Source organism: Python bivittatus, unplaced genomic scaffold (assembly GCF_059951505.1).
Source record: "Python bivittatus isolate LINGU-HERP-01145 unplaced genomic scaffold, Pbiv_v1 ctg000480_np1212, whole genome shotgun sequence".
NCBI classification, from domain to species: Eukaryota; Metazoa; Chordata; class Lepidosauria; order Squamata; family Pythonidae; genus Python; species Python bivittatus.
Window position 1 is genome coordinate 85,744,946 of NW_028277075.1, and position 72,089 is coordinate 85,817,034.

The 72,089-nt window shown below is 40.4% G+C and overlaps 1 protein-coding gene across 1 annotated transcript; it reads right to left on the minus strand.

Annotated features, from left to right (window-relative positions):
- Nucleotides 1-21,196: 21,196 nt before the first annotated feature.
- On the minus strand, nucleotides 21,197-47,215 carry MARCO (macrophage receptor with collagenous structure). The gene is made up of 17 exons (XM_007425542.3): nucleotides 47,104-47,215; nucleotides 45,497-45,598; nucleotides 41,833-42,051; nucleotides 40,177-40,221; nucleotides 39,010-39,054; nucleotides 38,458-38,520; nucleotides 38,307-38,339; nucleotides 35,552-35,605; nucleotides 35,408-35,452; nucleotides 33,521-33,628; nucleotides 30,850-30,957; nucleotides 28,410-28,454; nucleotides 27,138-27,221; nucleotides 25,423-25,476; nucleotides 24,374-24,418; nucleotides 23,579-23,752; nucleotides 21,197-21,655 (listed from the first exon to the last, which is right to left on the minus strand). Exons 1-17 carry the CDS (start codon nucleotides 47,213-47,215, stop codon nucleotides 21,525-21,527), a joined length of 1,467 nt encoding a protein of 488 aa, XP_007425604.2. The 3' UTR covers nucleotides 21,197-21,524.
- Between the last annotated feature and the right edge of the window lie 24,874 nt (nucleotides 47,216-72,089).

The window sequence follows — 72,089 nt, forward strand, 5'->3', positions numbered from 1 at the left end:
ATCCATCCTTGAATATCCCAAAGTGCTTTAGCACAGTCCATCAGTGGAACTCAGTCAATGCAAAACGTAGACTCTGGAAATACTGTCACAAACTCACAAATTGCCTGAAATTTTAACTGGGAGTCACCCTTCATGGAGATTGCAATTTATGCAGGGCCTTGGTCACTCACATTTTCCTGTTTAGTGCCATCTCGTGGCAGAGAAGGGATACAACTCATACCGCACGTAAGCGAAGAGATTGCCTGTTTCTGTCCTAGAGTCAGCACCACTTGTTTTAAGAACAGTAATATAATGAAACATTACTTGGGAATATTGATATATGTCTTGCCAAAAAGTGATTAATGGTTACAGATGTATTTATTTTTTTTGGCCTGGTTTCCATTATATAGGAGGCCCTTGGAGAAGAGAGGAGGAATAGATTTTGTAGAGGGGTGGGCAGTGAGGGATGGAAGAGGCAGTAATGATTGTATTTTGCTGCATGGGAAGCAACAATCATATTCTGCTGTTCAGAAACAGGAAATTGTCTAAAATTAACATTTACCACCACCTAAATTATATGGAGAGAGCGAGAGCGAGAGAGAGCATAGCTTAGGTTAAGTCTATTGACAGCGCAACTTCTAAGGAAGAAAAGCTGGTGTCCTACATCCTGTCTATAATTCCATATACACTTTATTTCATGGGAGTTCAGTAAAACTGGCTGATATGCTGGGGATGTTTTGCTGAACAGCAGCGTGAGAGTGAGAAGGTTAAGCTTGCGCTGTTTTTCCATCGTCATCTGAGATTACTTTCAGACCTTCAAATTTTTCTCTACTGACAATGCAATCATGTCATTTTATAAAGGATGATGATGATAAAAGCAATACATTGTGACTTGAATGCGAGTTTTGCTGAGGTTAACAATAATGGCATCCAAGCACAGCTGTACTGTGGGCTTTTCCAGGCCAATAGCTCCAAGCAATACCTATCAAAGTTAGCACACAGCTATGGCATCTTTAACTTCTTAACTGTTTCATGTGTGGAAAGAAAAAAAAGAAAAGAAAAGACACAGTGGGAAAGCTGGAGAGTCACAGTCTCTCTCCATGAAGAAGGCAGGGCAACTGGATGACCAAAGCCTCATTAAGAAGCCCTTGATGTTAGGGAAAATACTGCAGAACTGAATGGCATTTTTAATTATTATAGAATATCGTGCTGGAATTCACCTTAGGTGAGAACAGTTTAAACATCTGTATACCAATTCATACATTTTCCAGCTTAGCGATGAATCCCTTCATCCCAACTAGGCTGCCCGTCAGGAAATATTTGGATCTCCATCGGAATAACTACTGAAGTTTACGTATCTCTTCCATTTGTTGGTTGCACGGCTTGATAGTCCTCACACTTAGCCAGGGTTAAGTCTCAGTTCTTTCAAGGACTTGGGCACTGGGGAATTCAGTTTTTGGGTTAGGGTACTATTCCCCATCCTAGTTTTGAGCTTTGTGTGTGCTTTGTTTCTAATGTTTAACAAATTGTTTTAAATGATAAAACTAAGTGATATAATGATATAATCCATACATCCATCTGGAAAATGATTCATTTCCAGACAAGGATTTCCAAACATCTCTGATCTAAAACCTACGATAACTGCATATTCTGTGAATGATAAAAGTAGAATTAAGCTAAGTTCTAAATACCAAGTCATGGGTATTTTTGAAACCATTTTTAATCAAATGAAAACAATCTCTTCTGAGAAAACAGACTATGTTTTGGAATGCGAAATGATCTATTTGTTGTTTGGGGGTTTTTTTGTTTTTGTAAAGAAGAAGTTTGCTTTATCATCTGCTACTTTGAGGGGATTGATTTATAACAAACCTCTGCAGTCCAATATGATATGGACTGCAAATAAGATTATTTACAGCATTTTTTTTCATTTGTAACTGTTTTCTGAAGCTCCTGAAGGTCATACATTAAATGGGCTGCCTGCATCTGTCCTCTTTCAGAAAGAGCAAGGGAGGGGGGAAATGCATTGGCTTTCCATGCTGCTGGTAAGGCAAGGAAACAATAAGTGAGAGAACTGTTGGGTTTTCCTAAATGGTACAAATTGAATTGCCCTGGCATTTTACAGAGCGACAAATTGCTTCTCTTATTCAAGTGCCAGATTTGTTTGCTTCCTGATGAGTTTTGTGCCATCTCTTGAAAGCAAAAGATCAATTTGGAGGAGACAGAGGTTTGCAGTTTTGAAAATACAATAAAAATAAGGAAGAGATAAATAGATGGATTTCCAAGTATTGTATGCAGAGGGGGACGAAGTTTCATATAGACGAATACATACTTTGGAATGGGTTGTGGTTTCAGCTTATGTGGTGCCATTAGGCTTCAGTTCCAAGCAGGAAGACGTGACAGTAAATGAATCTTCACATTTCCTATCTGTACCCTCTCTCTAAATGTCTGACTTGCTTTTAGATTCCCTGGGATCTTTGTATAATCTACTAACCCTTCACTTTTTTCCTGCTAGTGATTGTTTTGAACATTTTGAACATTCATTTACAGGCATTTTTCAGTACCAGCAAATTGAAGAACTTGAACACATTTATTTACTTTTGGAAACCTCTGGCTGGGCCTGACTGATTTTGCATGCAGATGAAGGGCTTAAACCTGGGGGTGGGGGGTGGGGGGGATGGAGCAGAGGAAGGACCTGAGAACAAAAATGTCAGATGATCCAGTGGTGCCATTTGGAAATTTTGGTAGTCTCATCCAACCATGAAAAGTAGGTTGGATAGTGTTTGATAGGCAGGAGCCCTGATCATGAGAATATTTGTGTGCAATTGATTCTGTTCTAGAACTAAGAAAGTAATCTGTTTAATTTTCAGTTTTAATCTGAATATAGCCAAATCACACTTCCAGAACAATATATGAAATAGGTTGCAAGTCCTTTTTATGGGGATCAGTTACCATGAAAGCCTTAGAAAAGACATTCAAATGCCATGATGTATCTGTACCTACAAAGATCAGAATCGTGCAAGCCATGGTATTCCCTGTGACACTCTATGGAAGTGAAAGTTGGACTTTGAAGAAGACACTTTTGAACTTTGGTTTTGGAGAAGACTCCTGAGAAGACCATGGACAACCAAGAAAACAAACAAATGAATCATTGAACAAATTAACCCAAAGCTCTCACTCGAGGTACAAATGACCAGGCTCAAATTATCCTACTTTGGACACGTTATGCGAAGACCTAGAAAAGGTTTATAGAATAAGGCTCTAATGTTGGGAAAGGTGGAAGGAAAGAGGAGAAGAGGACAACCAGCAGCAAGGTGAATGGACTCAGTTACAGTGGCAATGAGTACACCATTGGAAGACCTGAAAGACCAGATAAGGGACAGATCCAAATGGAGAAAATCTATCTATGTGATCACTAAGAGTTGATGACTTAATGGCACATAATCAATCAGTTACCCAGGTCCCACATACCCAGGGAGCCTGATCCAAAATTTGATTCAGTTTTTGAAATGACCAGATAGTTCAATACTTTCATTCAAAGCAGGAAAACTAATCAGTTAAAATATAGTTCCAGGAATTACTTCAGTATTTTGGATTTTCCCATATATTCTCATTTATTGGACCATTGACTTCAGAATTAAAAAACAAATTACAGTGACATAGGTTGCAAGGAGAAGAGAGAAGAGCAGAACTTCAATAAATTTTCTGTCTCAATGCCTATGGGAGATCTTTAAAAATGCCTATTATATGCCTATATCTATATGTAGGTATATATTTATCTCTCTCATACTCTCAGCACTTTTCTGAATTTTGTGTTGCAGTTTGCAACTCAAAATTCTGTTCCAAAATGTGTATATTAGGAAAAGGGAATGCAAAAATACATATTGTTCATGCAATTCCACCTTCACAAATTGATGCAGAACAGATTGGAAAGTTGGAAAAATGAGGAAGACTGGAACTTGTAGTCCTTTTGCGGTGAATATATAGGATGGGTTTGAGCCTTCAGATTCAACCCCATCAGCCTCCATTGTACTTCCTTTTCAATAGACATGCTTCTGAATAGACATATATTTTTCTACAAGAGATTGCCCCTTGTTTTAAAGTAAGAATCAGGCTGCTGCTCAAGGGCCATTTAACCTGTTGTCGAACCTCTGAGTCCCTGCTTTGCTTCATTCAAACTTTCTATGCAATTTTACCTGGAATTGGAAGAGGCAGCTGGGTGCAATATGACACTTCAACACATGACTTTCTTGTTATGACTACTGAATACAGTTGGCTAGCCCATGGTACACAATTGCATGCCCTCTCCACACAGAGGATAGGATGAGCTAATATATGGATAAGATAGCTAGTAAACAATTATGTCGTCACACATATTGTTACTTTGCAACCCCAGTTAAGATTTAGTTAAACAGAATGTAATTATATTGTCATGGATAAAAGGAATAGCAGTAATGAAAAATAAATATTTCCCCTTGGGAGTCATTATTATTTCCAGCTGCCCTCCTTGATCCCCTTTTTTTAATGATGTGAGGCTATGCTTTTTTCAAAACATGGGCTGGCTGATTGCGTAGAAGTCCCAAGTTTTGTTTTGTTTTAAGATGAGTTCCATTAATGTCAAAGTTGTCCTCTGCATCTCTTCTCAGAAGTGTATGGGAAAATGTTGGACTTTAGTCTTTGCCATTCAACTGAGTTTATGACTGAATCCATTGCCTGAGGGAGAAGAGAATAAGCTGCAAATCTAGTTCCCTTTGTCATTTAGGGGGAAAAAAAAATTGGAGTGGGGATCCCCAAACAGTCTCATGAAGACTGGGCACAGGATGCTGACTGACGGTTAGAGCTGGTGGAAAAGAAAACTGGGAAGAGGGGATGGAATGGATTACTTGGGATCTGTCATGGTGGTGCTCCTTGCTGTATCATTATGTTGCAGTTCTCTTTGTCACTTTATATTAAGCAAGGACTTGAAGAAACAGGGGTGAAAACATGATGACCTGGACAAAATTATTATCTCCATAGTTCAGATCATCAGGCTTTCACTCCTATCTGTAGCAGTTTCCAGAATGTCAGGATACATATTAGAAAAAGATAACTCATCAAGCCTTTCTAGTTGGGTCAGACATTAGCCATACTAGTTAATTTATATTTCTTTTCCTGTATTTCTCTGTACAAAACCGTAGATGGGCATCTAACCACCAGTGCCCATAGATGTTTCAATTCATATTTCAGATTATTTTCCCTTTTATTTTTAATTTTATTTTTTGTGTGCTGCATAACCAATAATCCTACCTCTACACTAAAAGAACAACTCATAACCCAACCTGGCTGCAAAAAACAGAACTGAGATATCACTGTTTCTTGGAAGAAACAACTTCTCTGAGCATGCCTAGAGTTTGCATGTGCCTCCTAAGATAAAAGTCTTTAGGGGGGAAACATCATCCCAGAAGGTGTCCTACCCCTGCTATCTCTGCCTGCAGATCTTGCGAATGATACATGTCAATCAAATTGAGAAAAAGACAAGCAGAATTCCTGCCTGGGCACAGGCACACATTTTAGGACGGACACAGAAAGAGAGACAGGCACATTTAGCAATGCACAGTTGCTTCTCCAAGAATTCCACTGCTGTGCTCATCTAGGTAAAACTCATAGGCATATAGGCGTAGGTGGACTTGCAGATTAAAGGCTTAGGATGCAAGTATCAACATGTAGTATCAAAGTTTTCTTATAGAGGTTCTTTGTGTTACTTCACTATTTTACTTTTTGAGAGCATTTTTAATCCTTTTGGTTAAAATCTCTCTAAAGAAGTAAACTTTCTTTCTTTCTTTCTTTCTTTCTTTCTTTCTTTCTTTCTTTCTTTCTTTCTTTCTTTTTCTTTCAAATGAATACAGTTTTTCTGGGCATTTGTTAGTGTGAATAATGAGTTATCCCCATACGGAAACCCAGCTGCAACCCAGCTCATCAGGTCCCTTAATAATTTCTCCTGAAGTAAGTTGTTTTGCTGTGAGGCTAATCCACATAATACCCTGCACCTTAAGGGGACACTATCAGGTAGGTCTGGGGAGTGTCTTGTCCACCTTGAACTTCACAGAAAAGTCCAGCTTTCAACTTCACTGATAGTTACGCAATACAATAGTACTCTAGACTAGAGTGTCTCGTTTATGTAGAACATCAGTTCTGGTTTTTGATAGATGATGTGGATCTTATAATAATCCCAATGAATTCATTTTTCTCAGCTATGAGCTGAATTCGGAAATGTACATTGCAGGAAGGGGGAAGAGGATGTAGCAGAGACTCTAAAAAATGATATGTTTTATTTATATTTCACTTCAAATCTACAGTTAAGTGGATATTATCCTGCCTACATTCCCTGCTCCTTCCCCCCCGAAACTGTTTCCCTTAATTTTTATTCAGGCTATGACTTAAAGCTCCAAAATCATTCCAGTCACACCCAACATCAAAGATCTACATTGGAAGAGTGGGGGAGAGGGAGTTAAATGCTGTAATATCTTTGAGATTTGGAAAGATACTGTGGATTTGCTAAGGGACTCAGTGTAGGATAAAGAAAGAGTTTTTGTAAGCAACTAGAATATAACTTTTGGTTACTTCTCAAAGGCAAATATGCATTCAAGTGTGTAGAGATTATTTAGATGTGAGCCTCCAATAATTATTGTAATTCAGTGATTGCCTTTCTTTTTCCTTTCTTTTTTAAGTTGTGGGTTACTGCTAGTTCAGATAAAGCCACAACAACAACAAAACCCCCAAACATCCACCCCTGCTTCTCCTTTGTAGCTAGTAAATGAATGTTAGCATTACAAGTCCCAAAGTAAGAAGAAAATGCTTGTGCTAATTACCAAGTATCAAATGAGATTAACTAAAGGTCAGAAATCTAAAGTGTATTAGACTTTGAAGGTGCTGTGTACACTCAGACTAGTCACTAGAGGAAGGGAAGGAAAGATAAAGGAACTTGTTTTGCCAAGATAAAAAAGGAACAAAAGTAACAAATAGTTCATCTTTTCTGCTCCACCTTGGGTGGTAGAACTATGAAGCCAAGCAGGGTTGTTTCTGCCTGACATTCATTGACATTCAAATGTCTAAAAGAGGAGATCAAACTGCAAGGGGATAGCAATTCCACACTGGACCATATCTCCCAGAAACCAGTCACAGAATATGTTGTTCTTCTTGTTGTTTTTAGCTTTTAGAAAAAGCACTAAATGAATCTGGAGGTGAGCAAGTGTTATAACAACAAACAGCCCAGTTTGTACTCCTGTAACTCCCCCCTTGCAATTGTGATTGCCATCTGAATGATGGTTGCACAAAAAAGACATCTACAGATAGTCCTTGGGTTACGACAGCAATTGGGAGTGGGATTGCCATCACTAAGCGATGTGATCATAAAGCGCAATGTCACATGACCACATTGCTTAGCAACAGAAATCCCGGGCAGTCCCAGCTGCTGTTGTAATCCCACAATGTGTGGGTTGTTAGGTAGGAAGAGGTGGGAATCCCAGGTAAGGAGCATGAGGGTGCCTCAGGGGTGCTGTGGGGGGGAGGGAAGGCCATGGGAGGCCAGTGAAGGCCATGCGCAAGTCTCAGGAGGCCAGTGTGATGGAATGGAATTATGAAGGCCAGGCTCAGGGAGAAAACCATTTTCTTACATCTCCTGAGGAGCGTGGGAGATACAAGAGGATGAGACTGGCACCTCCCTGAGGAATTCACAATGCTGTGGCTGGCATTACTTGGGAGCTGGGGTTTCAGTCTGGGAAGATTCTTGCTAGAGGTTGTAGCTAATAAACATAGCTGGACTGAATTTACATGGTCTCTTGGAGTTCCTTGGGCTAGGCCTGACAGCCAGGGAAGGCTGGCGCAAACTGTGTGTGAGTCGCCAGAAGCTGGGAGAGGCCCTGGGAGGGCTGGCGCAGGCCATGTGTGAGTTGTGGAAGGCTGGGGAGGGCCTGGGAGGACCAGTGGAGACCGTGCATGGGCAGGGGTTGCTGCCAGCATGAAAAAAAGCAGGAGCGACCTACCAATCGACTTCCGACTTCCTGCTGGCTTCCCCACTGACTTTGCTTGTGGGAAGCCATCAGGGAAGATCTCAAATGGTGATCACATGACTGCAGCTCCTTGAAATGTAGTATCTGCGAACCAGGCACACAAGCACCCGGATTGCAATCACCTCACCGCAGGGGTGCTGTGATGGCTGGAATTTTGAGGACCAGTCGTATGCCCAGTTTTTCAGCACCTCTGAAACTTTGAATGGTTGCTGAAAGAATGGACATAAGCCGAGGACTATCTGTAATAAATGGTGCCAGTGTACAACTGATGAGCAAGCAGAGAATTCCCCAACATACCCTATATTAATGAACTGAAGGTTTAATGGCTATGTTGATGTGATGTTTAATCGCATTATTTATTTTCTATATTACAGAGTCAATAGGGGTTAAGGTGCTGATTCTAGTCTCCCTTTGAGCACAGAAGCTGGCTGGGTGACTTTGGGCCAGTTATTCACTCTGAGCCCTAGACTGGGACGTTGAAAAATATTTATCTACCAACTCACACTGGACCAATGTGATAGATTACGGTCTATACGCTTCATTGAATAGACCTTCATCCTGACAGTGGATTGCTTTGTGATCATTATTATCAACATCAATTTTATCATCATCATCATCATCAATTTTATCAGAAAGCTGACAATCCTCCAATATACTTCTCTGACATAGAAATTTTTCTCTGTTCTGTTGTAACTCTTTAGTGGCAAACATCTGCAAAGCTACCTGTTCTGTTGTCCTTTGAATTCTCCGTGGGCACTTGCATATCTCCACTGTTTTCACTCAATGGTCTCTCAAAAGATGATCTGTAATTGCCTTCCTTTATATGACCTCACAAAGCTGGGAACAAGCAACAAAGAATGGCTGCTCAACTCCAGCTGCCACAGGTCTGGGAGAAATAAAATCCCCTCCACCCAAAAGGGAAACCACATAAATTGCTTGCACCCCCACCCCATCCATATATTTATTTCATGTGGTGCACTTTTGCCTGGCTGCATGTGAAACAAAAATCCACTGCGGAGCAGTCCTTATAGGAGGAGGGACAAAGCTATCCTCTTTCCCACTGAATGAGTTGCTGGAGTGGCCAGAGCTGAGGAGGAGGAAGTGGAGTTAGGCCAGATTTCTTGCAAATAGGGAAAAACTGTCCACAGAGCTGCAGCATTTCAAAGAAAAATACAAGTGTTTCTGTGATTTCAAATCCACCACAACAGAGACAGAAATCAAGCAGCTCAAATTCTCAAACCCAGCTGAAAAATCTGGAACTGGGTTTGAACTGGTACAGGATCCTTAAATACAAGTGCCCCATTTCCCCCACTTGAGGCTATGTATTGTACCTCCCCAAGCTGACATGCTTGTTCTTTTTAAAAAAGCGAATTGAAAAAGAATGCAACAAGATTATCCTATGTCCATCTCCCCAGTGCTCAGTGCCACAATTTACTGTTTAGTCATGAGCCAACAATGAGATTTGAAGCAGCAATCTCTTTGCTGGACTGGGGCTAATGTGCAGGCTAGATAATGGTGTTCATTCCTCAAAAGAGAGATTTGTCACTGGAAACCACAATTAATTGTCAGAGAATAAAGATAGAAAAATAGCTGCTGAGCAGCTGAGCTCAGTCAGGTATCCACCATGTGTACTAAAGACAACAGTTTCCAGAATTCCCAGCCAGCATGGCAAGAAGAATTCTGGGAGTTATCACCCCCAAGAGGTCAGGGAGCACCAGTTTGTGAAAGGCTGCTGTAGAAACACTCTGGATATGGAGTAAAGTAATGCATGAACACAATTCCAACAATGGTGAAATAGTGTATGGGTAAAAAATCTTCTAATAATGGGGTAGAAAGGGAATCAATGAAAAGAAGATGGACAACGATAGGAAAAGCCACAGAGGAATAAAAGATGATATAGCAAGGGCAATTAAAAAAAAAACAACTGTTAGTTATAGTTAATATTGTTAGTTAAGTTGGTTTTTTAGTTGTAAGCTGCCTGGAGTAATTTAGGAGTTGGGTGGTCTATAAAGAATGGAATGGAATAGAATTCTAGCATTAGATAGCATGAAACCAAAAGATCAAGGGCCCAACTGAGGACATCAAGATCATTGTGATTAATAATGTGTTGAGCTTCTGAAGTGATCTGTAGGAGATTGGCTGATACCTAGAAGGATATTCTTGACCTTGTGTGATTAATAATCTGGTCATATTGATGGAACATTGTTCTGCAAGTCTTTGTGAGAACTGATGCAGGCATCAGAATGCCCATCAGTGTCTGCACCATGACCATTCACTAATGCTTTGGTTCCATCCTTGACATCCTTCTGGAAGTCCCTTAAAACATGGCTATGTCAGCAGGCCTGGGGATCTCAAGGCAATGGCGATTTGATGAGATGGCTGCATTGTTCTTAACATTAATTCTCTTCACTATCTTATTAATAATATTGTTCATGTCTTTTAACTGTAGTTTTTAACATTTGGATTTTATGATTGTTTTTATTGTAAGCTGCCTACAGTCACTTTATTGTGATATGGGCAGCTATATAAATGTGATAAACAAACAAACAAACAAACAAACAAATGCATATGAATACAGAGGTTGGATCAAGAATGCTGGCTTTATAATTAGACTTTGAGCTATACTCAAAGATGTAAAAAGAACACATTGTCAACATTTCTTCCATCGGATAGCAGTAACCATTTTATCTCCCAGAAGGGTCAAATGTAGGAAGTCGAGTATTTTGTAAGACACATTCCATTTGATCTTACTTGAAACCCACCTGACTCTGAGGACAAGAGTTATGGCTGTCCAGTTACGCTCCTCAGTTCAACAGAGGTAAAGATTTTCCATGTGTCTAAAAGTGCATGATCATGACCAGGGATCACAAAAAGGGAAGCTTTCTACACAACACCATAAACTCTTTTTCTTGCAAAGAACACTCTAAAGTTTCTTCTACAGTGCCTAAAGATAGGCTCTGTAGCAAGACTGGAGGGAGATGTTTTATTTCAAGGAAACTTTAAATATGGAACAACTTGCTCACATAAGGTCTTCAAAAGGGAGAGAGAAGAAGAAAGAGGTGGTAGGGGGGAGAAAAATCCTCAGTTTATTACATAACGTGATCAATATCATACTATTCAAAGTATACAATTATGTAAAGTATTATTATTGTTGATCAGTTACTAACAGAGTTTGCGGACTTGTTTTAGAACTTATTCCTTAAGGACCACAGCTTGCTTTATGTTGGACTTCTAAGATTTTTCATGGAGGAAATGTCTACATAAAGGAACTCTTTAAAAGATGTATTAACATTTCAAAATAAATAAATAAATAAATAGGAAGCTGGTCTGTTGCAAACAAAGAACCCAATTTGAGTATCCTCTTTATTTACGAGTCTGTGTCTATATATATGGAGACCCCATATAAGCCCCATGGGAATTCTCAGCAAAGAGAAAGAGGGATGGCCGAACCGCAGTGCTCTCTTTGACCTGCCTAGAAAAACAGCAACAGCAACAGAAGCAAAGGTAAACTGGAGTGGTGGAGAATATTCTGGGGACCCATGGTGGCTGGTGGGGAGTGACCTCTTCAGATGGCCCTCCTGCAAATGGCTATGGTGACATGCAACTTCCCTCTCTAGCCCACGTAGTGAGAGCCCTGCAGTGTGGTCTAAATGTATGAAATGTCTCTATCAGTCTAAAAAGGTTACCCACTCCTGCATAGCACTTCCTCCGTGGTTAACGTCGAGGACCACACACTTCTTGTTATTATCTCCCTGCCTGTCATTGTTGGCTATCTACATCTAAGCAAGTGGGAAAGAGTGGTTGTTGTGAGGACATAAAAATAACAGAGTCCTTTCCAACTCCTTGACCAGCAATGGCTGTAGGAGGTGTCTATCTGCTTCTATATAATGAAGTTACATTTGTGTATGTTTGTGTGTAAATATGCCCTGCAAAATGCAGACCAGCTGCCTTTGCTCAGCACTGGGTCATGTGATCAGGAAGGAGGGGGATTTAGAAAGGAGCAGTAATGTTCCAAGTCTCTACTAAGCAGACTGTCCCATGGAAATACATTGGGGAATTGTTTTATTTTTATTTATTTATTTTTTTTTCTGTACAGACCTGGCCAGATCTAGCCCACTTTTGAGCTTTCTTTTGCTAGGATCTTTCCACTCCATCACCAAATCTGGCCCATTCGGTTCAGTTTCTGTAGGGGTATCCTGCTGACAGATGGACAGACAGGCAGCCATACAGACTCTGGACTCCTTTGAAGCAATTGAAATAATTGCTTTTCAACATAACAATGGACTGGAAAGAATAACAAGGCCATTTTAGTTCAAAATTCAGAGCATGGGTTTTCTCATAAGTAAATGTTTGCATAGGGCAGTTCTAAGGGTCAGCAGTCTTTCCACAATTCTGTTAATTTAACAGAAGGAAAATCATTAATATATTTAGGATGGCCGGGCATTTCAATAATTTCTGCAACTGTATCTATTCCACAGGCGATGAGTAGGTCCAATAAACAGTCATGGGGAAAAAAAATCAATGTGAAACTGCTATATGTAAACAAAATGAGCTTTTGACAATATTTGACCTCGTGGAGTTTCAGTTGTGAAGGCATTCAAAGAGTTCATATAGAAGCACTTCACTATTACACCTTGCTTAATTCAGAATGCATAATTTTCCCTGGCTAATTGGCAATTTCTATCTTCATAATTCATGATTTCACAATTCATAATTCATGGCTTCATGAATCCTCAGTGGTGCATGGGGAATGTTAAGGAATATTTACATATTTTAATATGTGTTCGATGTTTTGTACACGAGGTTGATTGCCTTGGGAATCAGAATAATTCTTCTCAGTATTCCCTTTGGTTATACCTATGAGGCTGCAGTTCTGCGTATATGTGTAAGTCTGATTAAACTCAATAACGCTGACTTCTGAATAGATATTGATAGGATTGGACTGCATGTCTCTGAATATCTGATCATTCTCACCGAGGTTCTCACATGTTCCTGAATTTCAAATAGAAGGTGGTTATTACATTCCGTCCCAAATGGAATTTGGAATTAAACTGGGGGGGTTCTAGCAAAGCATATCAGTGTTCTAAAATGTTAAACAAACATACTTTGATCCACATTTCTTTGGGCAATCCTGTTGAGCATTCATTCAACCAAAATGTATAGCAACACCAAAACGTATACCATGGCAAAAGAAACAAGCCAGGTGAATTTTTCTATAGAAAGTCAATTGTTTTTGATCAGAAAACAGATTTATAAGTAACATTCCTGTGGAAGATTTCGTCAGTCATGAATTATTACTGATTTGAGACATGACTTCTGTTTAAACTGTTTTTCTTTTTTATTCTTAGGAATCCTTATGCTAACAGAGTGATTAATTTACATATTTCTGTACAATATTTCTATTGTAGTTCTCTGTGTTAAAATACCAAAAAAGAAAGAAGGGAAGGGAAGGGAAGGGAAGGGAAGGGAAGGGAAGGAAAGGAAAGGAAAGGAAAGGAAAGGAAAGGAAAGGAAAGGAAAGGAAAGGAAAGGAAAGGAAAGGAAAGGAAAATCCCAATGAAATTATAACCTCTCTCTCCTCCAGGCAAACAGAACTAAACCCTCCTGATGTTTTGGATTTCCAACTCCCATTGTTCCCAGCCAGCATGAACAATGGGAAGAGATTATAGGGATTCTAAGTCAAGTCTCTTGGCGACTTCGTGTTATTCCATCTATTTTTCTAACATGAAAGTAGTTAATCACTGTGTTCTTTGGGGATCTTTTTTGAATTCCCAGTCAACCTACATTCTTGGGATTTCCTGGTGGATTTTCACCCAAGTACTAATCAGGCTCAGTCTTGCTTAGCTCCTGAGCCCAGACAAGTTTATAGGATAATAAAACAAATCCCTGGTAGGGATAACCTGGTTTACAGAATATCTAATAAAAGATGGAGAACTGAATGATGGTAAGTAGTTGTGTTAATTTTGCATTGATCCATTGGACAAGATACAAACATGTTTTTGTAGAGAATGAGTGTGTGTGCACAAGCACACATATACCATGTTGTAACCTGGTCTTTGGAAAAAGTGGAAGGGCTGCTGAACATTCCTGAAAGGAAAAGAGGAATAGAACTGATTCTAGTTCATCAATTGCTAGATAATCAATGAGTGAATCGGGAAGATAGCATGGTTAAGGAGCAGTCCTATCTTATCCACTGTCTCAATGAAATGTGCTACATTTATTTAGTTATAGGTATGGTACTGATAAATGCAATGCTGCATGTACTGACTATGCTTCTTTCCCCATATGTTTACCAGGCTATTTCCATGGCAGTGAAACAAGCCATTAATGTGGTGCTTTAATCATAATGTGAGAACCATGGCTACAAGATTAGAGCAAGGGAAGGAGCACCATTTTAATGAAGTGCCACTGGAATGCTAACAATGTGCCTTGAACAACTGCATGATATAGGTTAGTACTGATCTGGTTAATGAGTGAAGACCTTAAGCAGAAGTTTGCCAGTGTTATGCCACTGCATAACCTCCAAAGATCTTGAACCCAACCCTCTCCTATTTAGATTCAACACCAATGCAGTGGGTCACATTGGTTATACAAGAGCATCACATTTACGTGATGAGTCAGCTTACTCTCAGAATGACCAGTAGTTAATGGGCTACTGTAGGATAAATGGACTGAGGGCTGCAAGCCTTCCTTATGGAAGTGGAAGTGGCCACAGTGACCAGAGTGGATGGACTCACATTGAAATATGGACATGCCACATGGGATGATCAGAGCTAAACTGGCTCTAGGAGTACAGAAGGAGCAGGGAATGGATGAAGGTTGGCAGGAAGGATCTTTGGAGAGGAGTTACTCATGCAAGCACAGTACTTCTCTACTACTGTATTCATTAAAGCAGCTTGATTTTTTTCCAGCTTCCACACGAGCCCCTTTAAAAAGGTGTCACTGCTTTTAAGAGTTGCATTAACTTTAATGAGTGGATTTCTTAATGCCTTTTCTCAGACTCAGGTGGAAGCCTGAAAGAAAAATATTGGTGCTTTAATGAATAACCAAGTGGTGCTTTACTTGCACAAAGTGCTTCTTCTGGATCATTTCAAAGCATGCACAACCCTAACATGATAAAATACTGTATTTTAGCTTCTTTTTTTCTGGTGTGAGCCACTGAATGTCATGGAGTGGTATAGAAATGCTGTAAACCATAGGACCAATAGAGATCCAGATTCTAAGGACAAGATGTTATTCAGAGTACACATAGGATCTTTGGAGAGGAGTTACTTCCATCTGGAGATGAAGGTGCTCCAAATAAGTATCTTAGTCTCAGAAGTTGCTGTGTCACCTTCACTGAGTAGAGCCTTGCACTAGGTTTAGTAATTTATTAGGGCTGGGCAGAGCCCAGATTCAAAGACTAAATGTTATTTGGAGACAGCATGAGTCTGCATGTAACACCTGTCAGGAACCCCTTAAATCAACACGTCTTTTCTCAGGATGGGAAGTTGTGCTAGGTAGTTGTGAGAATCTAGAAAAGAGAAACATGCTTTAAAGTGTTTCCAGCAGGTGCTATATGAACACCTATGCATACTCTGAATAACGTCCTTAGAATCTGGATCTCTATTGGTCCTATGGTTTACAGCATTTCTATACCACTCCATGACATTCAGTGGCTCACACCAGAAAAAAAGAAGCTAAAATACAGTATTTTATCATGTTAGGGTTGTGCATGCTTTGAAATGATCCAAGAAGCACTTTGTACCTTGTGCAAGTAAAGCACCACTTGGTTATTCATTAAAGCACCAATATTTTTCTTTCAGGCTTCCACCTGAGTCTGAGAAAAGGCATTAAGAAATCCACTCATTAAAGTTAATGCAACTCTTAAAAGCAGTGACACCTTTTTAAAGGGGCTCGTGTGGAAGCTGGAAAAAAATCAGGCTGCTTTAATGAACACAGTAGTAGAGAAGTGCTGTGCTTGCATGAGGTCTGAATATTTTTAAAAGTATGTATAGCCCTACAGTCTATACATTAAGGAAGCAGGTTTTAAGAAATATCCCAGCCAAGATAAGCCAAGAAAATCAACCCCAATGTTTTGAAAGCCATACAATTTCCAGAGTCAATAAAAGCTTCCCAAAAGATGGAAGAAGTCTGGCTTCAAACAAAGAAAAAAAAATTGCCTGGGGACCTATAGAAGATAGCGGGGGGAGGGGGCACATGAGTTTACCTGGGGAACTTTGGGGTGCTTTCTAGAAAAGACTGTCTTCTTTCTGTCTCTAAGGTCTGTTCATTCAACAAACAAACTTTAGAGACAGACTTTTGTTTCAGCTCTTTCCATCTTCTCTTTCATTCTCTTTCATTTGTTTTGTGATTTTTTTTTTTTAAGAGATTGCTTTTCAGGGATGTGCAAAACTATGTAACTTGAGATCAGTTTGGTGTTCCCCGGGTTCCATTTTTTCTTCCAGAACGTGCTGACTGGCTGCTCCAGGAGTGCTTTATTGTTTCCCAGAAGTGATGACTCTGAAACAGGAAGTTGTTTGTGGCGTTTATGCATGTCTAGGACAGTCATCCAAAAGGGAGTCTAGATGAGGTTTTAGGAAATGGCTGTAACTCTGCGGCAGACAGTCTGCTTTAAATGGTCTTAGATTCAACCTCAGCCTCTCCAGCTGGGATGAAGGTGACGCCCATATGCTCGTCAGTGTAGGTAGCACTGGGCTTGATGGACCTTTGGAATAAGGCAGCTTCCTTCCTAGGTTCCTCTCTCTCCAATGGCTAGCGGATGGGAATGTGGGGGAGTAACTATGGAGGAATGGCAAAGGAATCCAACTACCGCCATATTCAACACAACCCTCTGTTTGTGGAGCCAGGGGCTGCTGCCAGCTGAGTGTGTCACGTATTTCCATCCTAACTCCCTACAATGAGGGATTTTGCATTCAGCGTACTGAACAATTTGGGTCAACTGTGAATTTTGGTAATATGTTCTGAATGCAGGGCAATCAGGCATGCAAGCATAAAAGTAAGTTAATCCATAATGCTGGGCTGAGGCTCAGACTGAACCTTTGAGTAACGTGTCAAATCCCATATTCCAAAAAGAAGTGGGTGGGTTGGAGTAGAGTTACTCAGAAAGAGATAAGCCCAAATCCTTTATTGGCCTTATGATCAGGTTCTGATGACTTACATATAGAGCCATCATATAAAGAGTTATTGACTTTTCTCCTCATAGCTGCACATCAAGTTATAGCCCACTCATGGAATAATGAAGTAGGATCCATTAATCAGTGGTATAAGAGAATCTGGAACCTGGCTTTGGCTAAATCTTGAACTGATCAGATGCGGGTGAGCAGAAATATTAATTGTAAGGATATTTTTTCTTTAATATAGTGAAAGCTTTTGGGTTTTATCAATAGTGACACTGTAATACCCAACCTGCTAGGATCCATGGTGATTTATGGGTTGATTAATTGGGGTATTCATGCATAAAAGGTATGTTAGGGCTAATTGTGTAACTGTCTTAGTACTGGAACAAAGTTTCTTTTGTTATGCTTATGGATGTTGTGCTATTCTATTATTCTATTTTAATTTTTTACATTTTGAGCATGAGTTGCTATATACTATGCTTTGCATAGTTTTCATGTTTTATGTAATTTTATATATATTTATTGTTTTAATGGATCTTGTGAGCCGCCCAGAGTCCCCCATTAGGGGAGATGGGCAGAGATAAATTAAACAAACAAACAATATAATGTTGACTGTTTTTGTTTCTAATAAAATTTTGTATAAATAAATTTTAAAAAATAGTGGATGGGGCTAGGAAAAAAACTGATCTTGTTTTATTTACCTCTCATTAAAATTAAATATAATTAAGTATGTAATTAAATATAATTAATAAGATTACTCTCCACTCATACATTTGATTCTTTTTTTCTTCTCTCACAATCAGCATAACAATGGCAGAATATGAGGGCTTCCTTAAAAGCTTTTGAGACTACTGTATAGTCCTAGGGCCTCAGTTCATGTTAAGATTTCCAGGATTTTCCTGCATATTACCCCTTTTCAGGCCTTATATCTGTCTTAAAAAAAGAAAAGATATCTAAAACTTTCTGGGACTCTGCCATTCTTTAAATTTAGTGGCTGGGATGATGGGAGAAAAATACTAAAGTGCCTTCATAGGGCTGGTTTAGGATATTTTGGTCTCTGTGATAGCCATGCAACTGCCTTAAATTATAATTGGACCAAAGTATAGGGCAGATATATCACAAGGCAGTTTTTGCTTTGGACTATGAAATGGTGTGCGGCCTACACTGCAGCGGGAAGGTTTAAAGTTACCTGTGGGAGATATCTTGGGAGCCAGAGGTTTCCTTGGCAGAAACACCTATTATGTCAATAACCATTCCCTCAATGGCCTGAGAAATGCAGTGCAGGGAGAGGTGAGAAAAAGAAGCACTGGATTTAAACTGTTACGGAGATCAGAATGGCTTGTACCCTCATGCTGGCAGGTGGCAGTCAACCGCTTTCAGTGGCTTCATTCTAGCAGGCACTAAAGATTCTCGTCTGGCTGTGCTGTGTCAAGTGTCTGAGTAGCCTCTGCTGCATTTGAGCCAGGGAGCCTGACAGCTCGATTACCTTCTCATCACTCCCACCACAGTGTGAGGAGAGCCATTGCACACCTGCTTGGGAGTCAGAATAATAGCTATTAACTTTCAAGAGACTGTATTGATCCTTGGCCAGTCAGTCAATGCCTTGCTTCAGTATCAACGTCAGGTGGTTACTCAGACGGATCGGGTAGTCCAGAACATGGGCCAGTTAGAACAGAAGATGGGAGAGGACCCCCCGTTACCACCCTCTTCCCTATGACACTGGCAGACCCCATCACAGTAGCAGCAGCTGCAGCAGGGGCAGGCCAGCACTGGGTGCCTGCCTCTTTGCTAGGCAAATATGATGAAAACCAGACTCTGATGGAATGGAATTATGAAGGGCAGGCTCAGGGAGATAAGCATTTTCTTAGCTCGCTGCAGGAGCGTGGGAACTACAAAAGGATGAGACTGGCACCTCCCTGAGGAATTCACACTGTTGTGGCTGGCTGACTTGGGACCTGGGGTTTCAGTCTGGGAGAGGTGGTAGCTAATAAACATAGCTGAACTGATTTTGTATTGTCTCTTGGAGTTCCTTGGGCTAGACCTGACACAAACACATTTACTACCTTTCTCACTTAGAAAGAAGTGTTCATCACTCTGAGACCAGAGGATTTCCCCACTGACTGAGCTAGGATAGATTTCCTTCCTTCCTTCCTTCCTTCCTTCCTTCCTTCCTTCCTTCCTTCCTTCCTTCCTTCCTTCCTTCCTTCCTTCCTTTTTAAAAAAAAATTATATAAACCTCATGACTGAGGGAGCTTCTACGTAAGTCACCCCATTACAGATCAGGAACAATGCAGACTTGGATAACTATGTTAGCTTTGGGGTACGCCTAACTTTGAAGATCCTGTCTCCAGCAGTGTAAGCATTTAATGCCAGAGAATATTACAGCGTTTCAGGTGTAGTAGGCAAGAATGCATGGCTTAACTGGTCAGTTCAGAGAAGGCCAGTCTGATGAAATATGAGAGAAATTAGCTCAAGGGCACCCCAGACACATTTTAATTTTTTAATTTGTTTATTTATACATCACATTTATATAGCCATCCATCTCACAAAGTGACTCTGGACCCTTCTTCCTCCCCACCCTCCTATACATTGGAGACCTTAGGAGTTGAACCCATGGACCTGGGAGCCCTTGAACTCTGCTCATTGCCTAGGAGAAGTCATGCTATTATACTTATGGTTTATGCTGATATTCTGGAAAATCTGGCTATTTTGCATGAGGGTGCCCTCCTAGCACCCTGCAGAACATCAATAAAGTGCCATAATTGTGAGGAGGGGAGCATTTTACCAGGAAATACCTCACCTACTCCTGATTAGTTTGAGGTGCAGGCTCAAGTTTGCAGGCAGGCAAATATGGAAGGTGCAGGCAAAGGAGATATGGGAGGAGCTGCTGAAGTCCTTGAGATGGGGGTGAGTCTTGTAATAAACTCTCTCTCTGGAATAGTTCATACTTGAGAAACAGGGCCAGAAAATTCCAAGCGGTGGACTCACAAGTGAGAGATCTTGGTCTATGGAAATCTCAAAGTAGCTAAAATGATTGGAAATGGTTAAGCGGTGTGCACCTGAGAAGCCATTTGCCTTGTAAGCCAGTTTTGATATCAGGACACTGTCACGGTAATCCCTGATTCCTTTTGTCAGTGACAAAAGGAATCAGCAAGTAACTCAGCTCTAATTTGCTGAAGACCCTAGACTGTATGAATGGGGAAGAGGGCCTTGAGCTCCACCTAGTGTTGAGATGGAGCCATTGGTTAGAATATCTAGTAGAAAAGAAAACACAGTTCTCTAGTTTTATTATGTAGTTACTGTAGGGCTGTTTACAGCCAAAATAAAAAATAAAAAATCCTAGGTATACAGACTTGTACAGGTCTGAGCTGATTAGCGATCAATCTGAGAAGCTAAATGTTACAGAACACCTTGAGAGGAAAACTACAGGACACGCGCATGCTACCAGAAGCGTCTCCAATGACAAACTTCAGAATATGTCTCCTGCTTGCTTCCTAACAATAACTTTATTTTTTATGCAATTGGCATTAATTATTTGACATTAACAGATAATTTATGTTTAACATTTCAGTATTGGTATGATTTTTTTTAAAAATCCCTGTTTCTCAATGAAGAGGGGGTTGTTAATTAAGTGTTCAGATGACTGAACTGCCTCAGTGGGGAATTTATGGGGCTCAAAATGCTGCTGAACTCCATTTCCCAGAATCCCTTGCAATTGGTCATGCTGGCTAAGATTGTGAGAAATTACAGTTCAGCAAAACCTAGAAACTGCTGCTAGATTAAACTGTGCAGCCTTGGAACAATGCAGAATTAAACCTGAGCAGGGGAATGATGTTTCTTATGCATCTTAAAATATGCTAGTCTTCAAGACAATAATTAGGTCCTTGCAGTGACAAAATCGTATAAAGCAAAGGATGTGGACTTGCTGTTATATGGTGTACAATAAGGATACCCCTACTTTAGAAGCTGTTCAGTCTAATTCCCTGAAAGCCATACTATATACAGAATAAATTATTATATACAGAAGAACTCAGGGAAGTAATTTTACTTTATTGAATGATGAAATCTAGCTTGACAGATTTTAACTTTTTGTGGCATGTATTGCCCATGTGTGCTTCTTATTAGGAAGTCTAACTGAGTGAATGGATCTTCCATTCAGATAAATAAGGATGCAATTTATGGGATTCTTACATAAAAAATTCCTCAGCCCAGATACACCAAATACATCTTTAAAAATAAACTTGATCAATGAACAGCCTAAAAACACACTGATACAACAGAAAACAGTAAACATTACATTAGATCAGTTAGATATTCATTGCATGACAAGGCTGAGACACTTATTTCAATATTATTTTATAGGTTTCACTGCAAAACTGCCTTAAGCACACTCTACCCCAGCATCTTCACTATGACTGCAGTTATTTTCACCCCATTCACGTTTATTGCATGAATAAATGGAGCTTTCAGTTCCTGTACATGTCACATCATCCAGCCAGATTTGTCCAGATCCTGATGAGAGTCAGAATAAATAAACAGAGATATAATGAGTTAATATGAAAAAATAGCACCAGTAAGTTAATCCATTATGTGTTTCAAAAACGTGCACCTTATACTGCTGGAATACTGGCAGGGCCGGCCCTACTGTTAGGCAGAGAGAAGTGATTGCCTCAAGCAGCAGATGCTGAGGGACAGCAGCAATGGACTGTGGCCCAGGAAAGCTTATGCAATAAGTATTTATATAGTTAGTCTTCAGAGTGCCATATGTCTTGGCTACAACAGTCTAACATGGCTATCCCACTGGAAGCCTTCCAAATATTCATCCCTGACTACTCCTTGTTGAAAGGTGGAGCTGTGTTTCCCATGGAGCCAGTCTTGGGTCTCCTAAACTAACGGAGGCATGATGGTGTCTTCTTCTCTCTTGTTTTAGATGTGATGAAAAACACTACTCATAATTCATATTAATGTAAAGCCCAGTTGCCGGTCTAGCTGGTTTCTATACAAGAACTGGGAAGAAGGCACCATCTGTTGTTGTTTGTTGTTGTTGTTTGTTGTTTCAGGCTGCCCTGAGCACTGGGAAAGCTTTGAAGATACTTGTGGACCTTATACATCAAGTTACATAACTCCAGGGCTAAGAGCTGCATCTGGCATTTGGACTTGGACATACTCCCCAAAATAAGACAAAAGCAAAAATGTGGTTTCATTTTATTTACATTTCTGTTTAGTCAACAGTAATCATTAACATGAGTCCACTCCAGTAATTCATTTTGTAATGCCTCCCTTTGCCATACTGAAAATTTGCTTTAATAACTTGAGGGAATCCCTGAGTGGGGATTGGGTGAGGGTGGGAGCTGAATGAGGTCCTGTGGCTTGAGGTTGTCTGCCTCAATCCCATAAAGTCTGTGAAAGTATTTCCTTTCTGACCAAAATAGTTTAATACTCTGTGGATGCACTTTTATTTCCAATAGAAGAGAATATACGTAACTCAGGGTTGAACTGTGGAGTCCTTGATGTTCTCTGAGCTTGGTTATTTTCTTGCAAACATTTCATTACCTGGCTAGGTAACATCTTCAGTGCTAGCACTGAAGATATTACCTAGCCAGCTAACAAAATATTTCCAAGAAAACAACCAAGCTCAGAGAACCCCAAGGACTCCGCACTTTTATTTGTCAACCTTTACTCACAGTTCCAATGGCAGAGGCAACTGGCATGCTGGGAGTTACTTCTGTACAGTTGCCAATTGCAATGTCTTGTACAAGTTGCCATGTACAACATCTGTATGGTTATCCATGGAGCTTGACTCAAAAGAGACTATCTGTGCAATCTGTACATTGTATTTCAGTTTTGATATTTGGGTTTCCTTGATGAAAACTTTGTGCTCTCTGTTTCAAGTACATAATTTAAGAGCTCTTGATCTTATATTATGGGTATGATATTAGAGTATGAGTTTTCTTACAGCACGACTTTTCTTATGAAACTACAACAGCTCTTGCTACCCTCGAAATAATCAATATGTTCATTTATTTTCTGATATTGGGATGTTACAGAAACTCAAATAAGGGCATTCAGTGTGTCCCCTCCAGCTCAAAAGCATTTACTCCCTATCCCAGAGAAGAGGCCTCAAAATATCCCCCCACCTTCCTCTGACAATTTAGAAAGTGAAAAAAATTCCAAAGCCTTTTACTATAGAGATGACCAAACTTCAACCCCCATGTTCCCAAGGGGAGAAAACAAATTCTGTTGATATCATTATACTGCAAGAACCTGATTTTACAAATATGTGGGATCGTTGAGGGAATCATATCCCCTTCAGCTGTTCTTTCAGATGCCTAAAATTCCCCTCTAGGACAAAGGCCCAAGACAAAGATGCTGCCTTGCTATTTTTGAAACACATCTCATGCTTTCTGATTTGATGAAAGTAGTGAGGAAGATTACCTGGAACTGCAGTGAAAGTCTCAATGGCCCTACTGAATCCCATCATTCGGCAAACCACTGTGCCAGCATCCAGGTTCCAGTGATCATCACAGATGGTGCCCCACACCCCATTGTACAGAATTTCCACACGGCCACGCTTGTCTTGCCCAATGAGTCTTAGGAAAGCACTTGCTCCTGTGGTTGTTCGTATACATAATTTCAAAAGACAATGGCAAAGTATTAAGGGCTTGGTTAGGCCAAGTAACCAGTGCAAAAGAACCTTTCTGCTCCAACTATACACATATGATTTTCCATATTTAAAGGATGGTTGAATATAAACTCTCCTAGAGAGTGATGCAACCAGAGCATCCTGGGCAAATCCTGCAACTGGTGCTCCACGAAAAAATATTGGTATTTGTACATTTTGATGTTGTTCCTTGAAATTGGCTTCTCTACTTTGCTTGGTGCGCCTAGTTCACCCATATGGATAAGCTACCCCTGACAAGGTATAACAGAACACTTACTTGGGTCTCGAAGACTATTCCTGGGTTAAATGTAGGAACACAAAGGATATTAAGCACACATATCCTTTCTGACAAAAGGACTGCACCCTATTACTTGGCTATTGTGGTTGCCTATAAATCTTGACACCAAGAGTGCTATCTCTGTCCTACTTCTGGAACAGTCCTAGCTGTATGTATTTTTTAATTGTGCTTTTGGTATTGCTTTGGTCTGATGCTAGATAAAGAAACCCAGCTCATATGAGCTCCATGGGTGCAATGAAGCTCTACAAACTGTTTGTCAGGAGTAATTTACCTGAGCTGCCCCTTTCACCTTTAGGACCTTGTATTCCTGGTGGTCCTGGTTTAAGACAATAAAAAGAACAAGTGTTTGATGAAACATCCAGATAACTTGTGGTTTGTTGTAAGAAGATTCATAAATGAATGCAGAAACAGGACAGAATGGAGTTATAAATGAATAAAATAAATACATATATACCTAACATGGACCAGAAGGAGATTATCTGTCCTACTTGTGTGTTACAATCCTCAAGTCATAACTCTTGCAAGAGTTCTCATAGACCAGTGGTTCTCAAACATTTTGGTTTCAGGAGCAATTTTTAATTTTTTTTAGAATTTTTAAAATAATGACTGAGGACCCCTAAAAGCTTTGGTTTATATGAGTTATATCTATCAATATTTACTGTATTAGAAATTAAATGTGAGAACTTTAAAAATATTTACTTGTTTGACTTCATGGACCCCCAAGAGGGTCTTGGGAACCTCCAGAGGTCCCCAGACCATACTTTAAGAACCACTGTCATGGACTACCTAGTCCAATTACTTGTTCAGTGCAGGAAATCCAAAACTAGAACATTTGTTTCTGCTTTAAAGAAAGTGAAGAAATGATGTAGGAAGTTTTGCAGACTGATTCTGATTTCCATGCATGAGATACTTTTAAAAAAGTTACAGCAGAAGATTTAATTCTAGGAAGCAAAGGTTTTTAGATTGTGGTCCTAAAATGGATTTCTGCTTGACATTCTTTTCTAACAGCATTGCTACTGCCACAATATTTTTCTCCAAGTGTCTAACAGCAAAATTGGAGAACCAGCATTGGAGAACCTTTACAGTAGTTTTTCATTAAAGATCTACCAAACAAGGCATATGGGGTAAGCCAGTAGCTTCAATGAAAAGGAATTTATGGAGAGTGGTTTGAAAGCAGGGCATCTGTCATAAGTGCTCTTTAGCAGTTGCCTATAATAATTACGACATTATAAATCCATATTCTGCCAAAGCAAAACATAAAGATCATATGCATTTGATTATATGTATATGCAAAATATTGATACTGATTTTCCAATTTACCTGTATTTCCCTTGCTACCCTTTTGCCCTTGATCACCTTTTTGTCCTGGTTGGCCTGAAAGAAGAAAGAAAAACAGGTTAGAATCTCCTTGGAAACGAATGTTTCAGCAGACTAAAAAAAACATGGCATTTGTAACTATTTCAGCTTCCAGGTGAATCATGGCTGACTGAAGATGTATCTGTGAACACTGGAGCCTATGACCATGGTGAAGAATGAGGGACTGGCAAGTAGACTGGTCCTTTGGAACCTCTCTGCAGAAGGAGAGGATGGGAGATTGCCCACAAACACTCTGAATGGCAGCTCCTCATGAGGGGATCATAGAACAGCAGTCCCCTGTGGGACTGAGCACCAGGAGCCAAGAGAGACAACATCTTGCCTCAGCTGTGGCGGAGCTTTTAGAAAGGACACTAAGCCAGCTGCACTCACTTTCTAACCACCTTTGGAAATGATCTACTTAACTTTCTCATGGGTACTAGAGACCTTCAAATACTGAGTTTAATTTGACACCTGGTGAGTTTTACCTTCTTTCTTCGTTACAAGGAATTTTTTAAAATAGAGACTTAAGAGTTTAAAAACAATATATAATTGGCAAAAAGCCAAAAAAAAAAAAAAGATTTTGATTTAAGAAAGTTATAAATGGACTAGGAGACCATAGGAATTTGGAACTTTTGTATTTTCATTGTATGATTTGAAAAACAAGTATATAATTAAATAATATACCTGTGGGAAACAACTGAAACAGAACTAAATCCATATTAGGAAATGAGATTCATTGAATATTGCAAATGAACACTAGAGGGGACTAAAGGACCAGGCAGAAAGAAAAAACAAAACAAAAAGGGAACGTGCATGTATCAGCATTTAAACTACGGTTTTAAAATGGCCAATCCTGGTATAACTTTTGAGTTACTTAAAGAATTCTCTGAAAAATAGACTGAGATATTAATAACTAATATCTTAGAAAGCATACAGGTTCCAATGGTTAAACCTTTAGAAGATGCTAAGGGGGATTTTAAAAACCACCTTATACCTGACACAGATATAATAGAACTTGTACGTATGGAATAGAATAAAACTGAAAAGATTACTAAAATGGAAAGACAAAAGACAAATCAAGAAAAGGACTTGGACAAGGAGCAGCTGTGACAAGAAATCCTGGATGGTGCCTCTTTACTGGATTTACAAAAAGGATCTGAAGAATCTTTTGGAATGCCACAGATTGATGAAAGATCAAATCCTGCAACACCACTGGAATGAATTAGAGGCCAAGATTGTGAAACGCAAAAAGAAGGAGTATAAAGTTGGACTATTTGATCAGCGATAAAATATGTGTCTGGCATTTCTGGTAGCTTCTAGTGGACTTTTTGCTGAACCAAGACTGAAAAGATGAAGATTTCTGGATTGCATATAGTTATGAGTTAGGTTATGGGAAGAAGAATTTTTTGTCTGTAATTTTAAAAAAGGGTGAAATAGTGTGATGTTAACTTGTGCTCAGTGTGATGAAGGTTGGAAACCACTTCTTTATTATTGACTTTGTTTCTTTTTTCTTTTTTCTTTTATTCTCTCTCTTTTCTTTTCTCTTTCTTTCTGTTGCACTTTTTAAACTTCTTTCTTACTTTTGTTTAATTGTTTAGTTTGTATTTGTTTTTACTATGTTTATTAAAAAGTTCAATAAAATTATTACAAACAAACAAACAAACATGCTATTTGCATACCTGGAAGTCTACTTGCTGCTCCTGTCTCCCCTTTTTCGCCCTTTGGACCATGAAGTCCTGCTGGACCCAAGTTTCCAGCAACACCTGTTAAGCAAGTCAAAGGATATAATAGCAGACCAAATGTGAAGGAATAGTTGTATATTGTGGACAAAGGAAGATGTGCAAAGCACAATCCTTTTGACTTGGTAGGAAAAGATTACTTCAGATAATAAAATAGCTTTCCTGACCTTGTGCTCTCCAAATATTCTGAACTACAACTCCTAGAATTCACAACCACTGTGGCTAAAGACCATGCCAACGTTTGTCATGTAAACTGGGGCTTCTGGGAGTAGTAGTTCAGGAGATATATAGGCTACTAGGTTATAGCAGGCTGCAGTAGATGGTTTTGCTCAGTAGATTTGCATCTTTTGGGCACATCCTGTTGTAAACTGCTTTTCATTAAAAGGAAATGTGGAGAATGTCCACCATATTCTGCCTCATCTTTTGTTGATTCACACCACTATGAGTTGTTTCTTGCTGATATCAGTAAGAACAGATTTTGCCTGCAAATCTATAATGTAGAACAGTTATTAGAATGGATAAAGCTGCAGAGGTTCAAAATTCATTTTCACCGTTAGGGAGAAACCCAGTCCATTGACTAATGTGGGGGAAGGCAAAAACCCCTTGACAAATTGAAAATTGCTCATCAGGCAAAAAGAGCTGATCAGTGCAGGGGAGGGAAATCACTTGCCTGCAAATACACTTTTAAAATATCCGGTCTGATGCAAATAAGCAAGCAGCAGTTCACTTCTTTTTTTAGCAAAAGGTACATAATTATATCTAACAATTTCAGTGAATTTTTATATATTTTATGTGTTCTCAGGAGTCAAATTATTTCTAGTAATATTTCTCAGTAGCTCTCATTTTATTATTATTTTCTCAGGTTTACACCTGAGATGTAAACCTGAGGTGTAAACCTGAGAAAATAATAATAAAATGAGAGCTACTGAGTATTGCCTAGTAAGCATGCTTTGCTGTGCAGAGCAATCCCATGGATTTTCACTCAAAAATAAGCTCTGTTAAGTTCAGCAAAACTTTCACCCAGGAAGTGGCTCAGAGAATTATACTCCTAAACACATCTACCTGTATGTAGGAGTAAATCCTATTGAATATAAGGAGATTGATTTGTGGTAAATGTATATGTAGGGTTACAGTGTTGGAGAATGTACAGTATGTGTCAGGCTATAGGTGATAAGAAGGGCATTTCAATTGCATTTACACAACATAATTTACCTTTATCTCCTTTTGGTCCAGGAAGACCTTTGGGGCCCTGCGGACCTGAAAGAAAAAAAATAGTATTTCCTTGTCTATGGAAGCTTGCCTGAGTGTCTTTCCATAAGTGAAAAGGGGTTCATTGTGTATTATGGACATGACATACAAAATAATACATTATACAGAAAATAGAATAGGAGAAAACCCCTTTGAAACTTATGCATGAAAGAGAGATTGCAGGGATATTTTTAGGGATGAGAAAAACTACCAACTAGATTTTAGTTCTAGAATGTCAGATGTAGCAGTGATATCTTGAGTGGAAGATTAATGAAAAAAACTAAGTCATCATGGGGCTTGGTGGGGAAAAAACAATAAAGAATCAATTATTGAAAAGTCATAAGGCAGAAACCAAAGGACAGCAGATGACATTTGAATAAGTTGTCCCAATGGTAAGTATATTCTATACAAATATCTAAAAAGAAAAAAAGGTGCCCACCTAAGGGAAATTTCCCCAACCTAGGTGTGTTACATCTATGTTGACTTAATTTTCAACAATGGCTGAGGATGATCTGGAGAAATCTACAGCTCTGGAGGGCACCCAGGTTGGGGAAGGCTGTCCTAAGGCGTAGAGATGGGTAAAGTTGGGCACTATATAAGTGGTATTCCATCAATCCAACAGACCCAGTTTGATGTAGCAGTTATGGCACCAGGCTAGAAGTTAGGAGACCATGAGTTCTAGTCCTGCCTTAGGCACAAAGCCAGCTGGGTGACCTTGGGCCAGTCACTCTCTCTACCCTAGGAAGCAAGCAAGGGCAAACCACTTCCAAAAAACCTTGCCAAGATAACTACAGGGACTTGTCCAGGCAGTCACTAGGAGTCAACACTGACTTGAAGGCACTAAATAGTAATAAATCCTTCCTTCCTTCCTTCCTTCCTTCCTTCCTTCCTTCCTTCCTTCCTTCCTTCCTTCCTTCCTTCCTTCCTTCCCACTCCCTCCCTCCCTCCCATCCATCCATCCATCCATCCATCCATCCATCCATCCATCGGATTAGATTTTCAGGGGATGTGTAGGCTGTGGGAAGAGATAGTGGAATTTACCAAGTGGCCATCACCTGACAGAAGTAATTAAGTCCCTGAAAGCAATCATTTGGATGCTACCATTCTAAAGCAGGAAACATTTGTCATTTTTGAGGTAAACCTGCTTGGAATTCTCCAGTTCACTCACTTGGGGTTCATATATATGTGAGTGGAACCAAAACAATTAAGGCTTAAGGCCTCAAAGGATGAGAATAGTGTTTATTAAGAAAGTTACTTGATCCAATCATGGGCAAGGGATGTGATATTAAATGTCTCATGAGGCCATCACACCAACAACAAAAAATATGTAATGTACAGTATGTCAGTTGCGTGATGACTTCATGGTACATCATTGTGGTTTCCACCTGATGACTAGGGCACCAAAAATAAACTTGCATCTCTGAGCTTTCTAATGTCATAGTGGTGGAAATGAGAAGAAGAAAGTACTCCTTTCTTCCTATAGGTAGTAGGCTAGAGGGAACAGCTTAAGAGCATCAGTCTTCTATCAGGGAAAAGGAAAGTAGGGACAATCAGAAGTACAAAGGGTCCATTGCCTGTTCTCTCTACTCCTATTGCCCCTAGTGATCAATAGGATAACAGTTTGAATACATATTAACAGCATTCTGAGAAATGAATTCATGGAGCAGAACAAGCTTGCTTAGACCACTTCCATCACAATTAGAATATCTGCCTGGCTTTTTTTCTTAGCCTTTCAGAAGCAAGGCATAGAATTGACTCTCATGATACCCTAAGCCATGGTATGGTTAAGTCTAATGTGATGTGGGAACCCAGGTTATAGACCAATGGGTTAAACATAACCTATATAACCATGGCTTGTATACTGATCTCACCTATAGACCTATGTTGTTCATCTGAATGTGGTGCCTATTACTCTGTGGCTAAATCTGAGTCTCAAGACACAGAGACAAGAGGAATGAATGACCTCAGACTGCCACAAGATCTCTACTGTTCCCAGTTCTATTTCTCCCCCAATGGAAGGTGACATGTGAAACTCAGGTTTTCTCCCACTCCATGTATGGCAGCTGTCTCCTCAGTTAAATCACCATGTTTTCTGACCCCCCCCCCCCAAATTAATAAAGAAAACAGGAAACACCAACTAATCTGGCAGTGCAAAGACCACTAAGATGCCAGTAAGAAAGAAAGGGAGCTGCCAAAATGTGGCTGACTATGGTTTGCTTGTTGTCTGAGGAGTAGTTGCTGGGTGAATTTCTAGTTATACTAGCCCATAATATGTTCCCACTATTTACTTTTGAAAATAGTAAATGTCGCATAAAGGATGAAAATATATGGAGTACTTGACTATCGCCCTGTGATCTAAATATGGCGCACAGAGAGAAGAGAGCACTTGGTTGCTTTCACTCACCTAGCTGGCCTTGTTCTCCCTTCTCTCCCTTCTTTCCCGAAGCACCAGTTAGTCCTGTTGGGCCCATGCCTCCTCTTTCACCAGCTTCTCCTTTTAGTCCTGGTAAGCCTGTTTAGCAGGTTACAATACACCAAGCATGAAGGCAGAAGTTTTCTCATTTGTACAGTTCTTGGTTTGTTTTTAGTTGCAGCCTCATCATAACACAACACCAACAGCTATTAATTTGCTTCATATCTGCTTCACTGAGGACAATCACACTGCCAGTCAATTAACTCTTTCTCCTAATGATGAAGCTGTATATTTTGTTTCTGGGTCAACAGGCACTTGAGATCATTTGTCATGTGAATGATGAATTAAGACAACTTTTCTCAATCTGGTGTCTCTACATGATTTAGAATGTAACCTCCATAACTCCCAACTAGAATGGCAACTAGCTGGAGGATTATGAGAAATGAAGCCCATCTACACATCTAGAAGGCACTATATTGACAAAGACTGTGCTAATTTAGGCCACAGACACTTTTTTAACTTCAGGCTTTAACAATTACAACACACTGAATTTGCAACTTCTTTAAAAGATAGTACCCAAGTTCACTGCTGTGACCAGGAGAAGTTGATTTTTGGTTTTACCTTGGTGGGGTTGGGATGAATGAGTGATCACAGTGTGGAACAGGGGAATAAGTCACTAAGCAAATTGGGGGGGGGGGCATATAAATAAGTTACATAAAATAAATAAAGTGTGGGGGGGGAGTTTTAAGGTAGTTTGGAAAGCATGGAATTTGATGTGGATGGATGGCAGTAGAAGAGAGAGAAGACAAAAAGGAAAAAGGAAATGAAATTGCAAATTTGGAAGCAAAATGGAGACAGAGGATCCACTCTGGAGGACAAAGAAAGAATGAACAGTTTATCACTGGACAGTGATGAGAGTGGTGTGGAGTCCTGCATTACTAGGGCTTCTGGGGATGAGCTGCCAGCATGGTGGCCACTATTGGAAACAGGTAGCTGGGAGGGGGCTAAGAGCCAAAGGCCATGGAGAATACTGGATGTTGTTTATAAAGGAAGATTGGAGCAGTTATGGTAATGAGCAAGCTCTGTCAGAATCAGTACAGCAAGATAATGGAGGTCAGAGGAGAGATATTGCTAAGCCAGATGATGATATATAGGGTCACTAGTGGGGTTTAAGAGGTGCCACCAGTCAGTGGCCACTCTGAGCTGAGATGCACCAGGTTTTCCAGCTCTATCATGATGTGGCTACAGCTGTTGGATTGGAAGGGAAAGATTATGGTAGGTAAGGATTTAACTCCATGGATACAAAGCAGGGATTGGAAGAGGATTCCATCCTACATTGAGAGTAGGGGGAGTGGGGAGGTCCACTTTCCAAGGGCCCTAGTGAGAATAAGGGATGAGAAAGGGGGCCTTAGGTTCATGGTTTGAATGGTATAAGTAAGTTGCTGATGAATGTACCAGTGAGAATAGCAGGAGCAATATTCTGGACTGGGCAGTGTGATTTCGGGTTTTTGTGAAGATGGCAGCTCCAGTCAGGACTGGGAGGCAGGGTCAGAAGCCTCAGGGGGATAGTAGTGTTGGGGAGAGTGTAGCCATGCTGACCAGGACAGGGAGGTCAGGCAAGAGACATAGAACTAGCGCCTTTCCAGGAATAGGGGGGACTAGTAATTTCTTGCTGGTCCCCAGTTCTGTCTCATTGGCCTCTTCCTGGGTTCAGGGGGCCAGATTGTCGGGTGCCTTAGCTTCAGCCTGCTGTTGGATAATTCCACAGGTATATGACTGCATCCATCCACAATCTGGTAGTGGATGAACTCCAATCCTGCCTAAGCTTCTGAACATCACAGCTGGGCTGGTGTTGGAGTTAAAAAAATGGTTAACTAATGCTTAAATATGTGTTTAATGCTCAAATAATGTCAGATAATATTTAAAGTACACATCTCAAGACACGTGAAGGCCAATTTAATATAAATTTTATGTTGCATAATTTTGCTGTTTAATTTAGCTAAAACTCTAGCTTACAGGGGATAAGAGAAGACCATGAGGGGAAATCAACTTCACAATATCCCTAATCAGTGAAGTGCACATATGTATCTGAATTATACAGCATTTATTCTTCCCTGATAAAACTTACCATAAGGACTGCTATTGTAATCAGAGACAGGAAGATAATAAAATGGTCATGAAATATTAGAATATGAAAAATGTACAGTAATTAGGCATTACTGAATTCAGCTGCAAACATCTAGGAGATGATAGATGGCAGCAAAGAAATATAAGAAAACCCCAACTCTTAGCTGCCATCTAGTGATTCCCTAGATCTACAACCCAAAACCAGTAGCTTTAAGCTTGATAATCTGTTTCCTGAGGCCAAGCTCAGGCAACAAAAACAATATCACACATTTCTGGTGGGCAGCCATGCTACATGGATGCACTGATCCTGTTTCATCCCCAGACTGCAATTTACACAGCCCCAGCCCTCTGTTTTATGTACCAGAAAGTACCGGCCACGCAAAACTTCGGATACAGCGAAGAGAATCAAGACAGTTTATCATTCATCTCTTTCTCTTGTCATAGCACCAGCAGGATTGCATTCTACTAAGTACAGCTAGGAAGAAACGATTTTTCTCACTTCAAAATGATAAATGCTCTTGACAACTCATCTTACCGTGAGATCCCATCTCTCCCTTTTGTCCTGTCATTCCTGGTTCACCTTGTGGTCCAGCAGGCCCAAGATTCCCTTTTGATCCCTTTTCGCCATTTAGTCCAGATAAACCTGATATAAAAGACATGTGTACATTTAATAATTCCTTTTAATTGAGCCACTTGTACTCTGTATTCAATATTGAGTACAAGAGATTTAACCTTATTGCCATTTATACTATAGTAGTCTCAGGACTGATTCGCTCCTTATGATAAACTATGACCTGCTTTGGCTGGTTGTCATAGTGCCTGACTTTCCACAAAATGCTAAGTCATAAATCATGGCTTAACAAACCATAATGGCTGTGTTCACACCAAAAGCAAGCCTAATTATGGCTTAACTTGATGTATGAAACTAGAAGAGCCAGGTTCATACAATACTTTAGGCAAAAATGAGACTGGCTAATTTGCAGTGGGTCATTTGAATTAAGCGCTTGCAGCTAGTTTATGGTCCAGTGTGCTGAACAAATCCAGGGAATTGGGCCAATTCAATATAGTATGATTAAGTAAATCTGGTTTACAATGGAGTAGACAGCTTTTTGGTGCCCAGGGTCACATTTTCCATTTTCCACGAGGATGGAAAGTTGCAGCGGATAGGGCAATGATGCAAACTGGATGGAGCCATGTCATGTACCTGGACAAGCCTGGATGTACTGATTTTTCTAAAGTTTGGAGTGAATTTGGGCTTCTTTCTATTGTTCTGAAAATTATCTTAAACTTAACATTGGGTTTTACATTACATTTTTTGCATTTTTTTCTTGCCAGAATGACAAGAAACTATGATTTGATGAGTTCTAACTATAGTTCATGGAATTCCAGGGGTCCCTAAAGGGGAACTGAGGCTGCTCAAGTTGTGTATCCCCCAGTTAGCACGTTATGACTTTGAAACTAATCTAATATATAATCATTTGAGGAATTATGACAACTGGCCCCATAATCTCATCAGAAACTTTATATTATCTCTGATAATCTTTCTGTCATCACCCCCCCCCCCAATTTGAATGGTATAAATTGGGAAAGTGGGCTTCTTTGCAGTGATGGTCATGCAACCAGGAATTGGCACAAGCTGTCTATTCCCTTGAAATAAGTGTTACAACCTGACTGTACTGGAAAAAAAAAGAGAGAATTGTTCAGCATTCCATATTATTCCATGTGGAATGCTAAAGTGTCTTAATTTCATCAGATGAGGACTCCCCCAAAATGGTCTTGCTGGCTTTCATTGGAAAATGGAGTTGCTCAAGTTGCATGCATTTAGATCAACCTTTCAACACCTTGGCATGGTCCATAAACAGAATTGTTTGAAGAAACAGTCCAGGGACATGTGGGGATCCAAGGTTGAAAAGGCCAAATTAGACATTTGGAGGATGAGATTCATAACCTTGGAAGCTAAAAAGGACTCCCAAATTTAGAGACATGACTATCTCTGATCAGAAATAGAACTGGGAACTAAGGGCAGCCCAAGACATTTTGTTCTATGAACTGGAGTAGAACATGGTACCTATGCAGAGTATCCAAGACTTACCAATGTTTCCCTCATGCCCCCAAGTGAGAAGATCCTGAAAGCCCCTATCCTTATTCCTAGCTGCAAAAATATAGTGATAATAAATTAAATAACTAACAATATGTTCCTTTTTCCCAAGACTGAAAACTAGACTCCTCATGCACCATCATCTGATTCCTGTCTTGCTTCGGAACTTCTCTGAACTTCAGTCTACAACTGAAACAAATGCTGGACTGGACTTCTGTGGTCTGGCCAGTGAAATTGTCAAGGGCCTATACAAAAGAAGTGATATTTAAGGGTTTCTCATGAGGACTGAGGGATAAATCCAGTCACCAGCTTGAAGTAGGCTACCTGGAACACCTTGTTCTCCTTTTGTCCCTTTTAGTCCCATGGCTCCTGTAACCAAAATATAGAGAAAATAAAAATAAATGTAAAACAAGAATTGGCAAAGAAATTAAACTTTACTTGAATTTCAGCATCTGATTATTTTATTACCTGTTTCACCTTTCTCTCCTGGGGGACCAGGATATCCCCTTATACCTGGAACTCCTAAAACATAAACAGCATACATTAAAATGCAATCCTATTATATGCATATACTAAGGATTAAATTTCATTGATCTCAGTAGCATTTTAGCAGAAAAACATAGTTTTGGGTTTTATGCATCATGATAAGCCATGGTTTGCTTAATCACATTTTGTACTATCTGCTACAATTAATTCCACTCATATGCAGGTAGTTCTCAACTTATAATCATATGTTCAGCAACCATTCAAAGTTATGATGGGTCCTTAGAGTTCTGGCCACTGCAGGGTCCCATGGTCACATGACTGTGATTTCTGACATTCCCTGCTGGCTTCCCACAAGCAAAGTCAGTGGGGAAGCCAGCAGGAAGTCAGAAGTTGCAGTTACATGAGGTCCTCACTTAATGACCCTCTTGTTCCTCGCTTAATGATGGCAACCGGGACTGCCAGAACTGCCATCGCTAAGTTATACAATCATGTGATATCATGCTTTATGACCGCATCACTTAGCAATGGCAATTCTGGTTCCAGTTGTTGTCATAACCTGAGGACTATAGGTAATGTGCCATGGTTCAGCAACCATAGTGGCTGCATTTACATAATAGGTTAGGCCAAAACCAAATCACCTTCTGGCTTGGTGCATTGCATAAACTTGGAGTAATTTACTGAGTAAACATTATTAGCATTTCATTCCATGGTTGGAATCCTACTATATTTATTGGGGTGCAAGTCACAGAATGTAGAAGAATTTGAGACCGCATTTATCTGGAAGTTAAGCCCATTGACTAAATGGAGCCTCTTTACAAGAAAACACATTTAACAGCCCAAGCTGGTCCTTTGCCGGTGTGATGGGACTCCAACTGCCAGAATTCCTAGCTAGCAAGACTGTGAGGTGCTAGCTGGAACATTGTAACACATGTGAAGAATATCAGTTTTGGGAAGGCTGATATATAGAATTACAGTGGTACCTCGGGATACGAACTTAATCCGTTCCGTGACTCTGGGCGTATCCCGAGTTGGTCGTAACCCGAAGGAAATTTCCCCATAGGGTTCAATGTAAATCCGGTTAATCCGTTCCGCCCTCTGAATTTGGTCGCAACCTGAGGCAATTTCCCATAAGGTTCAATGTAATTACCGTTAATCCGTTCTGGCGTCCACGGACCACACGGAAAGCGGCCGGGCACGGCGTGGTGCGGCGCGAAAATGGCCGGGTGCAGCGCGGCGCGGCGTGAAAACGGCCCGGCGCGGCGCGAAAACGGCGCGGCCTGGCGCGGCGCGAAAACAGCCCGGCGCAGCGCGAAAACGGCCGCGGACCACGCGGCAGGGCCGGAAAAACAGCCGCGGACCACGTGGCACGGGCGGAAAAATGGCCGTGGACCACGTGGCACGGGCAGAAAATGGCCGAGGACCACGTGGCACGGGCGGAAAATGGCTCGTACCCCGAGGCGGAGTTCGCAAACCGAGGTAAAATTTTGGGGCCAGAGCTGGTCGTAACCCGAAAAATTCGCAAGCAGAGGCGTTCGTATCCCGAGGTATTACTGTAGTATGTACAGGTACATATAGACTTGCTGCATATCAGTAAAGATATGTAGATGCATAAGCAAGCATTTTGGACACTGCAGAAAAGAAAGCTGGAGAGTGGGATTGTGGTAGAAGAGTAGCAAGATAAGAAAATCATCAAATGTTCCCTTTTTTCCTTTTTTAAAAGAGAAGATGATTCCTGGACTTCACTTATAGTGTGAGTTTAGTCCTCACTCCCAACACTATATGAACATCAGCAAGCTGAAAATGCCACGGTCTTCAGAGGGATTGGAAGTATGTGCCATTACTGAATTATTTTTTTTTAGAAATACATTTCAGATAGTATGGGGGAAGAAGAATTTCAAACCACCTCAATTTTGTGATCTGAGATAAAACATAGATGGGCCAAATTTAAGAGAGATTTTGAATTTTGGTTTAGAAGTGATGTATGATGTTTAACAGAGATCTGTTCAAATTCATCAATGGAGAATATCAAAATCTTTGGCCAAAGCATGGGGAAAGAGACAAAGGAATTTTCCTTCCTTATTATTCCAAGGTCTGAGGAGTGGCTCCCTCTACCCTTCTTTGAGCTTGGAACAAATAGCAGAATGTAGTTCATTCTTTTACTATGATGGGTCCTCTAGCCCACTCACCTCATTCCATAGACCAGTGTTGTCCAAACTTGGCCACTTTAAGATGAGTGGACTTCAACTCCCAGAATTGCTGGCTGGGGAATTCTGGGAGTTGAAGTCCACTCATCTTAAAGTGGCCAAGTTTGGACAACACTGCCATAGACATAGAGAACTTGCTATAATGCACAGTTCTACGTACACTGGTATACAGTAGTCTACATTAGGCAATAACTGGTTCCAATGAAAATTCATTAATCTCTTCTCTCCACTCCAGAAGACCAATAAAGTGCTTATTCCTCCCCCACTGCCTGCTTTGTAGTCTAATAAAACCACAGTTATTTTTCTTGACTTCCTCACGAGGCATTCTCTTCCTGCAAAAAGTAGCAAAGATGCAAGAAGCACTGTGCTTGAGTGCTTGAGGTGGGTTCATGGCCTGAGCACCAAGACCTGGTGTGATGTCCTTCAGGAGGAAGCCCAGGAGCAGCCAAAGGAAATTAAATGGTTCATATGGACCAGATAACACCCCTCTTGACTTCACAGCATACAGGCTCAGACTGCAGGTGAGGAATTACCAGGTTCTCCTTTTGGTCCAGGAAATCCTATCCCTGGAAAAAAAAAAGGGGGGGGGGAACCCACTTGGTTTAAAAACCAGAATTTCAGTGATATCACCACCTCACCCTCACCCTCTGCCTGAAGATGGGGGTTATAGTTTTATTTGCTTACCATTTGTCCCTGGCGGTCCTTTGATTCCTGTTAAACCAATGTCTCCTTTTTCACCTTTATCTCCTGAAAGATGCCCCAAACGTGGGTTTATTGGAGTTGTTATATGATATAATTGTCATGAATGATTCAAGCTCAAACCTTGAATCTGCTAGTTTAATAAAAATCATGTATTGGCCACCTATTTTGGTGGCCATTTCATTCAACACTGTCTGCACACCAGTGATGAAACAGATATGCATTATTTTAATGAATTACAGAGATCAGATCTGACTTCCTAATTATGTTTGCAACTTGCAGTGACAATCCAAGGTGCAGCTCAGGCTATCATGAGTTTAGCTTAGGAAGCCATTTTGTTAGGTCAGGACTAAGCCACGTGACCGTTCCTGACTTCATATCCTACTCAGGAAGACACCCGTGGAAGGGGGACATGAAGTATATAGGCTTATACATATAGCTAATACATAGCTTATTAATGAATCAAAGTTGTTACATTTGAACTGGGTCAGTGCTCTAAATTCAAAACTGAGTATTTGAAAATGTGGCCTTTATTACCTTGGTCACCTTTTCTTCCTGGAATTCCTCTTTCTCCTTGGGCACCTGAATATGAGGAAAAGAAGATCTTTATTTCCATGATGTTATTCAAAGTTGCCATTAAAATATAACAGAGAGAGGGGGGGGGGGGAGAGAGAGAGAGAGAGAGAGAGAGAGAATTATAAATCAGCAGCAGAAACCAGCCAGAAGGCCAACTAAAACTATATGTTAATATAACTGGCGCACGAGTTCATTTGTAAAAGTATTTTCATTGCTGGAGAGGTGAATTGCAGGTAAAATTCAGAGAACATGTGTTTTAGGATGAAGGGAATTTATATGCCCCTGATCTTCCTCCGTGTATTCATTTGGCAGAAGATCTGAAATGCCTACATGTACACAAATTGTCTGCTCTTGGACTTTGTATAAGTAATCATGGGATCCTTCTATTCAAGTCTCCAGCTATCCAACCCAGCCTATTTGCATCAGGGATAGATGAATCTGTCAGTTCTGATTACTTTCTGCGTCTAATATTTTCATTCCTTACATTTGTTCCAGCCTATTTCTGTGCCATGCTGCTATTCTCTCCCTTTTTTAATCCGCATGAAAATTGATGTGCATTTTCTTGCATATTTCTCCCAGAATATACATTTTGCCTAATAGAGATATTTTTGGAAGCTGAATTTCCTTAATATGATTTCTTTAATTTTCTTAATTAGCTTTTTTAAACATGATTTCCATCAACCTGCACCTTTTAGAACTCATTTCATTTTTTAAAACTTCCGTGTAAGTTCTAGCACTGAAAATTAGATGACGTGTCAACCAAGATAATTTCTCCCGCTCCCTTTACAAATAGTTTGCAAGTACAGATTCTGGCTGGCTTTTGTGGACACATCCACCAGTGGGGCTCAGCAGACACATTCCCACACATCTCTGTGGAATCTGGTAAGACAAATACATGAACAATTTAGTAAGCATCCTTCAGATGAATGCTGTAGAAGTTTAGACCTGCTGGTCTTGCATATGTTGCTTGGTAAAATTCAGATATGTATGCATGGCGTTTGCTGGTTTGTGGAATATCATGCAATTTTGGTCACTGTCAACCCATCTTCAGATATTTTACAGGAATGAGGTTGGAGCAATAAATGAAAGAATACAAAGTGATTAGTAGGTTGTACTGTATTTACCCACCAGGAGGTCCTTGAATTCCTTGAAACATACTGCTTTTCATTTGGTCTGAAAAAGATATTGACATCTGTTGGAAATAGCATAAGTCTGTAACTAAAATCAGTCAGTTTTCACACACTTATTAAACAAGCCACGCAGCTACTCCAGTTGCAAACCACTTCCCTATTTTAACATTTCTCCAGGGCATTATATAGACCTGCAGTCTTACAATTTTTCAACATTCCCATAGTGTTTATGACCTCCTTTTCCTCATTTTTTCTTAGATACACTACAGTACCAACATGTATAGCATTTGTTTCAGTTCTGTTCTTTGAAATATCAGCACCATTCCCATGCAAAACTATTAACTACTCCTTCCAACATTTCCTTATTTTAGTTTTATCCCAAACCATTTCATCACTTTATTTGCCATGGCCATTTCCAAGATCTACAGAGGGCCCTTCTGGGTTATTGATAGCCAGATCAATAGATTTCTACCCAGATAATACCACAGACTCTAATATGTTCAATACCTCTCATCAAGCTTCAAATCGACAGGAAAAAGAAACAAATGCAATAATGAAATATAGGTAGTAGGAATATAATCAGTGTAAAATGTCTTTTCTGGTCTTTGCTACTGGGACTAGAAGATCTGGTACCCAATCCGGGGGCGTAGGGCTGGGCTAGTACATGCTAGTATGGTTCTTCTGGTGGCCTTATACAGCTGTGGGCAACAGCAATAGCACTAGACATGCTTCAAACCCTTTTCTGAATGTTGCTTTGTGACTGAATTTAGCTGCTATTTAAATCCAACACAATGCCCCAGATCAATTATCCAACACAATGCCCCAGATCAATGCTACAGCTGTCAGCCTTGCCAGGTAGACCAGACAGGAAACACGACCAGATAAGCTAATTCTACTTATTGTAAAGCTACATTAACAGAATCTTGCAAGTCTGGAAGTACCAACTATCCAGCTGTGGGCTATACTATACTATATTATCTGACTGTTCCCTTGGCAGTGTCTCTTCACCCTGTCTCCCAAGGTCTTTCCCCATACCATTACAACATCACAGCACCTACACCAAGCACCATGAAAGCACCAGGTTGGATCCCTCCATCCTCTCCTCTCCTCTCCTCTCCTCTCCTCTCCTCTCCTCTCCTCTCCTCTCCTCTCCTATCCTCTCCTCTCCTCTCCTCTCCTCTCCTCTCCTCTCCTCTCCTCTCCTCTCCTCTCTCTCCCTCCCTCCCTCCCTCTGCATAATATACATAGAAACAGATGCAACAAGACCAGCAACAATGAACATATTCTTTTTCTTCTTCTGTGGGTCATCTTCAGCATAAATTGGGAGTGTTGGAAAGCTCTTGATCAAAAACTTTGAGATCAGGATAATTGTACATTTGCTTTACAGGAAAAAAAAAAGTCTATACAGAATTTGTCTTTAATGCCTTAATGAAGCAAGTCTAACATTTTATACTTAAGCTCCTGTCCATGAACTCTTGCAAGGGAACAAAAGAAAAACCATGAACAGAAATGACCCCTGAAGTATAAATGTGGCATTTGAACAAAGAGATCCATTCCATTTTGTATACAGCATTCAAAATACTTAAGATGCACAGTAGGATGATGAGCAAAACCAAACACAAATGGATTCAGATGAGCTGAAGGCAGGGTGTACCTGTAACATTGGCCATTTCCCATTGTAGATGTTGGTTGCTCAGCTTGATTACATGGATTTCTTCTTTTAAACTGTGGATCCAATTTTCTTGCCCTCTCTCAATATCGGTTCCAAAAAAGATCTCATTCCCCATGGTGGCATTGGCAGGATGACTCACTAGTTTCGCTTTTGAAGGAATGCCTTCTGTCATGTTATATATAATGTTGTGAATCCTATAAACTGAGGAAAGTTGAACAGAAAGTAATGAAATATCCAAAGTTCTATTTTATTCACCATTATCCAAATGTGCTAACTTTCTAAGTTATTTTTCATTTTTTCTTGATAGCCCTGGGAGAATGTAAAATTAGGTTTCTTCACCTTCCTGTTCTTCCTTTCCTGTTTTAACAAACCAGGTCCCATTGTCTTGTCAGGGAGCCATGTTCTAATGCCCTAAAAGTACAATTGATAGCCATTTACTGCAACTGTTATACTCTGCTCTCTTGAAGTTGTACAAATATTCACATTTTGTGAAAAGTATCACCAGGGTATGTCCTTCCACTCCAGACTTGGCCAACTCACTGATCTATCACTATTGCTAATGTCATATAAAACACACTAAATCAACTATTGTAGTATGAACCTACTGAGTCTTGTGAAAGACAAAGGGCAATTCAGATTCAATTAACACTCTGCCCTTTCAATATTCATTTTATATTTATTTATTTTATTAACTATTTTATTTTAGTTCTTTGAAGGGAATATATTGCTTTATAGAATACCATTTGATCTGAAGTTTGCTTTAAAAGTAGGAACGGTGGTATTGCCAGAGCAAGAAAACATTAACTATGGACTGTATATGATGCCATTCTCTTTGGATGTGATATTGGCAGGGACTACACTGGTTAGTATGGGTGTTCTCTAAAGTTTCTTCAAAGAAACTGAATGGAACTGGAAGATTCTCCAATTTAGTAATCATTGTAATGTTAGAGGGCAACCTGTACCTGTGACTGATTTAGCCCCACTAGAAGAATGCCCATGCCCCTTCTTTACACGCAATGTAACTCTAACACTAAAAGCTTGTTTCACATTCTAGCATATGTTCTCTACATTGAAAAGAAGTAGGGTAACGTTTGAAGGATGATGATCACAAGGACATGGCCGATGATTTTTTTACCCAATACACCACCATTGCCAGCCTCTAAGGTATGCAGATGCTCATATGGAAGGCACATTTGTTGTCAGCCATATGTCCATCATTGGATAATTTCATATAGTACCATTGCTGATATGGGAATGGCCACAAGGATGTGGCTCCCTGTACCTGCAGCATTCAGTACAAACATTCCTGGCCTCAGCCATGAACCATTAAGTACTAAGAAATCAAGTGATGCAGATGTGGAATGGAAGTGATCCATAGCCAGAAAACTAAGAACTTTGACAAGCCCCCAAAGCCAATGTGCTGCCTTTAACCTCTTCAGCCCCAGGAGGACCTTTAACCTTAGCCTACAATCCCCATATTTACTGTCTTTGTGTGTGTGTGGGTGTGTGCGCGTGTGCATGTGCACTATACCATCCATTTTTCTGCGTGATTTTCCCATCTCCTTTCTTCCTGCCCTTTTTCTATGCTCTAATGTCCTACCTCTTTTTCTTTCTCTCTCTTTTTTTAAAGGTAAGGCTAAAAGAAAAATGGAGAAAAACTATCTATGTGGTCACTAGGAGTAGAAAATGATTGGATGGCACACAGTCAATCAACCAATAAAAAGAAAAGTAGTGGTACCACATTTTCTGTCCAGGTGTGCCCCACTTGTTGGTCACAATTCACCAGCTAAAGGCTCAGGGATGCTTGGAATAAAGTGGCATTTTTAACTTTTAGCTTCTCCTGTCCCCAGAGTACTTCTGCAATTTAATCTGGATTACAGAATGATTTCCTATTGTTGTTGTTTTTAAAGTCACTATCATCTGGCAAGATAAAAAGCATTGTAAAACTCTACCCAGATTGTTATGAGGATGCTCAGGATGACTAATCAGTCTCACATGTGGCTGAAGGCAAAAGCATCTGGAAAATAGGTTGGGAAGCTAAAGGTCTAAAGGTCATTTATTGAATGCTGGGAAATCATCTTTGGCCCTGTTTTTATTTTTCAGGTTAGGAATGCTTTCACATCCTTTGAACTTCTAGGGTGGGTGGGTTTTCTATCCTTTCATAACTCTATATTATTCCAGATCATTAAAGACAGGGGGAAATGTTCATGGTCTGAAATACAGCAATCAACTAAGTAGGGCAGCCCCAAATATCTGGCTGCTTGAAGGACACAATATGATACCCTGCCCTCGCTGGCTGTGACCTTCGCACAACATACATTGAACTGTTACTTCAGTGTTGCTGAGGGAATCTTCCACTGTACCCAAGACAGCAGGTTAGCTAAGGAAGTGGTGAACAAGTTCGATGATATGCAGCCATGTCCTCCAATATCTTATTTATTTATTTAACCAATTTATATAGCTGCCCATCTCACCACAGGTCACCCTGGGTGGCATACAACAAAGCTAAAACCAGTCAATAAATGCATTAAAAATATAAAAATAAAAATAAAACAAAGAATAAAAAGATGTTAAAAGTAAGGCAGCCACCTCACTAATTCCCCTGTCCCCTGGGGTCCCCAGGCCTGATGGCATAACCAAGTCGTAAGGGACCTCCAGAAGCTCAGCAATTATGAGGCCAACCTCACCTCATGGGGGAGAAGATGCCACAGCGCAGATGCCACAGCAGAAAAGGCCCGCTGCCTGGGGCCTGCAAAATGTAGCTCCCTAGGTGACAGAACCCGTAACATGCCCTCTCTGCTGGATCTGGTAGGACAGGCAGATGAAATCAGGGAGATGCGGTCCCTCAGAAAGCCCAACCCCATGCCATAAAGGGCTTTAAAGGACGACACCTGCACCTTGAATTGGACCCCAAAACAAACTGGTAATCAATGCAGCTCATGAAGCAGAGGTGTAACGTGTGTCCTACTAGAAACACACATAACTGCTAGCACTGCTGCATTTTGCACCAGCAGAAGTTTCTGGACACTCTTCAAGGGCAGCCCCGTGTAGAGCACATTGCGGTAGTCTAACCTGGAGGTGACCAGGGCATGCGTGATCATGAATAGGTCCCTCTGATCTTACTACAACTCTCCTTGCCATCCTGTCCCAGATGGCCCTCCTTTTTCTTACCTGAGGGGTGAGGGTCACCTTGCACTTCAGTATCTCCTAAGTTCGGATCCTCCTAAGAAAGGAGCCAACTCCCTACTTGAGTAGGAGTATGCTGTTTAGTAGGACTGTGCAATGCGTTAGATTTGATCTCCCAAGGACACATGGGAGTGCATGGGACCATGAACCCAGCACCTGTTAAAGCAGCTGTGTCTTTTCTTGGGATTGTGAGATTTGGATTGGGAAAGCATAAGATCTGTGCTTCAAAATGGGGCAGACAGAGCTATGTTTGGGCTTCCACAAAGCCCAGAGCATTTTTGGGAAACTGAAGCTGAAGTGCCACAAAGGCACTCCTGTTTAGTGCCTTTCATCCACATCCAGTCCAGGTTTCCCTTCCCTTTATTTTCACTCAGCTAGAATTATTGATATCAGTAGTGTGAGGATAGGCAGTTTTTAATCTTTCGATTTAAGAAACAAAATTACATTTAAGACAAGTTACCTTCGTAGGCCAACAGTCCCATGCCTCCCGTGAGCATAACCAAGTATATTATGAGTATAGACCAAATACAGCATCTGGAAGTCCTTTTCTGACTGTTTGGATCTAAAGTTTCAGGGAAACAATAAAACATTCAGAGTGCTAGTCCATCATTTGGGGCTACAAGTGACTGAAACTATCATTACTGATCATGGCCATAATCCTCTATGCAAGGTTTTAAAACATAGATCCTATTGAGCAGCATAATTAAAACAGGCTGTCCTTTATTGATGCATTTAACAGAAGGTAAATTGCTTAATTTCTAGACAAAACTCAGTTTTCGCAGCACTCCATTTCTGGATATCTCAGGATTATAAAAAGGTTGCGTAGGTGTAATCCATGCAAGCTTATTTGGAAGTGTATTTGATTACTAAGGTCATTAGAATTTCTAAAGACATATGCTGAGAACTGCAGTCATGAAATAACAGTCTTCCAAGAACTCACGACGCACATTGACAATTCTCAAGAATGGATTCTTGCACCAATGTTCACTGGAAGGACATGTTGACACCATCTCAGTGTTGTTGTTTTTTAAAAAGGGGCACCCCCCAACAATAAAGTTTGTGTGTAGTCCCTACAAAACTCTTCCTTTTTCCTTATCACTACAAACAATTGTAATGAAAACCTTGCCTGTGTGAAAAATAGCACTTAACATGCCATAACACATCCTGAAATGCAATAGAAATTGGTTCTTGAGTAATACATAATGGGACTCCTGCCAATTCCACTAAGTAAGAATACCTTTTAGCAAATGAGTTGGTTCAAAAGCACATTTAATTTGTCTCTTTGCTCAGTGAAATATACAGAACTGAAAAGATAAAGATGCTCTCAAGTTGGACTCGATTCCAGTGATTCCATCTATGAAGTTTCCTGGTCAACAGTGGTGTCCAAGGTTTGTGTGTGTGTGCGTGAGTGTGTGTCAAAAAAGTCAAGATGGTGGTTGCAACTATCAATTAAAGCCCCACCGCTATGTATATGCAAGTGATACTTATGCACATACAAAAGGATGGAGCTTCAATTACGCTGTCACAACCATCATCTTTTTTGCCCCCCCCCCGATGCCCCTGCATGGCAATATGCAAAAGTGGCTTGCTATTGGTTTCTTCCAGAATATTTTTTTGATGTCCATTCTAGCCATTAGCCCTGGAATTCTCAGTGGTCCCCAATCTAAGTCCTAACCAGGGCCTATCCTGCTTGGTTTTTGGTTTCTGAGCTAGGTTCTGGAGAAAAAGTATTCATCCATGTGTGCGCTCTTAGAACTTTAGTGCTACTAAACAAGTAGTCTTCCTTAGAAACCACTTACGGATATATTTTTGTATAGAAGTAAACCAATATGTTTAATAACACTTTTGTCCTGAAAACCAAATTTAGGATTGTAGTCTTGGTCATGAAATTCCATGGCATCCTCCCATATATTTATCACTGTAATAAATTAATGCCATTTAATGCAATAACAAATTAATTCTATTTATAAAAGGCAAATTCTCACTAATCACTAATCAATCACTAATAAATTGTCTTACATATTTTGATCTAAGTATCAAAATCATCAAATGGTAATAATACTTTACCACTAATTTCAAATGTTGTGATTCCAGATGATGCAAAATTCAACTTCTCTGAAAAAGATGGTGTGTTGATGTCTTGGAATCCATTGTCACTAAACCTAACTGAGTCGTTCATGTTCAAAGTTTTACTGTAAACTGCAGCCCTATCAGAAGAAACTTGCTAGTTGTATAATGCACATTATTAGATGAACACTTTCCATTGGTTGGAGGATTTTCTTTTTACTAGACTTGCAAAAAAAAAAAAAAAAAATCCCTAGCACAGTATCTTTGGTACTTCCTCCAAAACTTCTAAGTACGGGCTAGTGAATGTATCCCTTAATATAAAGCATAAAGAAATATAGCTAAAACCTGAAATCCTTATTCTTAAATGTGAATCTTGTCATTAGCAGGAATATAACTTTTACAACTTCTCATTAATGTGTGGTGATAATATCATTATTAAGATGCCTAAAAGCCTTTCAGAAAGCTTCCCCATGAATAAACGATACATCTTACAGTGAGGAGCATCTAACACCCTTGTTCCCATGTATTTATTCTTCCTGAGCCATAGCATTTCTACTGGCCCTTGATTTGTTTGACTAGAAAATGGATTGTGGTCTGACAGCAACCTCTTCTTCTACTCAGTGAATACTAAATCTTTTTGTCCTTCCATACAGGAGAGGGCCAGAGACATCAACAAAATAAGCATGAACATTAGTGTGTAGAAACTTGGGGGTTAATTTTCTTGTGCATGGAACACCCAGCACATGACCAAGAGGAGACATTTATCTCAGCAGATAGCAGCACTTGGATGAACTTGTCTGTGTCCTAAAAAACTCAGCAGAGATGGCCCTGATTAGTTCTTGTGTGGAAGACCACTGACCCATGGCTGTAGCAGAGACTGGGAAGTCAAGGGAGAAGGCAGTGGTAAATCACCTCTGTATTACTGCCAAGGAAATTAGAGTCCCTAAAGTCACCAGGAGCTGCGCTCAGCATACTTTTACTTAGAGGGCTTGAATTAAACCTGGTTTCCTGCAACAGTCATGAGTGAGGGAGGTAGCAAGGCAGCCACCAGATACGCATGCTACATCGATGAGAAACAATAAACCACAGAATTCTACCCACTGTAGAGCTGCAGCAAGAGTAAAGAGGTGCAAAGATTCATGGGCCCTTAGGAGGCCAAGGGTGCTTTTGCACAATTAACTTTCATGACATTTTGTACATGTACTTTTGGCGCAGGGCAGAATGTGGAAAAGAAATGAAAAGTACTGATATCTTTCAAGACATCTGTAGATTTCTTTTTGCAATGTGGTTAATTAACTAGTCAATTCTGAGGCTTAAAAGGCTTCACTTGTGAACATCATGTTTGCTTGCATGGATGGTTTACCACCATTCAGATGCAGATGTTTTCCTTCCCCGTTTTATCTTGTTGGGTGAATAGTGATCATTCATTTTGGACTGTCTGATTGGGGCTGCCTTCCCCTTACTAGTCCACAGTGGATTCTAAACAGCTCCATTTATTTTTTTGAAGGCTCAGTCCAATAATGAAGAGGCAAAAAAGTTTTCTAGATCCTTTTCTCTCCCATCATCATGTTTCTACTTTCTACAATTGCAAAAAATGCTAGAAAGTGATGAACAATATATGACAAAAGAGGATTTCCTGCAAACGTTTTCTAATAACCACAGGATGCCCTGTGTGTGCTCACATCTGAAACCATGACATGTAGGAATAGAATAAGCTACAGTATATGCTAGAATAAACTAATAAAAATGGCAGGATTGATTCTGCAAAAGAACATACTTCATTTGCATAGTTTGCAGAGATCACAAGCAACACCTTTTTTTGCCAAAAGAAACTGGATTATCTTGTTGCAGAATGTGGAGGATTCCAAGTACTTCCTTCTTTTCTGGATGAGAAAAAAGTAGCAGAAGAAAAAAGATTCCTGCTTTGAGTCTACTTTGGTGAAAGAGGATATTTGGCAGAATTCTGGTGAAAGGATATTGCAATGAATAGGAATTGTGGAAGGTCTGGTTACTCTTGTTCATTATTTCCCAAATTGATGAAGCAACTGTGTCCATGTTTCTTTGTGATTTTCTGTACTGCTGGCAACAGGTAGTATTCCATGAAAAAGAATCACCTTGCCCAATTTCTTGTCCTTTCAGCAGTTTTAACAGATTAGTATGGGAACTTGTTTGACCAACCCTGCTCACATTACTCAACTAAATAATGATAATTGGAAGAAGGTCATCAGGGAATTAATCCAACTAATCAACTACACAGAAGGGGATGCTGATCAGACCTTGCTATTATGTGGACAATGATGGAGAAATGTAATGAGAAACTGATTGGTGGAAGGTGCCATCTTTCTGTGCTAATTTTCCTTTCTTTTCTTCCAAACATGCTTCATGGGATTTAGTGAACAAAGTAGATACAGAACAAGGTCATATAAAAAGCAAGACATGTTCCCGCTATTTAAGAACAGTGGGTATCTTTGCATTATAAAACAACCTGTCCCTTGTGGATCAATATTGGGTCTGCCCCCGGAAATCCGGCAGAACTGCTGTACATATTCACACACAGTCTAAACCAGTGTTTCTCAACCTTGTCAACTTTAAGATGCATGGACTTCAACTCCCAGAAAGTCCCGTTCTCTTTGACCTATCGTTCTTATGTATTGGCACATCCATTATGTCTAACTCAGCACTGTATTACAGTACACAAGTGACTGTGGCAGTTGATCAACTGTAACTGTCATTGTGAAATGGGATAGTAGCGGAAAGAAAAATGCTGAAGCAGGGCGAGTATTGGGTGGAGGGCTTGCACAAGAAGAAAGGTTATTAATAGCTCTAAAACTTCCTCCTTGTCCTGTGAGCACCTAAGAGCATCCCTTGATAGAGGCAACTGACAGAGTAGGAAATTAAAAAATAGCTAGACCCCCAATACAAATGATGACAATCCAAACAATATAGTGATGCAAATAACTGTAACAAAATGTTGAGAAAAATGATATGGAAAGAACAAGAGTAGGAATGTGGCAGTGAGTCTGCATCATGATACTGAATAAACCTACCATAGGCCTGAAGTTAGGACAATGGATATTACTGTTGGCTAAAAAATTAGCCAATATTGAATATGCAGAGACTGTCCCCCCCCCCCCCGCCATTAATACTGAAGTTTCTTTGGCCAATGGTTTCTTCAGAGCATGCCAGGAATCCCTGTTTTGTAATGGCGCTGAACATTCTTTAAGAGCAGGCCTGTTCACCTTGTGCTTCATCATATGTACAGATTCACATTAGAACAGCTGATCAGGGAGATATTTCACTTTCTGCCCCCTCTGCTCAGCACAACTAACTAACTAATTAACTAACCTCCTTGTCAAGCATATGACCTGTCCCCAATAGTCCAGCTAGATAATTTTAAACCTGAACTGCTGTAAATAGGATCACAAAAGCCCTCCTTTTGGTGACTATGTTCTCTTATTTTAGTTGCGAAGCACATAAGTTCCTCCATCCGCTGTCATATCATGTTCTATATGTTCTTCTGTACTGCTGGCATTCATTCATTCATTCATTCATTCATTCATTCATTCATTCATTCATTCATTCTTCAAATTTAGATACTGCCCATCTCACAAAAAGTGACTCTGGGTGGTTCACAATAAAACAGCAATAAATATTAAAATACAATAAAACAATATAAAATACAGTAAAAATAGAATAATTTGTATATTTGTAAACAATTCCTCAGTTGTACCATGGGCGGTTTTGCATTTTGCCACTGTTACAATAGGAATAAAATGGAGTTTTCTTCTGCTACATACTGTTGTAGGTGTTAACATATTGGGGACAGACACTTCTCTCAGAGAAAAACAAATCCAGAAAATGGGTTTAATTCAGTGACCAAGTTGAACACGTTGTGCAAATCCCATTCATCAAGTTCCATATTAGTGCATCCTGGTCAAAGTTTAGGAGGAATGAACATTACCTTGATATGAACCATAGCAGCAGCATCACAGTATAGCTTGCTTTTTGAGCAGAGATTCTGAACTTTTTGAGGAGCAGCTCACTTGAGGAAGAGACCTAGCAGTAAGATTTTTAAGGCATTTGGACAACAACCAAAAGGAAATCACTTGGTGTATCCCAGTGGGTAAGCATTACAACATTTAGGGGGAAATGGGGTTGTAGGAGGCCTATGTTAATTTCCTCTATTATTTTGCTACTTTTGGGGTTTAACATGCTACTTCTTCTGTGGAATGCTAACTAAAGGATAGCCAAGTATCTTGTGTAGCTACACTTCTCAGTGTAGATGTGTTACATATTCTGAGTCCAATCCTCAGCGCTGCAGCAGAAACAGAGCCATCACTGTTATCCAAGAAGATCAAGCACTTATGAAATATATCCATGCCAGTCCTGAGGTTTAAATCCGAACCACAGTGTCAAGATTTAGGTCTATCACAGCTGATTTTTCAGAACACACACAACATTTAGTAAAATATATTTTGGTAAATATAGAGCCTCCCTCTTGAATCAGCCATCCTGATTCATTCCATGCCTTCTTTGCAATTAGCTGGAATTAGCTGGATTTGTGTGTGTGTGGGCACACACATGTATGTGTGTTTTCCAGGAAGAAAGTAGAAAAAAGAAAAAAGCCACCCCAAACCACTGCCTCTACCTCTCTTCTTCCTTTTGTGCAGAAACACAACAGTTTTAGGGAGTTTTAGAGAGTATCTCAAAGATTAAAAATGAATGAGTTTGCAAAATTAGTACGTATTTCCACTTATGAAAACAAAAAACAATACATGACTTTATCAGAGAAGTCATTTTATGTATAAAATACAACACATATTCCTTATACTTCAAGGTTCATAAAGGGAAGAATTTACTGACCTTTTCTAAAGGAGATGCTCCAAAAATCCCCTTTTTTGTGATTTTTTTTTTTTTTACAAAATCTGTGAACTTAACCATACAGTTTCTGAAAGAAGTCTTGCATCCATCTCATCACCATTTTGTTCAGAGAGGTTGAGCACAACTGAAGTGGGGTTATGTAAGATTGTTGTTGTTCAGTCGTTAAGTCATGTCCGACTCTTCATGACCCCATGAACCATATTGCGCCTGGCCTTCCTGTCCTTCACTGCCTCCCGGAGTTTGCTCAGTTTCATGCTCATTGCTTCAGTGATGCTATCTAACCATCTCATCCTCTGCCGTCCTCTTCTCCTTTTGCCTTCGATCTTTCCCAGCATCAGGGTCTTTTCCAAAGAGTCCTAAGATACTTAGTAAGATACTAAGATAGTAAGATACTAGTATAGCAATATCTTGGTCAGTGAAGAACAGTCTTTCCCACCCTGGTGTACTCCCAGTATGGGACTGCAATTCACCAGTACCACTTTGGTGTTCAGATGATTAAGTCAAGACTAGAAGGCTCTTTCACTCCAGCCGTATTTGTATTTCAACAGAAAAGTTCTTACCATTGCCTCACTCACAACAGGCCTAGGTGGCAGCCTCTGAAATGCACTTGTGCATGATGAACATTTCATGTAGAAGCCATAATATTTTTTTGAAATATTCACATTTATAATTCATCTGTGGATGATCATGTGGAAAGGTCTGCATAAAGGGTTCGCTGATATTTGACATATCAGTGCCAAATATATCATACAATCTTTATACATGTTATGGTTTCTACAGAAAGGCTCCCTGTCCAGAAGACTGATGTTTGTTCATTTCTGAGAGCTGTGAATTGATCTAGCATGCTTCATTCCAGTCCAGTGACATCCTCAGCTCTGAATAGCTATAGCATCTGACACGCCCCCTCCTCTCCAGCAGCTGGTCACTGCCCTGCACAGATAGTCCATCCTGGGCTGCTGCACTGCTATGTCCTTCACTGGTCAGCAGCTTCCTTTTTTCCTCCTTTAAGTTGATCTAACAATGACCCATAAAAAATCTGGGGTAAAATCTCTTGGCTGCCATATTTTCCCAAGCTCTCCTACCAGCACACCTCTGTTCCAACCTTACATCTTTCAGTGGGCACCTTTAGATTTGCCCAAGCTGGGTAAAGCAAGCTCTCCTTTCTTTCCCACCCTGTCCAATGGTTCCCTTCTCCCCCCTCTTCATTTGAATCTTTACACTGTTACGTAGGCATGTTGCAACAAAGCTATGGAGTTTCAGTGAATGCTACTCCTTTGCTTCTGACCCATTCATTTTTTGTTACCTCTGTGTTTGGAATGAAGAAACAATCCATTCCTTGCTTTGATCGTTGTGTCATCAGAGCAACAATGGTACAACAAAGGGAAAGAAGGACTCAAAGGAGAAAACTTGGGAAGGAAGTGTAAAAACACTCATGTGTGCAAACATCTGGAAAAGTAGAGGGAAAGAGCTGGGACTAGTAAGGAGAACACAGTCCTTAAAAGTAAAAGGCAGGTACTGAGGGGATCACTATGACAAATACGAATTGTATGTTATTTCAAAATAACTATGTTAAGACATGGAATGAGGTTAAAGAAGACATGTTAAGATGAGACAAAATACAATTCTCACTGTTGGGGAGAATCTCTATGATTAAGATGAATGTTTTATCTAGAATGTTATTTCTCTTTCAGACAATACCTGTTTTGACAACTGATGTACCATTTAAACAATGGTAGAAGGATATATCTAAATGTGCATGGCAGGGGGAAAAAACACAAGTTAAGGTATTACAAGATGCAAAGGAAAAAGGGGGATTGGGTCTACCAGATCTGAAATTATACTTTGCTACCTGCTGTTTAGCTGGGATGAAAGAGTGGGTGTTGTTGAGAAATAGAAAGCTATTGGAGTTAGAAGGACGTGATCTGAGATTTGGGTGGCATGAATAGCTATGGTATGACAAAGCTAAGGTTAATGTAGATTTTAAAAATAATTATGTCAGGGGGGGGGGCATTTTGAGAATATGGAATAAATACAAATCTAGGTTGTGCCTGAAAACAGCTTTATGGATCTCAGCACAAGAAGCATTTTATAGATGAGAAATGATACATAAACATAAGTGGTTAACTTATTGTGATATACTAGAAATTTCTCAAGGTGAATGTAAAATAAAATCAAGAGAAGATTTGATAATAGAAGGATATACTTGTCAACGGTTTTCTTATGTACAATTATCAGAAAGGTTTAAAGTGGATAAAAGATGTTATGGTTTTGAACAATGTAAGACTGAGTTTGAAACAGAATTACGTACAAATGATGAGCATGTTATTGCTAAAACGTTTAATCTTTTGTTGAAATTTGAGACAGAAGAACTAGTGAAAGAATGTATGATAAAATGGGCTAAAAACTTTGGTTATAATATACAAATAGCTCAATGGGAAAATATGTAGTTGAAAGGACTGAAATTTACATTACGTTCTAGTCTTAAAGAGAATTTTTATAAAATGATGTACCATTGGTATTTGCCATCCAAGAAAGTGTCTAGAATGTGTAAAGGTACCTTGAATTTATGCTGGAAATGTGAACAACATGAAGGGACATTTTATCATGTCCAAAGGATGTGTAAAGAAGCCACAAATTTTGGATACAAATACACTAATTCAGAAGATTTTAAAGATTAATATACCATTGAAACCGGAGGCTTTTCTTTTGGGACTAATGGACAGACAGCTAGAAAAAAGACGTGGAACTTTGTTTTTATATAAGACAACAGCAGTGAGATTATTATATGCTCAAAAGTGGAAAGGACAACACTACCCACAATGGAGGAATGGTTGGTGAAGATGTTGGAACTTGCAGAGATGGCTAAATTGACTTCCTTGATTAGAGAAAAGACAACATGTACATTTATGCCTGACGGGAAACCTCTTAGAGACTTTTTTCATGAAACAGAAAGAAATGCACTTGTGACTTGTGGCTTTGATGATTAGACAAAAATTAGATAATAGAAAAAAGTGAGCTCTTTTTTTGTAACTTTAGAGTAAGAGATAACTTTGTAACCATGCTTGTATTTGCTGAAAAGGAAATCGGAAGCGACTTCTTTCTTTCTTTCTTTCTTTCTTTCTTTCTTTCTTTCTTTCTTTCTTTCTTTCTTTCTTTCTTTCTTTCTTTCTTTCTTTCTTTCTTTATTCCGTATTAGTTTTTGTTAGTTTTTATCTTCTCTTTAAAACTTTTAATAAAATTTATACCAAAAAAAAAAATAGTCTTGTGTAAAGTGTGACAATGTCATAATCCCTGCCTGACACAGAAGAAAGAGAAGGAAAGTCAGAAAAAAGTAAAAGCAGGTATTGGGAATGACCAACTGGGACCTGCAGTGACCATATTCTGGACTGAGCACCAGCAACTTACTAAGAAGGAAACTTGCAGACATCCAAGGAAAGTTCCTTGCCATTCAGAGTTCCTTTTATTTGGAGCTAGATTTGAGTTCTGAGAAGATCCGGATGATGAAAGTGTTGATTGGCTATCATACTGGCTGGACTAATTCCTGACCCTCCTGCTCTTTCTTCTGTGTCAGGCAGGGATCATGACATTGTCACATTTTATACAAGACTATTGTCAGCATTAGCAATCTGAGATTTTTTTTTTTTTTTTTGCAGAAACAGCTGCTTCTCATGTCTTATCAGGCAGGAAAAGAGTAATTGAACTTTGGTTGAAGTCATTGCTCAATCTAATTGCTACTGGGGGCCAAATGTTGTGAGAGTTAACCCAGGCAAATACTTTGGGGTTATTCTTCACCTGAATGCATAAATAAAAGGGAATCTTTGGGCACTTTATTTTATTTGATGCCAAATGTGGTACTGGTTAAGCTTTGTGGATTGGGACTGGGAGTCCCTTGGCTTATGTCTCTATCTGATTAACAAGCTCACTAGGTTGTCTATGTCTACGGGGAGAGAGATATGCAGTGGGTCAGCTCAGGGTTGGGTCCTTGTTCCAATCCTCTTCCACATTTTCATAAAAGACTTAGGTGAGGGCATAGAAGGGACACTCATCCAGTTTCTTGATGACACAAAACTAGGAGGATTGCTAATACCTTAGAAGACAGACTCAAGGTTTGGAAGGATCTGGATAGACTTGTACGTTGGGCCCTGCCCAACCAAATGTAGCTCAGTAGTGAGAAATCTGAGTTTCTACATTTCGGTACGGAAAAAAAAAAGATGCCCAGGTACATCACAGGTGGTAGCTGGCTTGGCAGATGTACTTGTGAGAAGGCTCTGGGCATCTCCCTTGTAGACCACAGATTAAGTGTGAGCCAACGGTTGCTGCAGCTGCAGCAATCTTGTGCTGCGTTGACAGAGATCTAATGTTGAGATCACAGGAGATGATAGTTTCATTATATGCTGGACTGCTCAGATTGCACCTGGAATACTGTATCTGATTCTGGTCACCACAATATAAAAAGGATGCTGAGGAATAAGAAAGAGTGCAGAGAAGAGGGGCTTGGAGGCTAAATCCTATGGAGATACTGGATACGTTTGGCCCAATAAAGAGAAGGCTAAGGGGAGGCATGATAGCAGTCTTCTGATACTTGAAGGCTGTCACAGGAAAGAGGGTGCAGATTTATTTTCCAATTTGCCTGAGGGTAGGACAAGAATTAATTTACAGAGGGAGATCCAAGCTTGAAATAAGGAGGAATTTCCTGACCATGAAAACTATTGAGTGGTGAAACAGCCTGCCTCCTAGAATCACGGGTGCTCCATCACTAGAAGTTTTTAAGCAAATGTTGGGCAGCTATTTGTCTGGGATGGTCCGAGAGTTCCATAAGTGCGGGTGGGTCTAGAAAACCTCCAAGATCCCTCACAACTCTATAATTCTGTGATCTTGGGCCAGCCATCAATACTTACCCTGAACTGCCTCCCAATACCACTATGAGAACAAAATGGGAAGTGGATCATGTCCTCCAGTGTGATCTCCTTGGAAGAAATGCAAAATATAAATGTAATATATAACTAAAAATGTTTTATGTTCCAGATATTATTTATTTGCAACTTATTTATCTGCAATATTTTTATATCACCATAGGACTCTTTGTGGTATATGGTAAAATCAAAAACCGTAATTGCCAAAAGGAAAAAATCAATGACATAAAATAATACATTTATTAAGAGCCACTGTGTCCTTTAACAATTCATTTCCGCGTTAAAGATGTTAAGTATTCCAATGACAGTATTTTAAGTAAGGGCCCTTCTGAATAGCTCTTACTGGAAGTTAGAATGATTGTACGGGTGAGAACTGTTGTGTGTACAGCAGAGATACATAACCTGAGTCTCCAAAGCATCATACAATCCTCTAAAGCCTTGGATGTGGCCCCCGCCATCTCCCCTCCCTCCAAGATGCTGCCAACTGCATTTTTTAACGTGACAGAGGAAGAAATTAATAATTACCCAAGTAGCCTTAGTAACAATTGTATTGAATTGATTTAATTTTAATTATTTTCCCAATTGAATTAAATCAAACTAGATTTTTAACCAGGCCTTACCCTCTTTTCTGAGCACGAGGCCAAGTGAAACCCTTACTCCCTCTCTCCCTCCCTCCAAAACTATGAAGCCCATTGATGTAAAATGAAACATAGCCAAAAAGATTCTTAATTTCAGTGACTTCTGGTGAGGATACGGTGAGCTAGACATCCCTGAAGGAGCAGGGATGGCATTTACAGCAGAGATTGGCAGCTGGATTTTGGATTGTGGCCAGCAAAATCTCTCTGGAGAAAGGAGAGATGATGAGATTGCCCATATGTACTCTGGACAGCTGCTCTTTGTGAGTAGACTTCAGAAACCAAAGGTGAACACTAGGAAAGATGCCAGGTCACTTATGATTAATAAAGATTTATTAAATGGTCCCCTATACTTACAGCATCAGACATTCACCCCTTCAGTGTACCATCATGAGTCTGGATTGCAGTGAGGTAGGTAGTCCGTGGATGTGACTCACAATGGGGTTGCTTTTGTTAGGCAAGTTTTATAGTCCTTGCTGCATAGCAACCTCCCTGCCTGAGCTCCTTGACTCCATCTCGGGGTTGGCAGTGGAATTCATCAGACTTAGGGTTCTGGGGGACTTTAATCTGCCTTTTCTTGGAGTGGAGTCTGAGGTGGCTTGGGAGTTCATGGGTACCATGATGGCCATGAGCCTGTCCCAGGTTATCCAGAGCCTGATGAGGGTTAGTGGTCACACTCTGGATTTGGTGTTCCTGCCTATGTGATCTGAAATTGGGGAGCTTTAGGTGTCTCCTTTGTCATGGTCAGATCATGCGCTGATTTCCATGGGTTCCTCTAGTGCCACTACCCACTGCAGGGAGGCTGGACCCATTAGATTGGTCTGCCCCCAGCAACTGATGGACCCGGATGGGTTTCAGAGGGAGCTGGGGGTTCTTTCTGCTGGTCTGCTGCATGGTCCATCTGAAACCTTGGTTGCTGCTAGGAATAAGAGGGTGGCTGAAGCCCTGGATCAGATCACGCCCATGCAACCTCTCCCCTTCCGTGGATTCCATTACTCCCCATGGTTTATGGAGGAGCTGAGGGAGATGAAACAAGAGAAGAGACATCCAGAGCATCGCTAGTGCTCAACTAAGGACGAGCTCAACTGGACATGGGTTAGAACCGCTATTAAGGCCTACCTTGTGGCAGTAAGGGTGGTAAAGTAACAGTATTGCCCTGCCCTTATTGCATCTGCAGATTGCCACCCTGCAGCCCTGTTTCAGGCGACATGGGCCCTCTTGGGTAAAAGGGACCTGGAACACGTTTTGCAGTGGTGTGCAGAGGAATTTGCTCAGCATCTGTCAGATAAAATTGCTTGGATTCGCTCACAGTTGGACACCAGTTTTGTTGCAGGTCCAAAGGAGATGTCTGGGGTGGAGTCTTGCCTGGTTATCTGGGAACGGTTTGAACCTGTTGGACCTGAGGAAGTGGACAGGGTCCTTCGAGCTGTGAGCTCAGCTACCTACTCCCTAGATCCATGCCTCTCCTGGCTTGTGAAAGTGGCCAGGGGGGTGTTGTGTGAGTCGGCTCTAGCAGTGGTTAATTGAGGGAGGCGATTGTTCCATTGCCCCTCAAAGAGGCTCTGGGGCACCCCCTCCTCAAGAAGCCATCACTAGATCCCACAATACTGGACAGCTTTTGTCCAGTATCTAACCTCCCTTTTTTGGGTAAGGTGGTTGAGAAGGTAGTTGTGCAACAGGTTCAGAAGGTCTTGGATGAAGTGGATTATCTGGATCCTTTTCAGTCCAGATTCAGACCTACAGAAACAGCATTGGTCACACTTCTGGATGATCTCTGACATGGGTGGGATGGAGGTTGTGCATCCATCCTTGCCCTACTTGACCTCTCAGTATCTTTCAATACCATCATCCATGGTATCCTTCTGGATCGGCTCAGGGGATTGTGGGTGGGCATCACTGTGTTGTGTTGGTTCACCTCCTTCCTCCAGAGCCGATTTCAGTCTCTGGTGGTTGGGGAGGAGAGATCCCGCTCTCAGCCCCTACTATGTGAGGTGCTTCAGGGTTCGGTGCTCTCCCCTCTCCTATTTAATATCTAAATGAGACTGCTGGGTGAGCTCATCCATCACCATATGCTGATGATACCCAACTATACACCTCTGTCCTTGGGTAAGTAAGTGATGCTATGGATGCTATGGTGTCTGGAGGCTGTGAGGGTCTGGATGAGGAACAACAGGCTTCAACTGAACTCTGAGAACACTGAATGGCTTTGGGTTAGGGTTCCTGCCGGTTCTGGGGCTATACCATTTTTGGTGCTGGATGGGGTGGCATTGCACTGGACAAACCCAGTGTGCAATTTGGGGGTCCTCCTAGACTCACAACTCCTGATCAAAGAGCAGGTGGCAGTCATGGCTAGGAGAGCCTTTGCACAACTCCATGTTGTATGCCAATTGTGCCTTTTCCTGGATTGGGAGGCTCTGCTTACAGTTACTCATGCCCTAGTCACCTCCAGATTGGACTACTGCAATATGCTGTACGTGGGGCTGCCCTTGAAGAATATCCAGAAGCTTCAACTGGTGCAGAATGCGGCTGTACAGGCAGTTATATGTAGTCCTAGAAGACCACATGTTACACCTCTGCTTTGTGAGTTGCATTGGGTGCCAATTTGCTTCCAGGTCCAATTCAAGGTGCTGGTAAAGCCCTTCATGGCATGGGGCCAGGTTATCTGAGGGAACACCTTTCCCCAGTCACATCAGCCTCTCCCATTAGATATGGCAGGGAAGATCTGCTATGTATTCCGTCGGCCAGGAACTTACATTTAGTGGGTCCTAGGAAGCGGGCCTTCTCTGCCATGGGTCCCTCCTTGTGGAACATTCTCCCCCCTGAAGTGAGGCTCGCCCCTCCCTTGCTGTTGTTTAGGAAGTCCCTCAAGACCTGGTTGTGTCATCAGGCCTGAGGGTCTTTGGGAACCAGAGACATTCTTAGATGGCTCCACTGTAATTTATATTCTGCTCTCTCCATGGGGCTTGTATATTTTAAATCTATTTTTAAAAATGTGTGATAATGTTTTTATTCTAATAATAACTTTTTATCTTTTTGTAATGCCTGTTTTTATTCACTTGTTATTTTATTTTAATTGTTGTACGTGGCCCAGAGTCGCTTTATGTGAGATGGGCGGCTGTATAAATATGATGTATAAATAAATAAATATAAATAAATAAAAAATCCTTTAACCTCTCCTGCCCCCCTCCCTAAGTTTTTTAGTTTAGGAATCAGCAAGGGAGGGCTACATATTAATGACAATTAGTTACATAAGTGTCTGGCAGATATCAGGCACCCACTAAGGCAAAAGTGGGAAATAATTATCTACTTGGGGTTAGAGCAGGAAGTTTATTATCTTACAACATGTGAGGATAAATAGGAAGAGCTAGCTTGTCTAAACATCTTCTCTTCCAGGTGTTAATTGAAAAATGAAGATCAGTCACAAGACAACATGCTGATGGAGTCTGAGTTGGCATCGTCAGATGCAGAGACAGAACTCAGCAACACTCCACAATATTACTGACCTACTGTATAGCTGCAGTGAAAAAAGCAAATTCCACACTGGAGATGATTATGAAAGGAATAAAAAAATAAAACTTCCAAAACAGATTACCTTTATACTACCTATCAGATTGATTAAATTCTGTGTACAGTCCTGGTCATAGCATTTTAAAAAAGATATACAGTAATATAGCTAGAAAAGTGCAACTAAAATTATCATGGAGATTGGAGCAATTCTTCTGTTAAGAGAGACAACAGAGCAGGGACATAGTAACCTGGGTGAGCAGTAGTAATAGTGGTGATCCTGGCTGATGTTTAAAAGTGGAAGACCAGCAAGAAAATCCAGGCTGCAAGCTATAGGGAGAGATTGAGATAACATCTGTGAAGAAGGCAGTGACAAACTTCTTTGATGTTATTGCTAAGAAACTTCAGTGGATGTATCTGCAAAGACATGAGGGATCATGCTCAACTCAAAAGAAAATCTGGAAGAGTTTTTCTTCCCCATAATATGAGACCTGGAGTCATCCATTCAGTTGAATAGTAAAAGGTTTGGGATCAAAGGAAGCATTTCTTCACACAGAACACCAGCCCTGGAATTCACTGCTGCACCGTATAGTAATGGAACCAGCTTGGTTGGAAAAAAATGAAAGAAATTCATGGAGAATTGTTATCTATTACATTGGTAGGATAAAAAATAGAAAACCCACTTACAGGCCTCAGAGAAAGGGAACAGAACAGAGCAAAACTAAGACTGGGTTGAATGAATATAAATATGGAAAGGCAAAACACAAATAGTAAGTCCCAACATGGCCCGCAAATCTGCTCTCTTCTTCCTTTACAATGAACACATCTAATTGTACACATGTCCTGTAAAGAATAGCACTGCATTAATGTATTGCTATGTCTAACTCTTTCACTTCTGAAATCACTTACTCCAAGAGTGATTTTTTTTTTTTTACACTTGCTGAACCTCTAAGAGGAAATGGCTTGAGAGTTTGTTTGCCACTTCAGGAAATGAATAGAAAAGATTGTACTGATCTCAAACGTTTCTCTATCATGCACGTTCATGTTTGCTTTTGAAAGACAGGGCCGAGCTGGAATGATCTGCATATCCATGAACATATGCACAGGTATACATGAGCGTTTTTTCTCTAAGATTATGAGGCTGAAGTACAAAAATGAGATGCTGATTAATAATAATAAACAATGACCATCTTGTATAATATTTATTTATTTGTTTGTTTGTTTGTCACATTTATATTGCTGCCCATCTCACACAAAGCTACTCTGGGTGGCGTACAACAATTAAGAAAACAGCAAATAGATAAAAAAAAGATCATTATAAAAAGATAAAAAGTAATGATTAAAATGGAAATATCAGAAAGTTTAAAATATACAAGCCATCTAGTATAATTGCTTTGAACTTAAATATGTTATTACTAATAAGTAGATTTATCATCTGAAATGCAGCTTCACTTTTCACATTTGATTGGGCCTTTTAAAACCTTATTTTTCTACCAAACGTTATTATTTATTCAATCTTTTTGTGTGCTGTGCACAAATAGACAGAAATTGAGGGAGAGAGAGTGTTTATGTCAGTCTATATATTGGATGTATTTGAGGGCATGTATGGTAAGAGTGGGGAACCTACACACACACCACCAGTGATGCTGAATGAACATCCTCCATCATTGGCCATGCTGCCTGGGTCAACTGGGAGTTAAAGTTATATAATATGGAGGGCCACAGATTCCCAGTGCTGTGGTCTATTTGTGTTTTATTCCATGGAACAAAAAATCATGAGAAATGCAAATCAAAAAACCTATTTCATGCTGGAAGGTAACTGGAAGCAAAGCTTTGTAAGCTTCATAAGGTCAGATTAATGCCACAGATAATGGTGAAAAGAACGTTGTGAATGTCAGGTTCGGTCAGCACGGGGCTTCGGGGAAGCTCGCAGCCAGACCACGCGAACTCCACCGGCGGTAGCTAGCGAGGAAAAGAGGAACTGAAAGCGCCGCTAATTAATGGGCCACCTGCGCCCAGCCAAACAGGAAAACCACAGCGGAAGCTTTAACTATACACTGATAATGGCGCGAGCCAACAATGAACGGGGCCGCAGGCAGCGAAACAAGATCGCCGCGCAGCACAGAACCCTCGGGCTTGCACGTAGCGGGGAGGGACCAACCCAAGCCGGAGGGGACTGCCAATCAAGGACAATGGACCCTGACCGAACCTGCCATCATGGACAATCAAGAGGGATTATTGGGGGGCCGATAATCCGCAGCGGTAACGCGATCGCGGGGCGGAAAAAGCGCGGGAAGGGGGGAATATAACGAGTGATGCAATTGTACCAAGCCAGTCCTGGCTTTGCTTGTGACTGCTACGTTACGCATGAGTAAACCTCTTTTGTGAACCACACGTGTCACGAGAGTTTCTCTGTCGAACGGGGCAAACCTTACAGTGAATACCTTCTGTCAGTAACTTATTTGTTAGAGCACCAACTGGCTGTAAGAACTGAGACTGTTCTCATTAACTAATTTACTATACTTTTAATGTTAGAATGAGGGGAAATCACATGGGGAAAGAAGTGAGTAGAGTACTGAGATAATTTCTCTTGCGAAAATTGCATGAGGAATTATTTGTGCTATGGCACACAGTCCTCATGATCCATCTTTGATTCAGCATGGTGGGACCATCACCTGGATTCTATACGTTATCAATCAGCTCATCTTTCACTTACATTTTTGTGAGCTTTTAGGGCATAGGTGTTCATGACGTGAGCTTCTGCTCATGAGAGCTTATGCCCTAAGTAAGTTGGTTAGTGGTGAAGGTGCTACCAGACTTCATGTATTTGTTACCATAAGCTAGTTCCCTCCATTTCTCCTATATTTCAGTCATGCAGACATATTCATATTTAGCAATTCCTATCAGCAGTCACCTTGTTTATTTCATGCCTTGTGATGCTACACAATTCCAGTTGTTTTGCCATCATGCTTGGAGGAACTTTAAATATTTCCACAGATTACAAGTGGGAAAAGTGGCTTGAGCTTGGGCTTCCTCTTGCTGACCTGCAAATCATATTCAGAGAGGCAAAGACAGACCCTATTTTTAAATGAAACAAGGAAGTGGGAGAAAAAACCAAGTTAAAAACCGTTCACTTTTTCAAGCAATGCCTTTGGAAAGTCTGAACTGTCCCCTGGACTTCAAGAGATTTCTCCTTTCATTTTTAAATTATTTTGCACATACTCAGTAAGATAGGATGGACACTACTTTCTGTGCATGTTTAACCTTTAAAAACTAATAATGCACCCAAAGAAAAGCCCACTCATGGGAAAGTGAGATGAATAAACTAAAGCAGCAAGGCCACTGGTGCAAACATATCTACATTCTAATTGCTTTGTCTAGGCTGGATGACCCAGCAATCATTTATTTGTAGATACGAGTGATTATATATGTTTTACTAGATATGACCTCTTCATCCTAGACAAAAATGGCAAAGAACTCAAGTTTGAAAGCATATTCAGTAAGAGTTTTTGTGTTTGTAAGTTACATTTAGATTTTTTTTCTCAATCCCAACTGTTTAGATTGTTTAGTTTTCACAGGAAGAAGTCGTACAAGATGTTGAAATTCCTCTACTTTTGTTTTCCAAACAAACTTGCTTTCTTGTGAAGATTCAGTATTTTGTAACAAGTGAGATTTGGACAAGAATGTTTCATGCAGAAGTGGCAGAAAGGGGCTTGTTTGTACTTTTTCACGTTTGTCTTCTAAGTCTTCTGTGATCAGTTTGTTCATTTGAGTGACTTCTTCTCCCAGGAGGTTGATGACCATGAGTCTCCACTATGTCTGACAGAAACATGTGAGATCTCTTCCACATTCTATGCCATTAATCAAATCGAGTTGGTTCATCTGTCACTGGTGGGAGGTTCTCACCTCCAGGGCAAGAAAATGCCCTCAAGACTCATCTACACAAATTCCTGTTGAACATATTTTTTGCTTCCTCTGCCAAGTTGTCTATTGGTCTCCAATGAAGTGTGTTAGTATCTGAAATTATGGAAGTAGTAGTAGGAAGAAGAAACTATCCGAAATTATGGAAGGACCCAAGGATCGCAGGGGTGGGGGTATGAACTTGACTTGTACTTTATGGACTTTTATCTATCAGGAACTCATTGGCCATGTCTTTCCTCTTAAATAAAAAAAGAAAAAAAACCAGAACTAGATATAAACTTCTATGTACTGGTAGTCAAAGAAATAGTCGCATTTTCTTGACTTGCCTCAGCAAGATGAAGACATAAAAAAACATAAGCTGGCTGATAACAACAAGAAGAAGAATAACAGCAATAGACTGAGGAAAGTAGATCTGGCCAGTCTTAGCTAAGAATGATCTTCTGAGATTAGTCATGGACCAAGGAAAAGCCTTTGCAGTCCACCTTGGATTGCACCATTCTGAAGTTGGGCCATCTCAGCCCCCAAACCCTCTGGATGAAACTTGTCTTACGAAACCTGAAACTCTTTTAATGAGGAAGTAGGCAGGGATTCAATGTGATGAACATTGCCTGTTTTTCAGAAACAGAGCTCTGTAATTAAGAACAAAATTAAAGTTACCTGCAGCAGCACTAGTTACAAGTCACAGTGATATCACAATGATGACATGTGCATCATGATATTATCACACAAATGGTATGATTATGTAACGATGTAAAGAAGTTTAACGCCAGCACATCACTAGTTTCAGTTGTGTTATGGCACACATGTTGTCACTTGAATTTGCCCCCTTTGCCACACCTATGGCAGTCACTCACGGTGACTCCAGGTGACTTATAGAAATAAAAACCCCAAATACGAAACTCACTACCCCCCTGGTGACAGCAACACATTTACACTAGCCATTTGATGGGCTCTGTCTAGCACTCTTCTGAACTTATGTTCTCTTTGACAAGGTTTATTGAGATGAAAAGGATGGTGCTACAAGAACTCCAGCCATTGATCTGTTTTCAGTTGAGCACCAATGTATTCCCTTGTAATTAGGACAAAGGCTTTCTGATTATCTTTCTGATAGCCTTCCTATGATGCAGTGAAGAGGCAGATCCTTTCACTGATAATAGGAATGCATACAGTTGGCTTCATAATTATCTCCAGAAGTTTTATCAGTCTGAGAATCTACTCTTATATCCATGTTAAACTTGAGAAACACTTTGGAAAGTGCTGGTCAGATATTACGTAGACAGATGCCCCCATACAAATCAGTTGTCTGGTTTCTCTTCAGCCCAAGGCAAAATGGCCCTGGGGGGCAGTGCCAGCTGCTGGAGGAAGAGGCAGTAGCCTAAAGTGACTAATAGTGGTTGAATTGGATTTTCTGCACATTGCAGACAGTTGGACTAGATAATCATTGTGTTCGTTTCCAACACAATTTCTATAATCCTTTGATTCTAAGAGGTGGGCAGATCCCAGATGCTAACTATGTCATCAACCACATCATCAGTGAGGAGTTCCAGATCATTTCCATGGCAGAAACTGTGTCATGAGAAGACAGGTTTTTTTTCTTTTAAAACAAAACAAAACAAGAACAGTTAAATATGATTTTAAGCTGCTCAGCCATGGGTTGGAGATGAGATGAAACCAACATCATGAGGATATGGCATATAAAAGCAGCTACTGCGACAAGTTCATATCACAATTAGAGGGACATGAGGATGAGCCTAAAAGTAAAAGTAGTCAACAAGAGAAATATGGCCAACAGTTAAAACTAAGTTGTTTCACAAACCTGACTACAAACCACAAAAGTTTGTCTCCTCTGCCCAGGATTGCAAACAATCAAAATCTTATTTGGATTCAAGCATCTATTAGGTCTAGCATGTGGCTAGTGAGTTATATTTGACTTAGCAAGATAAATATTTTTCAGGCCTCTGAAAGCAATTCTCTAACCTTCTGGACCCCCCCCCCCAAAAAAAACCTTCAGTAAGTGGCAAAATCATCAAAACAGTGGACAGAGCCAATCTCATGGGACAGGTTGTTCCATAGGCTGGATGTGGCCATTGGAAAAGCCCTTTCTCATTTGCTTCCCACATGAAGATTCATGGTAGTTAGAAAAGTACCTTCTTCCTCTGATCTAAGAGGGGAAGCATTCCCTGAAGCAGGACTAGGGTACCTTTTAGACCTGCTGGACACGTTTTGAATTTTGGGAACACGTGGTAGCTGCCAAATGGCTCAGGCAGATTCACAAAAGGATTGGTATGATGGGAACATCCATTTACCAGGAGGCAAATTGGTAAAGTTGTCCTCTTTCCCCCCTAACCACCCAGAATGTTCTTTCTCACTTAGTTTATCTTTGTCTTTTTTCCAGGCAGAGGCTACACCACCACCACCACCCCCATACAAAAAAAATGACCTCTTTGTAAGAATGCTATGGGGCTTGAAATCTTGTAAAGAAAGATGATAATGGAAGCTATAGATGGTCATTGGAAGGAAGGAAGGAAGGAAGGAAGGAAGGAAGGAAGGAAGGAAGGAAGGAAGGAAGGGAGGGAGGGGAGGGGAGGGGAGGGGAGGGGAGGGGAGGGGAGGAGCGGAAGGAAGAAATTACATGGACCATGATGCTTATTTGGCAATAAGGGAAAAATGTTGGCTTTCTATTCCTGCTGCTGACATAGACAAATATAGAGTAAAGAGGCTTCTCTAGGAATTCTCTGGTTATGTTATTTTTCAACTCCTCTTTGGTCAAGGGAGGAGTGAAATAGGATTATAATCCATCCTTTTTTTCCTCTTGTCTGAAATGGCCATCAGAGATTTTTCACTTTTTCCAGGAAATAAAATAAAATTCCAGGAAGTTATGATCTACTTCCTGTCTAACTGGGGCATTCCTGTTAATTTGCCACTGACTGTCAGGGATAGATTATTTAACATGGATAGCAATAAACTGGGTGGCATCTCTTGTCCCTGATGCTGCAACAGATCAGCTTGCAAGCCCAGTTGGCTATGTGGAGGGAAGGAAGGACATCTTGAAGATTTTTAGACAGCACATTCAGAATTACTATTATCTTTACAGTAGTTGCTTTTTCTTCCTGTTTGGACCATACTTTGCTCTTCCATGTTTGGAGGGGGGGAGAGGAGGGAACAACCCCAGCCTATGCAACAGCATGGATATCTAGCAAAAGGCATTCTACCCCCATCTTGTGGCACAAAAATGGATTGCATTTAACTGGCTACAAAGCATACATTTCAAAGACCTCACCAGACTTATTTCTGAAAATCCAGTGTGAGTTCTTCTCTAGATTGTATGTTTCTATAAGGAAAAAATATATATCAAAGAAACCAGGTTCTTATTCCTTGTCGATTTACTGTGGCAAATTTACCCTGGTAAGAGATCCCAGCCCAAGTGGTTTATTGACTGTTGCCAAGGCCTCTGCTCAAGGAACCAAAGTCTATTAATGTTTACAATATCAGGAAAGGACTCAGGCAAAAACTAAAAAACAAACAAGCAAACAACCCCCCCCCCCCAAACCTTATTGCTGGATACTAATGGTTTTTAAAATTCTCTGCTTTTTTCAATAGAAAGTTGGGTGAATGATTTCTCTCAATTCATCCCAGGAGAAGAAATTCTTGGAACATTTCTCAAGGGCAAGTGACAATACTGAAAAAAAACCACCAGGAGGGTTTTCCTACTGGTGACTTCCCTTGGGATTACATGGAAGTGTAAGAAACCAGGGAGGCTGCAGAGCTCTTGAGAGATTACTATATGATGAAAGACAAGGTATTTGCACACATCCCGTGGCTATCTCAGAAGTAAATAAATGCAAATTGCTGCTTTCCACCCGTAAGAATTTCTCCCCAGTTCTTCTTCTTCAAAAGAAGCTCTAAAGCAAATTCTCTTTCAACCAATTGACCTGGTAGGAAAAAAAAATATGCAGGATATTTTCTTTGCCTGTAATTAAAAGGTGTTGCCAACCTTTTGAACAGATACTACAACCATAGGTATCAGTATGGTGATAATACCCAATTGTACATCATCACCCCAGGCTGAGCTGGTGATGCAGTGGAGGTCTTTGTCTCAGTGCTTGCAGGCTGTATCTGGATGGGATGAAACAAGGTGAAATTGAATGCCCAAAGAAGAAGGTACTTTTCATCCATTACAATTCTTGGATTGCTTCAGAGTTGTCTCTTGAAGGGGAGATACTACCCTTGAGAGAGCAAGTCTATGCCTACTGCAAGATGGACATGTGGTGGAAAGCCTTTGCTCAGCTTTGGCTGATGTGCCAGTTGTTACCTTAACTGAGTCATAAGGCTCTTTCTACATGCCACTACCCTTCTAGACTACTACAATGAATTCTACATGGGGCTGACTTTGAAGACTATTCAGAAACTACAATTAGTGCAGAGCTAATCACCAGGAACATATCACATCTGTGTTGAATGCCCTATGTTGGGTACCTGTGAATTTCTGGGTACACCTCAGAGTGCTGATTTTGATTTAGAAACCTTGGCACTGAAATACTTATACTGTATTTGTTTTATACAGCTTGTTTCAACCAGAATCTCACCCATCCACTCCCAAGAAAAGCTATTAGCCATTCCTCACTTCTGTGATGTGAGGGAAGTTGAGGCCAAGAGGTACTGTTCTTTGTTGTGGCCTTGGCCTGCGGAATAGTCTTTCCCCAGAAATTAAACCCGTTCCTTCTGTAATGATATTCAAAAAAGGATGAAGCGTTTTCAAGGGCATTTAATTGATCATTTTTCCACAGTATTTCTTTAGATTTGTACTTATTTATGCAATTTCTATAGCTGCCCCTCTCAGTCCAAGTGACTCTTAATAAGATTTATTGATCTTATTCATGTTTAGATTGTACAAGTGATTGATGGCTGCATGATGGCTGGATTTGTTTATTTTTAAACCAACCTTGAGTTTTACCATGCATGTTTTAATTTTTTTTTATGCTCTTCCTTCTTCTTTCGTTTTCTATTACTGCGAACTGCTGGGACTCTGTGGTTGATTTGGTAGATTATAAATGTGATTAATAAATGAGCAGACAGAACATTTGCATTTATTTATTAGATTTATATCCCAGTTGAAGGAGCTCCCTTCTATTTTTCCCCCACAATGAAGACTGTGAAGAAACCTGGGTTGAGAGAGCGTGAATTTCCATAGGTGAAAGTGTAATACAGCTGGGGATTCCTGGCTCCTATTCCAACATCTTAACCACTGTACCACATTGGCTCTCTTTCTGATTGGCTTAGAAGACATTCTGTTATTTTAATATGTGTAGAGTGGATAATCCAGGCAGCACACAAAAGCAATACCTCTTTGAGTTGAGCACAGCCTCTGATGACTTGATGGGTACATATGTAGGTTTTTTGGCAGTTATAGCACAGAAGTGGTTCGCTGCAACTTTCTTCTTTCTGGTCTACTTTGGTAGCAATGTGGCTTATAGTGCCTTCACAGCATTACCCAGTGATTGGTGGTGTGATATAAAGCTCATCCTTATCGTTATTTTTGGTGCCCAATGATGGTTGGAGGACTCTAGAACAGGGTTGTTCAAACAAGAAAACTTGATGGGGCTCTGTGAAAGCCTAAGGGGGGAAGCTTTTGTTCCCCTTCTGCTCCCCACTAGTGTTAAAATCTCATGCCTGAAAAGGTTTTGCCCATTGTGGACATAATCAGTTGGTGCAACAACCTTGTTGTGATTACAGCATGGGTACATATGTTATCCTACTTTGGACACATTATACGAAGGCCCAGCTCTCTGGAACAGGCTCTAATTCTGGGAAAGGTGAAAGGAGAAAGAAGAGGAGGACAACGAGCAGCAAGGTGGATGGACTCAGTTGCAGTGGCGATGAGCACACCGTTGGGAGACCTGAAAGAACAGATTGGGGATAGATTGTCATGAAGAAAATCTATCTGTGTGGCTGCTAGGAGTCGAAAACAACTTGATGGTACACAATCAAATCAAAATGTACATTTGCAGAGGTTAACAGTCAGCCATTAATCAATAACCCTAAGCCTAACCCATTTGCTTGGGAAAAAAGTGTGAGACAGCCAAAATAAATGGACATAAACTGATTGGTGCATGAAACTCACTGGTGAACCAAAAAGGACACCCCCAATTTACTCAAACATGGCCAATTTTCTATCATTAGAGCTTCGTCTCTTGATTGAAGATTCTCATGTCCTACCCCCCACCCCAAACTAACAGGTTGTCTTTGCTTTAGAAGGCACTATAAGTCACTCATGGGGATATGACTACATTTAGTCTACCAACCTGATGCTTCTTGATGGTGTCCCATCCAAATCCTAATTTTGCTTAGCTGTTTGAGATCAGTTAAATGCTGCTAGCTTGACAGGTTAATACAAAAGACTTCATCTAATGCCATGTGATGGGTCTGTTCTTTGCCCTCTATTTTTATATGTAGTTCCTGAACTAATTGTTCGATTACTACAGGCTTGGCTAGCCCTCTCATCTTAGCCAACAGGGCAAAAGGATGATTCATCTTAATACAGGTGATTCTCATGGAAATGCCAAGCTTAGGCTGCCCCCTTCTTCATTTTAGGTTATTCCTGTGCCCTGTTTAGTTGAAAAATCACCACAGTTGACCCCCCCCCCCCCACACACACAGACAAGTTAAGGGTCAGCCCTCCATAAGAGTGATTATTGTAACCATTAGCTGCATTTGCCCTTAACATTAAGCTGGCAGTTTAAGGAGGGTTTATTAAGCACCCTATCATTGTCTGATAAGAGAAACCAAAGAAATCTTCATGAGGGCTAAATGTTATTGCCAAACCAGAATGCAGATGCAAAAGGCCAAGGATAAAGCTTTGAAAAGTCATTTGGAATAACTCCCCAGCCACAAATGCGTAACAGTGTGTTGGAGGAACATAATCAGGATGGCAGGGCCAAGAATAGCATTTAGGTTTTCACCACCTGATCAGTCCCACGCAGCACCTGACAATTTCAGCAGTGCAGGAGAGAGAAAAACAACAACCCTTGCTTATTTCTATCAGGAACTGCAATACAGGCATTTTGACCATGCCAACCCCACCACAAAAATCAGAACACTTGGCAGATTTATCACTATCACACAGCACCATTCC

Excerpts from the sequence above, each read along its gene's own strand:
- MARCO (XM_007425542.3), bottom strand. The coding sequence starts at position 47,215 with ATGAACGACTCAGTTAGGTTTAGTGACAATGGATTCCAAGACATCAAC. Across the intron at positions 38,340-38,457 it reads AGGACCGCCAGGGACAAATG|GGATAGGATTTCCTGGACCA; the intron begins GTAAGCAAATAA and ends TTTTTTTTCCAG. Across the intron at positions 30,958-33,520 it reads GGGAGAGATGGGATCTCACG|GCTTACCAGGACTAAAAGGA; the intron begins GTAAGATGAGTT and ends CCTGCTAAACAG.